Source organism: Patagioenas fasciata, chromosome 1 (assembly GCF_037038585.1).
Source record: "Patagioenas fasciata isolate bPatFas1 chromosome 1, bPatFas1.hap1, whole genome shotgun sequence".
In the NCBI taxonomy this organism is placed as follows: Eukaryota; Metazoa; Chordata; class Aves; order Columbiformes; family Columbidae; genus Patagioenas; species Patagioenas fasciata.
In genome coordinates this window covers 30,329,482-30,395,974 of record NC_092520.1, presented here as the reverse complement: position 1 = coordinate 30,395,974, position 66,493 = coordinate 30,329,482, and the positions used below count along the sequence as shown (strand labels likewise).

Genomic DNA, 66,493 nt, shown 5'->3' with positions numbered 1-66,493 from the left:
ATAGCACTGGAAGTGCTATCAGAGTATCCCCTCATTCCAGCTTCATCCCCAAAAGAGTGGGAAGGCACAAAACTTGATTTCATAGTGTATTCTTTGTTTATTCAAATGTGAAAAAGATTTTAGCTTAAAATCAGTCAGATTTTTGGATATAGGCTCAGCCTGTTTCTTATTTTATTCAAATTGACTTATTTCAAGTTCTGTTAATGTCCTTTTGAACTAGCTGTTCTCCTGCTCTCTTTGTGTAATGAGCTGTATGTGTTCCAAAACAGTTGAGTGCAGTTAAATCACAAAACAATGGTTCTCTGCTGAACTTGAGTGTCAAGGAAAAATTAAAAACATGTTTTGGAGAAAGGTTAAGGAATCATATCTGCCATATTCGGAAGACTCAGGAATACTAATAAACCTGAGTTCAACTGCTAATGTGTGGCTTTCCTACAGAAGTTTGTGTTCAAAAAGTTTCAGTCTTCTGCTCAACTCACTTATGATGTACATAGCAGAATCAGTTCCCTTACCCCAAATGAAATCTTGAACTGAACTCTTCTGTGTTTCTTGAATTAAACTGTTCCAGGTAAACACAAATTTTGGACTGGTATTTCCCTATTCATAAAATGTTTTAATGGAGCTAAATGAAGATTTATTGCATTCTTTCCATATTTTTCTGCATTATCTACACCAATATTAAAGCAGATACATCACTATATTAAATACATATGTTCGTTAATTGCTATTACCTGTGGCCTGGTTTCCCATAATTCCTGCAAGAGGACAGCCTGTCTGTCCTCCTCTCCTGACCTTCATGGCCAGTTTCAGTCAACTTCGAAAGAGTAAAGCTCAATCTGGAATCTTATCTTAGGTCCCTAGCTTGAACAAACATCTCAGGGAACTGGAGAAGCCCTCCTAGAGCACAGTTTGCCTCTGCAGTCAGTGGAGATTAGGTAAGTGCCTTTGGGTGCCTCTGAAGGCAGACCTTGCTTGAGAAATTTAGATGCCTAGTCTCAGAAAGGCAGCAATCATCTGTTGCTTGTGGTGGAAGCAGAAACACTGAAGAAGGCTGGCACCCCCACTTTCTCAAATTTAAGCTCAAGTCAGGTCCCTCAGTTAGGCAGGCTTGATCTCATCTTAGGCATCTATGGATCACCGAAGATCTTCTGGAGGACGGAGGTCCTCAGACAGTTTGCCCTGACTGAGACAGAGACAGGCTGAGCTCAGCTCTTGCGTGATCCCTGTGGCTGAGACCAGGACCCAACCAGCACACCCACAGCTCTAGATAAGCTGCAGGATACGATGAGTCTCAGCTGGCTGAACTGGTGAAGAGGACCTGGACAGGGGAGCTGGGGTTATGATGGGGGAGGCTGAAGAACAAAGATAGAAATCCATAAGAAACAATTTGTTCCTGTTAGAATTTGTTTGCATTCATTAGTCCCGCTGCTCACAAAACAACTTATTCAAGTATGTCAATTGCTCTTGTTTACTCTTGTAAATGCCAAATGCATTCCAAATTCAACTGCTGGAGTAACAGTTAAGCCTGTCCTTACCGTACCAGTTGCTCTTCCAGGACAGCAAACACAAATTCTGTCTTGTAGAAATATATCTTTTGGGGGATGATTTGCTGATATTGCAGTCTAAATGCCTAACTCTTACAGGAACAACCATTGCACCGACTCTTGCTTACATTTTTAATCTTTCTTTGGCCCTTGGCCATTTTCTAAATAAATGAAACATGCTTGTATTGTTCCATCCAGCAGATGGATGATAAAAGTCTGTTTCAGACTATAGGCAAGTCGGTCTTCAGCTAGTCGCTTCTAAAGATATGGAACAAGTACAGCAGTCTTTAAGTTTATTACTACCCTTTCACATTTTAAATCAATTTACAATCTTTCTTTGTAGTCAGTTTGGTTACTTCCCAAATCCAGTACAGGGGATGTTTTATTGCCAATTCTTCATTTCTGGTATGATGTTCTTGATAAGCATTATGTCAAAGACAACACTTCTTGATCTGTACAGAATCTTTGATATAGCATCTCACACAGGCCCTTTGTTTCAATAAAGCTATGGATGGCATGTGTACCTTAACAAGTCATTTTTTCTAATGATCTGCTTTGAAGGTTATGAAATACTGGTAATGATGTTCCAAATAACAAGGACCCTTTGCTTTCTAGAATGCCCCTTGAGGACATACTTGGCTGAAATCAATTTTCATGTGTATTAACAACATAATCTCTTTGCAGTGCTCACAAAGTAATAGACTTACTTGCATCAGTGAAGACACAACACTTCATAAGCCAATATATAATTCAACCGAGAAGTCTTATTTTCAGTCTGATTTAAAATAACCTTAGAATATAGCTAGTTTCAACATAATTAACACATGCAGCAAGCTAAGAATTCACCAAATATCTGTTTGCTAGTAAGATTAATTTTGTACATGAACTCAGAAGACTTTCAAAAGATAAAAGAAAAACAGTTCTGAAATTAAAAGTTTTATATAGTATGGGAGCTGAAACCATTAACTCATAAGCAACTGAAAATCTTAAATTCTTAAGTATAAAAACACATCTTAGGTATATCTGCATATTTCCACAGCAAAGACCCCTTTTTCCACCTCAAAATTTTGTGTTGTCAGAAAAAGAAAAACATGGTCATTTGTCAAGGATTCCTGCATGTCTGGCTGTCCATTTGGAACCATGGCAATAGCTTTGCCCAGGCTGTCAGTTCTAGGCACATGGCCACTGTGCGTGTACCAGTACCTGCACACTCCTGCAGTTGTTATACAGTCTATTTGCACATATTACAGATGCAGATGTGCAGTTTGTTTTCTGCATGTGCAATAAGCCCTATGCTTCCAGAAATGTCAGGCTCACAGTGCATGAACTGGCCATCTCTATACAACCTTCATGCACAGCTCCTAGAAAGAGATGAGCCTTACGAGATTAATTTGAATATTGACATCTTGTGCCTGCTTGCAGCACACCTATTTGGCAAAAATTCTCAATCACTGGCCACATTGTGAGCCATACTGAAGCATGGCTGTGTCTCTACTAGTAAACAAATCAGGTCAGGATACCTTCCATAGCCCCAAGGGAAGATGCATGATGCTGACACTGTACTCTTTCCCCAAAACAGGGTGGCCCTGTTCATACTGCTTCTTGGGCACAGTCATGCTGTCCCTTACATTGTGCTGGGGCAGTGTCTGGGAGCTTACTAGTTGGCACCGGATTATGCCAAGAGTTGCTGCCAGTTAGGCAATACAAATAGTTTCTGCACATGCTCTAACCCTGTTTATTTTACTTCTCCTGATGTCACTCACACTTAGAGTAAAAAAAGCTATAACCAGGAATTACAGAAGAGGCAGGCAAAGCTGTCTGTGTCCTGGCCTCAGAATTGCAGGGAACCGAATGAGGAACAAATAACTTGCTTTAAATATATTTCTTTGCCTGTGAGGGCAATGTTTGTGTTCTGCTTTACAGTAATCTCCTTGAATTTAAAATGTGAGTGTCTCAAACTGCTATAGACCTGGTTGTTCTTTCTAAATCCACTTGTACAAGTGGCCTCTGCTTACAGATCACCCTGCTTCCACTTGTAAGCAATGTTCAGCTCTCCCACAACCACTGTGCAGCCCACATTCTGGCCCTGTGGAGGTATTTTTATGCATAACCACAGATCGAATACAAGTAGAGAGTAGGCAGATCACGCTTCCTAGTATATTTGACTTTTAAAATAACAGCAAAATGATAGCTCCAAATTCACCAGTGAAGCCTAGTTTCTAAGGAATTTGTGTCCCATAGCTGATAGAACTTTCCTTTGACTTGCAGCATGAGCTCGGGTTCTTATTAGATGTCAGATAATCCATGCAGATGCCAGCCATTTTATGAATGCTATCATTTGTAGCTGGGAAGCCTTCAAGTATATTCACACCTGGTTTGCCACTGAAGAATTCTTAGAAGAGAAAAATCTTGGCTATGTTGTTGATACTCCACTGCCTTGTGGAGCCTGAACATCAAAATACTCAAGAATAAGATGTGTTCCTTCATCTCACAATCTTCAGCTCCCCCAGAAAAGTAATTAATGCCATGTAAGATATCTTAAGATACCTCACACATGCATATGGAACTGAACAATATGATGAAAGACCTATGGGAGACTGCTGCTCCACTGGACCAGAAGTGAGTGGCTAGATGTTCCCACTCTGCAACCAAATCAAGCCTGAAGTCAATAAATGCCACGGATTTTAGACAGCTGTTGGGCTGCCCAGAGATGGGCAGTTGTTTTAGCAGGAGCTGAATGTCACCTGTAGGGTGTTTCTCTCTTCAGCCTAGCTGTGTGTTCTCATAAAATACGAACCAGCATCAAAGGTGGCTGAAGTCAGTGACTGCTTACTGAGAGTGGGTTCAGACATGTGAACATCCACACAACGTACTCCCCTAAGGCCCTCCTTCTCCCATAAATGGGAGACTGGGCTATAAACACTACTCAGAGCTTCCGTAATTATTTTTCTGTTGCTGTTAGTTCCCTACAGCCCCTTCTGTCCATGGCAGAGGACAGAGACTTTCTATAATACCTGATCCAGAGGAAGACTGTTATGCCAGCCCCAGTGACAGAAATTCAGTGGGTTTGCTGGGGGCTAAGTCTAGTTTTGGAGCACATGAATTGTCTTTGGTGACAATTGTGCTTGGCAAACTGGCACACAGTATTTACTAGAAAAGAAACTGAGCCTGTATGGTAGGATCTCTGAAGATGGCACTATAAACAGTTTTGTTCTTTGAGATCCCACCTGGAGGGTTTTCTGCAAGAGGATAAGTCTGTTGGTTTATACTTGTATGAATGAAAGCAGAAGTTAACCCTTTAAGTTTCCTAATTAACTGTGATGGACCTCTGTAAAGATTTCTGAGCATAGAATGCTGTTTTAGTTCTTGCTGGGTATTTAAATTATGAGTGTGTTGCTTTAGTAACAGGATTGCTGTTAGTAAAAAACAGAGAGGAAAACAAAATGGCAGAAATTAAACCATTAAACACACAGTGGTTGTTCAGAGATAATTCCTCAAAGAGGAAAAACGGGAACACAGAAGATCAAAATGAATTATAGCTGTTTAAAGATGGATGAGGAGAAGGGGAGGAGGCATTTTCTGGATTATATGGATAGCATTCTATGATAAATAGTACTGATTTGTTTGAGAAATCTAGTCTTCTATTCCTCAATATCAAAGGGCCAAAGCCTCAGGTCTAATAGACTTGCACATAAACTCCTGAAATATTCTGGTGCATGGAACAACAGATAGGCATATACATATTTTAGACAGAAAATATCTCTATATGTTTTAAATGCTTGTGTTCATGTACATAGATATATATGTACATGCATCCATGTTTATAAACTGTGGTAGAAAGGTATTTTTCTGTTTATTTGGTTGGTTTTGTTTGGTCGGTTGGTTTATATCTTATGGATACTACATTTCTAACCATTGATGCTGTGGAAGGAAAGTGCAGCATCAAGATTGCTAAAGTACTGTTGGTTTAGAATAATAATTAATCACATGGCATTCATGAGGCTCACTGTAACATTCAAATTCAAGTATTTTCTTTTTTGTTACCAACATGAGCAGGTTTTTCATGATGTTTTTTTCTTGCTCTGCTTTTCAAGTTAACTCTTGTTTTCTGGGACCATACTGATGGGCCTGAGAAATACATTGAAATTCACAGTACAGGAAGGCAGGGTTAATATGGACAATATAGACACTGTTAACACTTTTGATGCAACAACTTTCAGAATATTCAGAAAAGTCTACATAGGCCTGGTGATGAAAAAAAAAAAAAAGTTAGTGTTGTTGGGGGTTTTTTTTGCCAGTGTCTGAGTCATAATCTGGAGGATATTTGCAGTAACTTACTGCTGAGGATGAATGTGTCATGCACATTAAACAAGTGTTGCTACTGTTCACTTTAAGCCAGCTCACAATCTGTATACTCATTCAACTTTTTTCTCTAAACAGTATACATCATTCTGAGCAGTTTTATAAACAGACCAAGTTCAGCTTGCTATAGCAACACACCTCCAATAAGTGAATTTTCTGGTTGATTAAACAGAGGAAAAATAATGTTTCTTAGGTGCTTTGAAACAAAATTGGGAAATCAGCATAGCTGGGTAAATAAATATCTGATTGTGCTCACCCTACAATAAGGTCCTCATCCATTCTTAGGGTGTGGTGGATGCACAAAAGACAGGAGAAAGAAGTAAGAGAAAATGGCACCAACCATATGTAAACTGGGGCCAGTCCTGCTACAAAAAGTATGTATTGGAGAAAGGTTCTTACCTGCTCATCTGAAGTATTTGCAATTTGGATATCTACCTCTAGATAGGTGGGTTAACTCGGAGACAAACACACAAAGTAGGTCAGATGAATGCTACTCTGTTTTTCTCCATCAAATATAAAAAGACACTAAATAATCAGCTTGAAGCTAGATATTTACAGTATGAAATTAGGCAATATGAATTCCATGGTTTCTGTGGGCATGTCTAAGTTTCCACATCTAATTTTGATTTCTCTCTCTTTGTCTCTCTTACTTCTATTTGACCTGATATACAGGCAGACTTTGGAACCCAGCAGGTTACATCTGTTAAGGCAAAAACTGATGATTTTTACCTACAGGTGTGACACAACCTTGTTCAGTGCAAAGGACGTGATTTTTGCTCAGAGATGGTTAGAATATTTATCATCATTGCTCAAATGCTTTTAAATGAATACCGTTATTTTCCTTAAAATTGACTACTTTAAGTAAGAGAAGTACTTGCTTAGAAGAACTATCATGAAGAACTATTAAAAATATTTTTTTTCAGCTTGAAAAATTGACTTGGAATTTCAGTTAGAAATTCAAACATGACTTTGAGAGTTGTCTTACAGATTTGCAATGCCTGTATGTGTTCTTTCTGAATGTTCTTTCTCTATGTTAGACCTCCATAAGTTCTTTTGAGTCACAGTAGAACCTTCTAAGGTCACTAGGATTTAAATATTGGGATTAACCAGCTCTTAAGTACTTCTGAAATAAAAACCTGAAACTGAGAAACCATTTTGTGAGGCAGGCAAACCTATTCTGGAGAACAAAATGACTGCACACCTGGACCTGTTCCCTCCTATGCGCCAGCACATGTGTATTTCATGGGACCAAAATGGCAATTCTTCCTGCCACAGAATGAGACTATGCCAAGGCACGTATGCCGAGATGATCCCATTACCTGAACTGAGGGAGACAGATGCTGCATTTCAGTCACATCGAGGGAGTTTTTAGTCACACGAAGAGGAAGCACTACGATTTCCTTCAGTGGGTCAGAGGGCAGATACTTAATCATCGGTTTATGCTCTGCTAAAGTACGCTAAGAATATACCATTTGTCATTTAAATGAGTTTATTTTAATGTATAATGAAGTATGATGTGGCTGGAAAGCTGCCCAGTTGAACGGGACCTGGGGGTGTTGGTTGACAACTGGCTGAATATGAGCCAGCAGTGTGCCCAGGTGGCCAAAAAGGCCAACAGCATTCTGGCTTGTATCAGGAACAGTGCGGCCAACAGGACTAGAGAAGTGATTGTGCCCTTGTACTCCATGCTGGGGAGGCTGCACCTCGAATCTATGTTCAGTTTTGGGTCCCTCACTACAAGAAACATTGAGGTGCTGGAGCGAGTTCAGAGAAGGGCAACAGGGCTGGTGAGGGGCCTGGAGCACAAGTCTGATGAGGAGCGGCGGAGAAAACTGGGGCTGTTTAGGCTGGAGAAAAGGAGGCTGAGGGGAGACCTTATCGCTGTCTACAACTACCTGAAAAGAGGTTGTAGCATGGAGGGTGTTGGTCTCTTCTCCCAAGTAGCAAGTGATAGGAACAAGAGGAAATGGCCTCAAGTTGCACCAGGGAACGGGTTAGATTGGATATTGGGAAAAACTCTTTCACAGAAAAGGTTGTCAGGCATTGAAACAGGCTGCTCAGGGAAGTGGTTGAGTCACCATCCCTGGAGGTGTTTAAAAGACGTGTAGATGTGGTGCTTAGGGACATGGTTAAGTGGTAGACTTGGCAGTGTTACTTTTACAGTTGGACTTGATGATTTTAAAGCTCTTTTCAAACCTTAACAGTTCTATGATTCATGTTTCCTTATACAGCTTTATTAAGCTTTTCAGTTTTCATATTTATCTGTTGTTTTCTTTTGTGTGTATGTGTGTCCACCAATAGCCATGAGGATAAAGGGGCGTGATTCTTGCCCAACACGAAGAAAAATAAGGGGAAAAAACACTGAATAAAATATGTTCAGTTTGTGTCAACACTCTCTCTATATATATATAAAACCAAACAAAACAATAATTTGACCTGTAATGAACAGAGAACAGTATCACAAACTAGGTAACTTAAAATGAATCATAATTATCCTGGTACATCAGCTAAAGTTACATGTACCAATAGGCCTTTTACCAAGATGAAATGTAACACTCTTGCGTACACACAGCTGATCCTTTAATGTGCAGATTAACTGAAAATTATGCATGTAAATGTTTGAACCCCTGAAGCATAAAATAGATAAATATGGCCCATAAATGTAATTTGTTTGTTGAAACACTGTAAAGTGAAACAATCATAAGTGGAAACATTTTTGTCTTTTAAATGACAACCTCAACTTAACAATGAATCACCCTTCTTTCTAAACATTGTTTCATTTCTTGCTCCAAGCAAGATTTAAAAGTTGCTTCACTGAAAGCTGGTGTAGGGGAGGAGGAAGGGGTACATTCCACAGCTGAGGGTGGACAAAGGTAGCATTTCTTCGGCAGCATAAAGTGTTTGGCAAAAGGGGATGCTTGTATTTGCACAGACATTTGGATTTATGAGAAGTAGCCCTCACAGAGATGAATGAATGGGCAGCGTGCAGGTGGAATCTGAGTATGTATCAAATGGTTCTGAAATGTGTACAACTATTGTCCTCAGATAGGATGCAGTCCCATATTGCATGCATTTATATCTCTGGGCGTGATGAGTCATATGAACCCAAATGAGAATACCCATGTGTGTAAAATTAAGATCTGAGTATTTACAATGATATCACCACAGTGGTTCAGATCAGTCTAGTGTTTGAAACTTCAGCATTTTATTTCTGGGAGATATTACTAAGGTTTAAAAGTGTTGGCAAGCCTGGAGGGAAAGTATTTAATTCTTAAGCAAATAAGATTTTAGTATCATCAGCTCTGACAGAAATCCCTAATTAGTATATCTTTGTTTATAATGATATAGTATATCCTCTGTTTATACAGACAGATAGTATATCTCAAATGTGCAAGAGTAAAACCAGAAGGTTTTAAATATTTATTATGCATAACTTACTGCATTCTTTTTAGTTCAAAATCGATGTCATTCCAGAGCCTCATCCAGGTCTATTTGAGAATTTCCATTTGTGGCATTTCGAAGTATCTGAGAAAAATATTTCTATCTGAAAGTTCCTGGAAAAGGACATTATAGAACCCAGGGTCAATATGTATTTAAAGATTGTGCGAGATGCTCATAAGTCAGAAGAAATGAACAACTGGAATGTCCATTCAGTTCAATTGATGTTCGGACTACTCAGCACCTCTGAAAATTACTTACCATGTGCCTAAGTAAGCATGGATCAGTGCTTTGAAAAATGTGAGCTTAATAAATCAGTTTTGTAAACATCCAGTAACATTTGCTATAACATTTCCATCACACACCACAGTCAGGGAGGAAATAGGATGTTTGGAACAACTACAGGTTATGCCTCTAGACTTGACCCTGACACACTATGCATTTGGAGGCTTGCAGGCTTGGATTCCTGGCTTTTCCAGAGCTTTGTTAAGCTCAGCGGTGTACAACAGCCTGCGACTCACTGTCATTTTCAGGACTGGAGGCCAAATTGATGTTGTTATTTAGGAAGAACCTTTTCTCCAGATGGAAGGCTTTCCTGCTAGGGAGGTTTCAAACACAGCAACCAGCACTGTTCTGCTCTTCCAGTGCTCTTGTAGGGATCACAGTGGAGTAGTCAGGAGCCTCTTTCTCTCTTTGCTAGCACCAGTACTGAGGAGGATTTTACAAGACCAATCAGTGAATGTCGCAATCTAAGCACATGCTGTGGCAACTTGCAATCACTTTGAAAGCAAGTGATTTCATTGGGGACTTCTTCAAAACACATGGTGTGATGTGGTCTTTGGCACTTAAATCCTGCCCTACTTCAGGCAGGGAAAACAAATCAAGTAATTAAAACAAAACAAATTTAGCTTAATGTAATCTCAGTTATGAATATATATGCTCAAATTTCAGGATTATTTTTTTCAGCCTTACATCAACTCAGCTGTTTTGCATATGTTGCCCTTGCTTAGTTCTGCTTTGTTTGGGGGCATAAATTTCAGTATGTTTTTAATATTCATTTCATATCTCTGAGATTTATAATAGATATGCATACTTTAATACTTTAGATAACATATAATATTTGCCTCCTGAATCTCTGGGACTGTGGCCATCAATCCATTCTTGTGTTGGTAAAGCTAAGTTTATGTACATACGTACGTGTGTATGTAAACATGCTTAAGTGCGGATCTTATTTTTTGACTATGGGTCCCTGGACCTATTTAACAGGGCCATATTATACACCGGAGAGGATGACTGTTATGAGGGGACTTTGGCTGTGCCTTGTGCCTTGGAGGACCAGAGCTGCTCACAACGGGGGGCACGGCTGGCAGGCTCATCTGCAGGGGGTCTAGTCCAGCTGTCTGCCCAGTGCTGGGCCAGCTACAGCAACTGCTCAGGGCAATGTCCAGCCAGGTTTTTAACACCTCTGCAGATGGATACTCCATGGCTGTTCAATACAACCTGCTCCAGTGTTCGCCCACCTGCACAATAAAGGCATTTTTTATGTTTAAATGGAATTTCCTATGTTCCAGCTTGTGCCCTTTGCCTTGAGCCCTGCCAGTTGGCACCACCGGTGAGAGCCTTAGCTCCAGCCTCCTTACTCATCCCATTAAGTATTTATGTACATGAATTAAGATCCCAGCCCCTGGGCCTTCCCTTCTCGGTGCTGAGCGGCCCCCGCTTTTGGCCTTTCCTCACGCCAGGTGTTCAAACCCAATTATCACCTTCCTGAGCCTGCATTTCTGCCTTTAGCTCCAAACTCATCATGCCTAATAGCAGCTGTACCCCTCTCAAAACAAAGCCTTCGGCAGAGGTACTGCCTCCTGCCAGGGCCTGGCGGCCACAGGGCAGCGCCAAGCACCGCTCAGTCATGGCCGCCCGGGCGCCTGCCACAGACCCCTGCGCAGTGGCCACCTCCCAGCCTGCCATGGGACGGGGATAAAAAGGAGACCTTTGCGTGCTGGCCCTCAGGGTGTGAGGGCGAAGACGCGTACGAGAAACCAGCCCTGCTGCCCGTCCGCTCCTGGGCTGAGAGCGCGGAGACACATCCCGCGGCACCTCCCGCCCGCCTGGTCCCGCCCAAGGGCCCGCAGGCCACTGCTGGGGCGGGGGAAGAGGAGAGGCTCTGCCGCTCTCTGTCCCGCCCGTAACGGCTTGTACCATCCCTTCCAAGCCGGAGGGGTAAATCAGGCGAAGCCGCAGCTAAGCCTCAGCCATCTCGGTGCCCTTCTGCCTCCTGCTCCCCTCTCCCGCCCGAAAGGTGGCACCGTCCACCATCCACGCGCGGGGTTGCGGAGCGCGCGGCTGCCGTGTGGGCAGTAGCGCGCGGCGCCGCTTCACGCTTCTCCTTACCTCCCACCCCGTGCGGCCCCGCCCCGGCCGCCATGTTGCGGCGGCAGCGGGAACGGCGGCGGGAGCGCACGGAGCATGCACAGCGCGGAGCAGCGTCCCGTGGACGCGCACCCTGGCCAGTGGGTGCTCGTTGCACCAGGTAACCCGGCGGGGCTCCGAGGTGGGACAGGCTCTGCAGCAGCGTCGATCTCTCGTTCTCCGTCCTGCCCCGCTGACTGGCCCTGGCGGGGCTGGGCCTTCGCTCGGGCAGGAGACGGATGTGTTTTCTGTGAGGGCTGGCTGCACACAACAGCCCAGAGACCTGCCCCAGCCCTGGTGTGCTAAGGACGTGTTGAGACACAGCCTTTACACAAGACCCCGCAGAATAGCCCCCTTCTCCTCCCCAGGGACCCTCACTGTTTCCTGTACTGCATCCCTGCCTTTTATTTTTGTGTCGTTAGGGTTTTCCAGAGGTCAGCTCGCCCCTGGTTTGCTAACAGCGTTGTGAGCTCTGAGGAGAGGAGCTGCAGAAGAGAGAGAGATCTTGTCAGTGAGGTCCCTGAAGGAGCCTCACCCTGGTCACCCTGCTGCTGGCCGCCCACTTTCCCTCCATCCCCTTAGTGCCTTCCTGCGTTTTTTTAAGGAAATGGTTTAGTACCCTGAGCCTCAAATTTCAAACAAACTCTTTGGAAACCCAAAGTCCTAAGCTAGAGTGAGATCTCGACTGTGCCTCTCTATAGGCTGAAGAAGCAGCCCTCCACATGGCAGCTCTGCAGATGCAGTACACATGAGGCCTAGAGCACTGCATGGGTTTAGTTTCTGCCACTTAGCGCTGAGTAAATGGGAATATGCCATTTACATTTCTTTCTGCCTAGTGTCATGTTTTAAAATTTTGAATTCACAGATCACAAAAGGTTTTAAAGTGTTAAAGAAGATGAATGAAATAGTATATGCTCAGACTCCAAGACACTAAGAGGAAGGAGGCATTTCATAAGTGCCTTTTTTTTTTTTAGTTTTATTTCCGAAGGAAATGCACCTTCCGCTCTCTGTGGGTTGAGTTTGTACTATGCCTATTTCTTATGCCTCCCAAAACTTTTGAGTGTTAATTTCAACCAAAGCTGATAAAAAAGAGGAACTCTTCTGATGAGCTTTGTGAAAATGCCTGTGATGATGTGAGAAATACTATAAATGGCACCACTGAAGGGAAGGTATAGCAAGAGCTTAGTTCAGCAAAGGCTGAAAACAAAGCAGAAGCTCAGTCTTGAGGTATGCATCCATAAAAAAACCAGGTTTCTCTAGTTATGTACAAAACAGAACCAATTGTTATGATTTTGCTGATTCTTCTTCCTCTGGTTTTAACTCTTCAATTCCACTCTTTGGTATCAGACATGCTTGATGCTTAAGAAAGGAATTCCTAAGTGCCAAATTAATTTTTTTTTTAATATTGACTCTCTGTAGACTCGGATTTAAAGCTGAATACTGTATCATATGACTGGTTATGCCAACAGATGTCCATACTGTGCAAATATTTACAAATATGTTTAACTTATGCATGAGTAGTCAGTTCTGTGCAGCTAGTTAAATTCTTCAGTAAGTGTTTGCAGGATTGGAGCCAGAGCTTGTAACTTTCATGAAGCCAGACAGTTTGTATTACCAATTATGCCAGCACAGCTCTGACAAGATTTATATAGTACTCCAGACCCGTAAGAAAGTTTATTAAACCTTAGTAGAACCTCAGTACACATACTGATTTTTTTTAAAAGTCCGTGGCTAATAATTTCAGAACTCTACAAGTGATGAGACTTGCTAATCATGAATAGGACTGCTGAAATGAAATAGATTTAATTATTTCAGTTTGGTTTAAAGGTTTTTAAAGTTAACATCTATCACTTCTCAAAGTTTTACATTTCTTAACAGTTTTGTTGGATGGACCTCAGAAGTTCTTCACTGGCCATTTAGCAGAATTTGTACTAGGAAGACCTGATTACTCTTAGGAATGAAGATGGATGCAGGTGGACTTATAAGAGAAATGCTTTTTCTTTGACTATGTTAAATTTTATCCATATGGCAATCCATATCTTCATAGTACACACATGTCATTGTGCTACATACATGCATAAAAACAATTGGTGCAAATAATTGCAGGATCTAGTTTTGGATGTGAGTTTAATACCATTTGTTAATAAATCTGCCGACAGCTTGTTCTTTGTTGAAATCCTGATCATGGCTAGAGGAGTAAGGCAGTTGGAGTGGCTGTTTTACCAATGATGTGTGTTATCCCAACTCTCTTGAACTGTTCTAGAGAGCAAGACTGTCATTTTTTCTTGCAAGGGTTTGACTTTATCATTGTATTTCCAGTACTGTAAAACTTTAATCGTTAGTGTCCATCTCATGCCTACCCATCTGCCCATCATAGGACAGAGCTACAAACTACACAGGTCAGCAGGTTCATTGCATGGATTATAGAAGCGGGTGAAAGTGGAAAGGAGGAGCAGAGTTGCTTAAGTTGAGAGGCAGAGCTGATGTTTCCATCAGCAGGCCAGTGGCCCTGTGCTTCATTTCAATCAGTCTTTGCTTACCCTTGTTCTTTCCTGTGGCAATGAAAGAGCCTCATATACTGTTCTTATCAGTAGCAACCTGATGACAGTGTTTGCTCTCACCAGCCCTTTGCTTCAACAAGACAGTCAAACTTGGCATGGGACGGTCACACAAGGGAAGTCTGAGTATGGAGCAGAAAGGGGAGCCTCAGACAGTTATATCTGAGCAGGCTGGTAAGCAACTTCTAGGTGAGGTAGCAAATTTTACTTCTAGAAATGGTAGCCTGCCCTTGTCCTGGTGAGAGCTCTTGTGGTGCTGTTTCTGCTGATACTTTTTTCCATGGAGGCGGAATGATTTGATATGCAAATACAATAATCTTTTGTTTTTATAAGCGTAATTGTTAGGGATTGAAACACCAAGGGCAGGACAAAGCAGGAAGCTTTGGGTTGGGAGTTTAGGGGAGAGGAGTTAGGAAACATAGATCTGGTGGAGAAGGTACTGTGAGGAGAGGATAGCAATGATGTTAATGACTCCTGAAAGACTGAAAGCTACTAGTGTGCATTGAGCAGCCTTATCGTGGATTTTTAGAGGAAGGTTGGGAAATGGATGTGAACAGTCAAGAGGAAAAATGATGAACAAACAGGAAGAGGGTAGATGGAGGGATTTGACATTTGGAGGAAGGTGATGAGGACGGAAAACTTGGTGAGGACAGAAAACTTGGGCATGTACGTAGTGTTAGAGCTGTGCATGCTGGGCTCAGAATAGAGTCAACTCTTTGGGTAGTTTCTCCAGTTGTAGATTAACTGTTCTGTGGATACACAGGCACCAGATTTGGCCTAGAGCAGATTCAGCTCAGCACTAACAGTTTATTAGTTCAAGTGCTGTGCCATGTTAACATCTCTGCTGTTTCCAGGGCCAGCTTTGCAGTGCAGCTGCTTTCAGACAGTGTCTGAACTAGTAAGTCCTCATGGACCCAAGCTGGCTCTGTGCAGACCCACTTGGGTATTTCTGTGCTCTTCTCCATGTTCCAGGGGATTTTTTTAGCTTGGCTGGGAATCTGAACCTGAGCTTGCTTTGAGCCGGGTAGTTGACGTCGATGGTTAAGAAGACCTCCTGAGTCTGAAGTTCTGGAGGAATCATGGTACAGAGACACCAAAGTGCTAATAAGTCCTGAAGGACCCACATGAACTTCACTGGTGGGTGGCTGAGTTTCCAGATTGTGCTTTTCTGTATTTCTCGTAGCAGCTGGATAATCAGGGATATTATATTATTTAAGTATCTGAGCCTCCCTTTACCCTTGAGAATGTAGAGCTTCCTATACAGGCTTCCTGTTGTGTTGGTCTAGCTATTGAACAGGTACAAGGGAAAAGAAGTAGCTCCTAATTATAGAATTGGGCTATCTCACAGCTATAAAGTTGCTAATTATGTGCTTTTGTAGATGAGATTCTGTCTGTGTTTACTGAGTATTCATGTACATTTAAAAAAAAAGTCTTACTACCTGAACCAATGAGGTTTTGTTGTTTTTTTTTTCCATGTGCATATAGGAAAATTCTCCTTGCTTTGTGAGTTGTGTCCATGGAAGTACCATTTTTAATGTTTTCTCTGAAAACCATCGAAACTAGAAGTTATTTCCTAGATATAGAAATAATACTGAGATCCCACCGAATTTCAAGGTTCTAAGGGCAGGGCTCTGGAAAATCCTCAAATAGTGCAATAAAGTCACTTTATGTGACATAGACCTCATCTGGGCTCTATATAACAAATAAACCATCTTATGTAATGGCTTCAAACTGGTCTTACAACCAAAATCACACTACCTGCTTAACAGAATGGGTGTGAAGGGCAGTCTCTTTTCAGTACACTTCTCAGGGATAGGTGTTATGTCAGAACTGGAATTATTTATATCCTTCACTGGTTTTAGCAAAGAGGTCAGGAATTGACGACAGTTTTCCAAGCCTGGTGTTCGACTGTATGCCTAAAGTTAAGACTACTGTATTTAATTTGTTCTATGTTTGTCTGTATTAGGAAAAGAAGTAGGGGTTAGCTGCAGGCTGAAAATTATTTTCAACCTTTGTTTTTCTGAACTACACAAGTTTAGATGAGTACATTTTTTCAGTCTGCTGTTTTCTTAAACAATAAATTGATTAGCTTTTTTATTTTATGGGAGCTGCCATATGAATAGCACTGGAAGGATTGCAAGGGGAAGGGAAATCTAGCAATCCTATTATTTTTAGGAATTACTTATTTAAAAATAAAAGGAGCAGTTTCACATTAGACTTGGCAAAATTTTGGACAAATCTCATATATGCCAGAAGTCAGATGGAGACAGAAATAAAGGGACTGTCATGCCAAACTGTGGGGCATCAGCACACATTAAATTAATCCTTCATTCTTTCAAATGAGACTAAGGAATGTTTGTGCAACAAGAGAGGAAGCATTTGACTTGAAAATTTTGGGTCATGTTGAAAGAAGATGTCATAGCAAAAGAAGTTGTGGAATACTTAATGCATAAAAGTAGTTTGCTTAAAAAACTAAAGTAGGGCAGGTTGGGTTTTTTTTGTTTGTTTTTGTTTATTTGGTGTTTTGTTTGTTTTTCATTCTTGCACCTTGCACTTAAAATATGCTTTGATACATGCTTCTGTTTAGCGTCTGAAAAACAATTCAATTTTTTTTACTTCAGTAAAGCATTTGACACAGTCTCCCACAGCATCCTTACAGCTAAACTGAGGGAGTGTGGTCTGGACAATCGAGTAGTGAGATGGACTGCAAACTGGCCGAAGGAAAGAAGCCAGAGAGTCGTGGTCAATGGGGCGGAGTCCAGTTGGAGGCCTGGATCTAGTGGAGTGCCTCAGGGGTCAGTACTGGGGCTGGTATTCAATATATTCATCGATGATTTGGACGAGGGAATAGAGTGGACTATCAGCAAGTTTGCTGCTGACACCAAGCTGGGAGGAGTGGCTGACACGCCAGAAGGCTGTGCTGCCATCCAGCGAGACCTGGACAGGCTGGAGAGTTGGGCGGGGAAATATTTTATAAAATATAACACGAGAAAGTGTAGAGTCTTGCATCTGGGTAGGAACGATCCCAGGTTCCAGTATAGGTTGTGGAATGACCTATTAGAGAGCAACATAGGGGAAAGGGACCTGTGGGTCCTGGTGGACAGCAGGATGACCATGAGCCAGCACTGTGCCCTTTGACCAAGAAGGCCAATGGCATCCTGGGGTGTATTAGAAGGGGGATGATCAGTAGGGCGAGAGAGTTTCTCCTTCCCCTCTACTCTGCCCTGGTGAGACCACACCTGGAATGTTGTGTCCAATTCTGGGCCCCTCAGTTCAGGAAGGACAGGGAACTGCTGGAGACAGTCCAGCGCAGGGCAACAAAGATGGTTTAGGGAGTGGAACATTTTAGAAATTAGCAGTCTGGGCATATTTTACTTAACCTCTCCCTAAACTGGCATTTGCAGCTCCTGAACAAAGCCTTTGCCTGCAGGTAATTTGCACCATTTTTTATGTCATCTCTTAAAAGGCATACCGAGCTCAGCTGTGTATAAAGCAGATCTAACTGGCAAGCTAAGGAGCTAGAAGGAAGCACAGCAAATAAAACAACTGAAAAGAGATGTTTTCATATGTAACACCATCTCCTACTTCTTTCTGCCATCTGGCTTGGAAGAGACCAAGTTATGCCAGCTTAGGCCTCTCTGCACATGGGAATAGGGCTGATTCAGCCAGTAATACAGCTGCACCAGTGTTGACCCTATAAATACTGAAAAGTCTGAAGTTTTTATCCTTTCAAGTGATAACCTCTGCTTGAACTTCTCAAGATTGACCTCTCCTTCACTGAGCTCAAACCCCTGCATGATCTGCCTAGCATCTAGATTTCAGTAATGGATGAATTAGTACTGTCCATGGCTGCCAGTGAGGCCATGAACATGTTTTTTTTGGCCTAAGAAGTGAACTGTGCCAGCATGAGAGGAAGCCAAAAGATGCTCTCAGGCAGAAGTCTTATCTTTAGCTGTATTGCATAGCTGCGTACTGGAACAAAAGACCACTCAAACCATCTATTAGCATTTCCATGTGCAGTTTGGCTCAAGATAGAAAACAGTGCCATTTTTAGATATTGTGTTTTATCACAGGATTTCTAGGTGACACAGGAGCCAGAAAGAGTTTAAGAGGTGTAAATTATGTCACATTACATGTTGTTTCCATAGGGCACCAAATAGTAAAGGCTGTGATTACCAAACTGATAACCATGTTATCATCAGGGAGTGAGCTGAGGTGGGGACCCCAGGTCTGTGGTTTTTAATGGCCTGTGATCTTTGATCCTTTGAAGCCATTCATGAAACTGTATCCTCAATCTGTGCACACCTCAATTCAGTCATTATGCTAATAGTTAATTACCTTGTAACTTATAAAAATTGTCAAAAGTTTGGGTGGTACTACGTGGTGGATTTATTAATTCATTTTCACTGGGCTTTTTTCAGGGCGTGCTGCTGGGCAGAGGATACAGGCACTGAATTAAAATCATTTACTCTTTAGGGTTGACTGATTCTAATAAGAACATGGATAAAATTATTATTAGATCTAACATGTCTGTACCCTTAGGCTACATAGTTTCAAGTCTTCCATAAAATGTCCATTTAATGGGCTGCATCATAATGTCTCCATCTGACACACCTTTCAGGCATGTTTAAAAGTTAAGAAGGGAATGTAAAAGTCTTGTGTAGCTGATGTATGGTTTAATATCTGTTTTTAAATGAAATCTTAACTTTATATGTCCAGACTTTTAAATAATCCTGTTTTCTTTCTTTCTTTTTTTTTTTTTCAGGGCAATGGTGCTAGGGAGATTTGTGCTGTCTGAGGGCTTTTTCCTCTTACACAATTGACAGATATTTACAGCCTTCTTGCTTGCTTGGCTGGCAGCTTTTTACATGGGAGCTCCATGTAACTTGATATTAGTCTGTTATATATAGTAGTCTATAAGCAATTTCTTTCTCTTTTTTTTTTTTTTCCAATAAAGGTGAATAGACCTTGCATCATCCGTAACAGTTTCATAGATCTTAGTGGGAGTTTTATGCACTTTTCCAATTTATTAATGTTGCTCTACCAGCTAACACTTTTTTTTTAATGGCCAGATTCATTAGTGTTTCATATCTATCCATTGTGGAAGAAATTATTGCCAGAAATCGTTTGACAGCTGGTTCATTTTCACTTTGTTCCGTTTATATATTTTATAGAATTTGCCTGGTTGTGTGTCTGACCTCCATGAAATATGATAGGCTTTTCTCCTTTTCTGTAATGGAAAGCTTTGTTTAAGCTTTTATAGTCTCTTGTGCTCAGGGATTCTGAGGTTCCTAGACTCCAGTACAACTGATGGATATATCACCCACATTTTTAGATGGGCTTTGTGTGATTTGATTAATAGTGAATAAACAGTGGACTGTGGCTTAAGCAAGGTGTTAATAGACATATCAACCTAGTGCTGGTGTTTAATTGTCCTGCATTGTGCTTACCTCAGAAGTCCCTCCTCTGGTACAGCTGTACCAGAGGATTCATTCTGCATTGCTGGAGGTGTCCGTAAGTTCAATGAAGACAGAGGCATATAGAATCATAGAATGCTTTTGGTTGGAAAAGACCTGTGAGATAATTGAGTCGAACAGTTAACCTGTCACTGTCAAGTCCGGCTCTAAACCATGTCCCTAAGAACCTCATCAATGTGTCTTTTAAACACCTCCAGGATTGGTGCTTTAGGGTGAGTTTGACTGTCTCCTGTGAGTGTCTGTTGTCTGTCTTCCCTGTCAATTTAGAGAATGGCTTGCTAATTGGGATGCCTCCTTGGGACAGGATTGCACCCCTGCTTACCCTTTTATCTGGTTTTTGTATCCTTGTAATGAATGTTGCTGTAGGATAGTAGCATGCTGTACTGGCACATTTGTTAGTAAGCTGACCTGTACTGACTGTATGTTACCTGCAGCTTATAGCAGCAAGACAGTTAGTAGAGAGTACAATATTCAGTCAGAAAGGTCTCACCTCTCTCATTGTTATTCCTGCAGGTCGGGGGTGTCAAACTCATCTTCACCAGGGGCCACATCAGCCTCAGGGTTGCCTTCCAAGGGCTGAATGTAATTTTAGGACTGTGTAAATGTAGCTACTCCTACATTTACTACATTTATTACTCCTGCATTTACACTTTTGTAGATGAACATGTTTCTCAGGGCTGAGCTATGGAAACCATTGTACTAAGCATAGTGGCAATCATCTGAGATTTTCCTTTAGGATTTAATAAAAAAGCTCTTCCTGTAGTGTCCCTTTGTTTGCTTATTTTCTATAGGATTATTTCTTATCTGAATGTGAATCTTAAATAAACAAAAAAGACCTAGTTTAACTCTCAGTTTTGCTAGAAAATTACTACAGTACTGCTTTTTAAGAAGACTCTATTTAGCTGTAAGAGAACCTTGCCCAAATACAAGGGCTGATAAATATAATGACATTAAAGAAATCCAGTTACCTTTCCCGGCTAAAGGCCAGAACACGCACAAGTTAGGTTTGAACACCTAACTTCAAAAATCCCTTGCTCAGCATTTTCCTAATCACGAAGCATTTGCATTCAGATAAAGAGAGCCTTCTTTGCCCTCAAGGCCACTCTAGTATTGCATTGTTTTCCAAGCAAGCATTCTCCCAATTGCCTCTTTTTCTCTTCCAACTTGACATCTATTAGAGCCAATCTGTAACAAAAATATACTGCAGATACCCATGGAAATGAAGTGGGGTATTGCCTACATTTTGAGGAAACCAAAGGTAACAAGAACTCAAAGCAACCACTTTTGCCTTTTCCCCACTTTGTCCTTCTTCTTGTGTCACTTCTGGTAAACCATCTCCTGTGGCAGCTGTGTGGAGAATCTGACCTATACTCTTATCCCATCAGCATGAGATACTGGGACTGAAGGCTGCGATTCAGACTGTTCTTTGGGGTATGATCACTGCTGTCCTCTCTGCAGTGATGAACCCCACGGAGCTTGGGTAGGACCAAAGAACTAAATGGGGCAGCGGAGAGGGTCCTGGGCCTGGGGTACATGGGACAGGCCTTAGTGGTGGAGAGTGTTATCTGGGTTGGGTAGACAGAGGACTGATGAGGAAGAGACGGGACACTGTATGCCGTGGATTTGTTACACTGAATGCTGCCTAAGTGCAGGTGTCTCTCAAGCTTAGCAGGGATGGATAAGTTCACTGTGTTACTAGAAGGTTAGGAAAAGAATTTATCAACTAAATAAATATATTAACTTTATTAAAAGCAGCCACATTAGGAAGGATTATCTACTTAATTGTTCACGTTATACACGATGCAACTTAGGGCTCAGCTGGACTCATTCCCAGTGCTCATAAATCTATGCATGAAGAAAGCAGAGCAAGTGAGCGCTAAAAGTTCCTTTGGGGTTTTTTTTGTTTTGCTTTTTGTTTTAAATTTTGAAACTCACGTTTAGTGTGTGTATTTTAACATGTTCATGTGAAACACATCAAAGTAAACACATGCAGTGTGTTTCTTTCACTGTCATTAATCACTGTAGTGTTTTAAAAAGTAACAAAAAATACACGAGTGTTAAACTGTGGTAAAGAATTGAAATATATACAGCTCTAGAAATTTGAAGTTTGCCTTTGCCAGGACAAAGGCAAAGCTTGACAACCGTGTGTGTTTATGTATCAGCATATGAAGCAAGTCTGGTTAGTGAATACGGACTTTTTCCATTAAAAACCCCCATTATATATTGAATCTTTTTAAAGCACTTTTCAAGTCACCTGAAGACTCAGCTGAAAATTCAGGGGAATAAAATGACTGTAAATTCTCTGAACAGCTCTGAGAACTATTATCCTCCTATACTTTACCGTAGAACACACTTTTTAATCCCTGCTTATGTCTTTATCTGAGCAATTTCTGTTTGTGGCACAACTGAAAAGGGGAAGGATGATATGGCACTTTCTGTTCCTTCCAACAGCCTCCCTTGTGAATAGCTGTGCAGCCCGTCTCTGTTGCTCCTCTCTGCGTTCATCAGGAGCACCGTAACACAAACATCAGCCTGATCACTGTCAATCCATTCTCTGGGGTCTGGATACTGGTGGTGTATGTGAAATGCTTTAGTAATTTTCCTTGCACTGATGGATGCCTATATGAAAGGAATTGGGACAGAACTTGCAGTGTGCAAGCTAAGAAAGATGATGCTGTCATGTTGCTCTTCAGTCAGATGTGGGAAGTTGTTTTCATAAATGGAAGTTAGACTTTCCCTACAAAGAGAATTTGTATGGAATATATTCATAATTAACTGGGGATCCTTGTAGATGTTTTTCAGACTTGAATCAGCATCCTTGTGGGAGCTGTGTCCTTTGTATTTTTTTTTCTTTTTAATTTTACAGAGAAATTGTACTTTTGTGGCTCTGCTTTTTGTCTTTGTTTTGCTTAAAGACACAAAAAAAGAACAAATGTCAAAGGTGTAAGCCAGAGGTGCTGTATTCTCTCAGCTTCTTTTTCCTGTAGGGGTAATTAAATGCACTCTTTATTTTTCAAGATCCATACACAACAGATAAACAAGTGTGCATATTTTTCACAGAAGTAACAGCCACTCAGACAATTCCTGCCTGGTATTCCTGACTTCCTGAAAGCTTTAGAGGAACACTGTTTCTTCCGACAAATATTTTACCTTTTGCACTTTTAACTTTTCAAAGTCTGCTCTGTGCTTGGCCTGACCTACCAAAACATTCTCATTGTCTTTGTGACTATTCAGGGCAATGAATCAGTTCATCTCACTTAACCGAGATGTCAAACTTAGGAGCTCTCTTCCCTGAGGCTCTCAAGGGCGAAGTGGATTTCAAAATTTAAATCATCCCCAGGTGTATGTCTTTCCTGCAGCAGATAGAGAGTGCCAGAAAGTCTGGAATCATACATAACTTAGGTGCCTTGATCAGTTAGGGTGAATTTGGGCTGAGACATACAACTTTTAGTCAGAAAATATATGAGTTTTCCAACAGGGTCAATCCAATTAATTCTCAATGTCTTGGAGAAGCATGGCGGAAAGTGAAATACTTCTCAATTTACAAGTTCATAACTTTTTCCTCTCCCCCTACAGAGACTGCTACTGACCCCCCTAGGACATCTGACAGCGAACCTTTGTTTACAAAACTACGCAATCCAAGCACAGGCAAGTTTTGAAACTGACATGAGCTTGTTAAGGTTCTGTTTGATTCCCTCCACCACCAAAAGATTCATATTTTGCAAGCTGAAATAATGATGATAGTGTAAGTCTTAAGTGCCAAAGATACTGTTGGTGATGCCAGATTGTTAATGCTGTGCAAACATTTAGGATTTCTTTTATACTTTTAATTGGTTGAGCTGTTTATTCATCAGGAAAATTGGCAGCACAAAAAAGAGATGTAATTTAACTTTTGTTTTTAAGTGCATTAGTTTTGGGGAGCTTACAGTGTTGGGTGTTGAGCCTGTGCTTTTTTTAAATCCAAATTTAGGCTTCATAGCAATCATCTTATGCTATAAAATAAATAGTCAGAGGAAGTGGTCCAGTTATACTTACCAAGCTTTTTGAGTCTTTTCATTTTTAAATTTAATTTTCTTCTTTCCCTGGTCCAAGTGGTGGTGCCTCTTTTCTTGTTCATAGATAATGAGGCACTAAGAAGGAATTCAAAATACATTGGAAAGACCCGCAAATGCAGATGATAGAATGACATCACCGTCCCACAGTTATTTTCTTCCAGTCAGATTGTTCTTTTTGTCAAAGAATTGTTATTATTGTAATAATTGGAGTATGAGATACTGCAACAGAAATGTGCAGTAGCCTTGGTTAGGTTAACATTATTTTGTTTGAAAAACACATTTCATGCTGTTTATTTCTCTTTTCATAAGCTCTTTTTTTTTTTTTTCTATAGATTTAAGTTGTATGGTTTTGGGTTGAAATTCACTGCTCATATTTATATGTTTGTAACTGTAGTCTTCAGTTACAATGTCACAATATAGTAACTGCTACTTGTTCTCGAAGGAAGAAACTAGTTAAAAACAAGACATACAGAATGGGAAGTCACTTTTCATACTTGTTTTTTGATCTGTTTTATAGTGGTGATGTATAGCCACGGATATTTTACCCCTGCTGTATTATATTGGCTTTCTAATGTGTTATGTTTTTTGAAGTGTAGATATTTCTTTGCTTTTCTCTGCAGTAGAAGAGATCTATTTACCTTGTAGAATCAGAGATCTTTGGAAAGGTTTCTAGGAAGACCTAAAATACAATGATTGCCTGGGTGTGTTCTTTCAGAATTTACATGAGCTTATTGATAGTCCTGCATAAACTTTCAGTTTTGTAGCCTATACTTATAAGTGTAGGGTCTGAAAACTGAATGACTGAGAACACCCTATTAATATATTTTCTGTACATTTGGGTCTAAGAGATGAATTCTTGATGCCAGGTATTGTATAAATGCAGACTGAAGAACTCAGCACACTACAGAATGAAGCTAACCATTTTATTAAATAAAGTATGCGTGGTCCTTTTTGTAGACACATGAAAAGGACAAAATTTCTATCCCTTACAAAGACTAGGATTATAAACTAGGATTCAGTCTGCAATTCAGAAGTACCACAAGAAGCATTTTTCGAAGTGCTGAACTAAGAGAAGGGAAACAACCATGCCACAAGATTTAAGCAGCTAATTGGAGTGGTCAAGTTGTGAGCAAAGCTGCCTAGGTTCTCTCTCCATCCCCTAGAGTTTCTGTCTAATGATACTCTTGGGAACCTGTGGTGACTGTCCTTCTAACATAAGCAAATAAATTAAGGAGCCAGAGTTAGGCAATAGAAGTGGTGCCTTAACCAAGATTTCCTGGCTTACCACCACACTTGCCAACACACTCACTGATAGGAGTCCTAAGTTGTTCAGTGAGCACTTCTTTCAGTAGTTTGATGTCTGGTGCTGATACAACTGTGGTGTAGGCACTTGCTGAGAAGTACATAATGATGTTGAAACCTGTGCTCCCCCCTATATACTCCTCCCATCCTCAAAAGAAAAAATATTTTTAGAGAATTGAAAGTATATCCTTAGGTGAGGTTAAACATCTGGTCAGTCTTCTGGGTAAAGGGGGAAAAAATGCGTTATCAGTCATTTTTGGGAAGAAATGTGTCTGCCCATTTTACCTGACCTCCCTCTGCACCTAGGGATCTGCAGGCTGAGAACAGCGGTGCTGATGTCAGCTTGCAGGAGCTTACATTGAGACTTTTTTGAGCCAGCTCATGATCTATAAGTCAGTGCAACTTTGCAATTTGTGTGTTTTGAGCAGAACTGCCATGTTGTAGTTGCACTTTTCTCTTGAAGATGGATGAATAACCAAGACAGGACCAGTCCAGCCAACAGACTCAGCTCTCCAAATTTCAGTGGCCCCTCCTGTAGTTCTGGCAACTTCCTGTTTCAGATATGGAAAACACCAGCCCTGTTTGCAACATATTCATTACCCCTTCATTATAACCCAGACCTAACGTGAAACGGCAGAGCTGCTCTATGGGGTGGCCTAAAATATGGCTTTCCTTTTCGTTTCCAAACTACCAGGATTCTGATGGGCACTCCAAAGCAACTTCATTTAGCTTCCTTGCTCACCTTATATGTCTACCCCCACTGAGTCATTGGCAATCCATTTTGATGCACACAAAAAAAATTATTTCAGTTTGTCACTTGAAAGTTTAGAACTTTGGTTCCCCTAACTCAGAGTCTGATATCTTGGAGACAAACATGACAAAAAGAGAGAGAATTTTCTTGTTTTCCACCTTCCCCCTTCGGTCCAGACAAAAGCTGATTTCTTGAGTGATTTTTATTTGGGTTTGGATCAAAGGCTTTATGTAGTAAGATGAACTATTCACACATTTATTGATTCAAATTCAGTTTGGTTTATAGAGCTGGTAAATGAACATCTGTATATAATAGTTTTCTTTGTCTGAGTTTTCTTTGTAGTGAGTTTATGTAGAATGTATGTTTGTGTGTCTGTATGCATATAAGGCACATTCTTCAGAAGTATTGGGTATTCTTTTGATTTTTGTGAAAGCTTACAAACACAAACCAGATTTCTTTTCAACAGGGGAAGCAACCCTTTACTTATTCAATAGTGGTGCACAGCAGCTGTTTGAAGTAAAAGCTTTTCATGAGGAATATCGTTCCTGGTTTATAGGTCAGACTGTTCAACAAGGTGAGTAATATAATGTAGCCTTCCCCCAACTGTAAGTAGTGTTCATACACAGACCTTCCCTTTTTTTTATAGTAAATTTACAGGTGTTTTTCCTAGTTGTTTGAGGCATGCTGCATCGCATCTCCACCTTCTGACACACTCGTTTGCCATCTGGATTTAACCAGGGCTGGGGGCTTTGTGGTCTTTCTTTAAAAGGCTGCCTTTGGCAGCCTCAATTAGACAGATGTTCATTTGTCTTTGAGGAAAGGGGGCGGAGGGGGGAAAGTCATTCAATTGTATTTAAACTGAACTGCCATAAAGTACTTAGCTTGCCTTGTCAATCAGACCAGAAAGTCCTCAGTGTAAGTAAAATATGTGTTGTCCTACAGAAGGGGAAAAACGGCTGGAAGGCCTTAGCTATCCAAGCAGAGTGGTGTGCTAGAGCTCCAAGTGCTGGGACGTATGGTCTTGCTTTCTTTTACTTACCTCTGTACTTCCCTCTATGAGTACTGGGATCTCAGGATAGTCCTGCTGTCTGAAGGTGCCATTTCAGTGTTTTGTCTGAAGTGAGCTCAGCTGTACCATCCCAAGCATTCTCTGATCCTAGCTTGTGTTCCTGAAAATGAGGAGGAAACTTAGGTAACTGTTTCTGACAGCTTTAACAATCCCTTATCAGTAAGGGTGTAATTGGAGCATTGTTTCTGTGCCAGCATGTCCATAGACCAAGCAATAATTATTAATTCAGGAGATGAAGGTATATTTGTTTTGTCCTTTTTAACTAGAGAAAAAGACCATTTATAGTAATAAATAAAAGGAATCTCGCCAGACATATGCCTTCTTTAATGGTAATATCCCAAAGCTTGTGTTAACTTTAAACATCCTCTGCAGGTGCATATAGCAATGTAAGCAGTATGTCTCTAAGATTTTCTGTTCTCCATCTGGGGCTGAGCCAAAAGGCTTGGTCTGCTCCCTGCTCCCAATTACGTCCACATTGTATTCTCTCCCTCCCTTTCTAACGTCTATTTTGGCCCTTGGGAAACAGTTGCCTTTAGGAATTATCACGTCAGTTTTCTTTAAAAGATACAGGGGGAAAAAATGTTCCTGAATGTTTGAATGTTAGGGCTGCTGCATCTCTGAAATGGTCAGGGGAAGAACAACATAAAAAAGCTGTGTGTTTGCAGTTAAAGCGAATTATTTAGTTATCTGCAGAGAAGGACAAAGGCTTTTATATGCCTATATTGAGTGTGAACTCTTTAGAAAAAATAAAAATACCTCTTATTGGAGGTGCAGTGTAAAGCATTTAAACAGAAGCTTTGAGAAAGTGGCTAGTCTTTTTTTTCCCTCCAGTGTTATTATCAAAGCTTTCACATTTGTAAGTAGTCCTGGTACTTGCTTTGCCTTACTCAATGGAACATGTTAGTAATACACATGTTAGACTGGGTATCAGCTTTGTCCAAACCACATTCTTCCCATCTGATCTTTTGTTAGTTTTAGGGCCATCGCAGTAGGATTTTCTTTAATTATGTTAATCATGTGAGTTAAAACAAACAAACAAAAATATTTATTTGCTTTTGGTTTGCTAATTAATGTAAAATTGTCATCAATTATTTGGTCTCATTAGTGAATTTCCTTGATGTCACATTGTTTCCAATTATCTACAATTAAAGAAAAAGCCTGACTAAGCCATTGTCCTGCAATGAGCTCTGGATGGGCAGAGGTGTCTGTTTTAATGGGAGACCAAGTTCTTTGTATGTGACTTTGAAGACAACATAGTGAGCCATATTTTGTGATCTATTTAAGTTTATTTGGTTCTATTAGGAGACTACATGCAGATTCTTACCTTATGAGAGGCAGCTCTAACTTAGCTAGCTCTTGAAATTCTTACTTGCCCTGCCTCTCTCTCATGCCAGCAGTGTTGCCTTGCCCAGTGTTTGAGGTGGAGTAAACTAGATATATCTGGTATCCCAAAACAAGTTTCTGTTACACCTAAATCTGCCAACAGAGGGCAGCTTCCATTTTGCTGTTCTTAATATAGTCCAGAAAAAGGCAAAAGTAAATGCTAGAAGCCAGCAGACCTGCAGTGAAGCTTGCACTTTGGTTTGACAGGGTTGAGAATTGAGTTCTCTCTGTATTTTTAATATAATATCACAAATATTGTTTGCCCATTTCATTAAAATAGTGGAATACTTACTGAAAAAAAAATTCTCCTCTTCTTGCTCACACTTCTGGAAAAACATCCTAAAAACCAAAAAGTTCATTGTAATGTGCCTCTTAGTACTAAGTTTACTTTTACAAATCTGTCACTTAGATGGGCGCCTGCTGTTTGTTACACCGATGGACCCTTTATTTCTGATACTTTACTACCTCATAAAGGCAGACAAGGAGGTAAGCCTGCTTTATTTTTTCACTGGAATTCTCAGAATAAATAACTATTTCTGACTTCATTTTCTGCAGAAGTTACGTTAATTTTACGAAGAGGAGCTTCCATCATAATGGAAATTTAAGTTGCATTTAGAGCAGAGATGTCCACCCTAGTAGCGTTTTTGTTTGCATCACGTTTTTTGTTCACTGAAGTGTATTCCAGGAGTCAGCTTGCAATCTCCACAAACCCTAATCACCTCCTTTTTAAGAGAAGCAGAGAATCTTTTTTGTCCTTTTTTGAGAGCCTATCTCAGAATTATTGAATTTAAAATGAGATGTCATCAGAGTAGAACAAACTAGTGCCCTTTCTGAGGCATGAGTAGATGAGTCATTTTGGGAAACAAGGGAAGAAGAAAGAAGAAATTGGAGGTTATGGGGGAGGAAGAAGAAACAGTTTTGTGACAGATGGAACTTGAAACATTGCCTTTTTAGAAGCAGTATTCATAGAGGTGCTGTATCATAGAACAGCAAAGGGATGATCAAATGTCCAAAAGCTGGGTAATTAATAAACAGCTTAATTGATTTATCATGGATGTGGCAAAACCTCACTTAAATTTCTGAAATGTATCAAAAGGCATAGGCAAGGTTATTGATTTATTGTTTATAATCTGCCTGTGGAAAAAAGACCATATGATGTGAATGTTGATCCTTGTTTCTTGTTTCATGGAGGCAATAATTTCACTTTATGCATCCTGAGAGTTTTTGCTCTAAGAGCATTTTGTATGAGATTGCTTGCTATTTTCTGCTTTAGATTGCAAGTGGAGAATGCAGAAGAACAATTTTTGTATGGTGAAGAAATAAAGTCCTACTAGACATTTGTAATAATAACATAATCTTATGTAATTATTTTTAAATTGTTTATGGTATAAGATATTCAGATGTATTCTATATTTCTGTGATCTGTTCCTGCTCCAGGGTGGCCCATCAGAAGAATTTAATTCGCAAGGAATAGTTCAACTTGTTCTCTAGACACTGTGCTTTGTTTGAATTCAGCATCCCTTTCAAAGCTTTATACCAAACTTAAATTAGGGAAACAGTAAATCTCCTCTGCCTCTGTGGTAGAGTATTGAGATATTCTGAATAAAGGACTATTGCTGCTGTTTCTGTGCATGGAAAAAGTCCTGTACTGCCCTTTACTTTCTCGGTCCATTGTTTTCTAGATTTTCTAGGCCAGGCATGGTGCCAGATGACTGCACAGAGCTGTTTTAGGTCATCATCAGGGCAAATTTGTGTTCTTTCCATGCCCTGCCCAAGTTAGCGTATTCCTCAGTAAAGGGAAGTCTTGAGAATTGTGCTGCAAATACCTCACGCAAGGCCAGCTTGGATACAGCACGATCACTTCTAGCTTGACCTAATAATGACTATCAAGGTACCCACTGGGTATCTTAGGATCATCCTTTGCACCATCCTTTGGTTTTGATGGTAAGGTGCAACGTTGCTTAGTGTGTGTTCTGAGGAGAGCCATCAGACTTTCTTGGCTTAGGCTGTGTGCCCCTGCACTATGTAAATGTGACAGTCTTGCTTCAGGACACAAGCAGGTTTGTTCAGGTAAGTTATCTATAGGAAACAGCTTATTGCAGCTTTATTTCTGCCTCTTATAACCTTATTTTTGCCATTGTTATTGTGCCTTTTTTTCCGGAGGAGAAGAAACTTTAAAGGCTTTTTTGGTTGTGGGGTTTGTTTGGGGTTTTTTGTGTGTGTGTTTTTATTGTGATTTAACAATGAATGGTTCCTTTTATTAAGCCTCTGACTGTCCAGCAAGAGGATTTATTAATAATTGAAGCAGTATACCCAAGTGGTTTTTTTCATGCTGACCGCTATAATGACTTCAGTTTTGGCTTCTGAGACCATGCACTGTCTAGGGATGGAGAACTCCCTCAGCATTTGTACTGATGCGCTAAGGGATCTTTCCAAAGGGAAGGCTGCCAGTTGTGCCAGACAGTGCTGAATGATTATGCATTGTTTGGCAACGGCAAAATTTGTTTGATGGTTCTGTCATGCGTGGGGCTATTTAAGTTGTGCCAAAATCACTTTATGTACGTATTCTGGCCAAACTGGAATTGACTTCGCAGAGGTGAAAGGTTAATTCTGTGTTCCAGAAGCTGCCCTGCTCCTTTGAGATTTATCTTTATGGAAGGAAAAGCAAAATTTGAATGGAAGTTATGACACTGGGTTTAATCCAACAGGTTTTGGTCTAAAACACTACTGGCACATACTGACTACTGTGTCTTATGTCATCATCCAAAATATCCCTCTGTACTTCACATTAGTTTCTCCCCATGTTGTTTTAAATTTGGTCGTTTAAGTGCAGTAATTGAAGAGTTCAGTATTTTGCAGGTATTTACTGGTTTGAAATAAATATTTATAGTTTGCTTTGTAATCAGTTTCTGAATGTGTCATGTGTTACCATTCAAAATACAGTCTTCTTTAAATCCTTTATTTTAAAGCTATGACCATTGCATACATATGTATTTCTATATATGTGTAGTGTGTATATGTGTTTTAACATTATAATAATGCTTTTATAATCCCTTTGATGTATTTTCAGCAGCAAGGAAAGTTCCAGCCACTTGATCAAGTTGTACTAGACTCAGAATACCCTAACTGCCCATTGCTGCTGAAGTGTGCAGATGTTAAACAGTACATACATCATGTAACAGACGAAAAAGGTAAAAAAAGGGGCAAACAGAAAAAAAAGACCAAATTTATTAGTGCAGCTTCATTACAAAATAGATTGAAATATTGTGTTTTGCTTTACCAAATATCCAAGGTGCTGGATGAAGATGTACTTTAAAACAAGAAGTTTAGGCTTAGAAATTGTCATTGCAATGTTGTGAGTAGTAATGTGTGGATCTCAGATTATCTACTTCAACTCAAATACTTGTGCAGTCTTGTTGCTAAGTGTCATAAAAATGATGAACTGATCAGAGCTGTCTTCTTGACATTATTGTATCTGTTGTGAACTTTCATGGCCTTTTGATAAAAGTTTTGCATCTCTATTTTTTTCATTTAGTGTAGGATGGTCTGGTGTGAAAGAAGTTGACTGTTGTCCATTTGGCCTTTTTTCTCCCTTTGTCACAATGTGTTCAAGCAAGAAGCAGGAAAGAGCTGGAGAAGAGAGAATATGCTGCTGAGAAGGGAGAACCCACTTTATCTAGCTTTGCATAATTTAGTGTTGTGGGTTTAAGTTCAAATACTTACTTTTTAAAGTAGAAACCTTGATTGGGGTGCATAAGTGTATGAGAGAGAAAACCTAAGTGGGAAAAAGTAGCAAGGTGTCAATTCTGTACATAGTGTTGTCAACCTTTTCCCAGAATTCTCTTTGATATGGGGTCTTTTGTTTGAGAACAATATTTGCTTTCTAGGGAAGGAGCATTACATAATTTTCACAGCTTGGCAGATCTGCAAAAGATGCAAGACCTCAGTTTTTTATATTCAGTCATTTAAAGAGTATTCTCCCTATGCTTACTGACTTCCTGATAGTGAATGGAGCTTTAGCTCATACAGATGGAGAGCTACAGGAGGAGGTAGAGGAGAACATGGAATCTACCATCAAGTGCAACACAGCTGACCCTTATTCATGTACAGCTCCTCCAAGAAGTTGAGGTACACAGATTAAAAGCCACAAATATTAGGAATTTGCTTTTATGAAGCACTCTGCCCTTGTTGTTGATATATAAAAAATAAATATTTAGGTTATCTACAGATAATTGGGAAGTGGCTAAGAAAAGTTGATGGAAAAATGAAAACCCTGCTAAGAAGTAAAATACCAGACCTTTATTGCTGCACAGAACATCGAGGGGGTAGGGGGGCTGTGAGTTTTTTGTGGAAGATTTAGATGCACTAATTTAAGTATTTCCTGTATGATATGGTGCATATGCAAAAATTGAGGGCAGTTGCTTCCCCCAGAAAATCAGTTCAAACTCTAGGGCAGGACATGTTTCCATTGAAAATTATCACTTCAACAAGGTAATGGGAAATCTTGGCAGCAAGACTGTTGTTACATTCGTGCTGGGACTGGTGTAGTTGGAATTATGTGCTGTTTCGATACTCCTGGATTTTGAGAAGAACCTTTGAAAAATATTTAGTCACATTCAGTTTCATTGGGAACAGGCAAGATTTTTCTTTGGGTGAGTTCTGACTTCATGAAGACTTATTTCAGATATGTATCGGAACTGCAAAACTGCTTTTGCCTTCCCATTAAGTGATAAAATACTTCCAGTAAAAACTATTATTAAGCTTTTAGACAATTGCTGTGTACTACAACTTGTCTAATGCTGGCTAAGGAGCTGATGAAGAGAGAAGGGGTACTAAACTTCTGTGCACCAATCTAAAAAGGTGAAAAATCATGTCAGATCCTTCTGGCTATCAACCTGAGAAGTCTGTGCAGGAATGTAGGCTTAGGTCAGGATTATTCTTCTGAAGAGGCACTTCCTCCAAACAACAGTGCTGCCTTTGGCCAGTATATCTGTTCCCTTCTTAACAGCAAAATGAAAACTTAAAAAAAAAAAATATTTGCTATAGACAAGGTCTTATATCTTGGTCTAACCTCTGCATCCATTCTGAAATCATATTTGCAGTTGTTGTTCATCATAGCATCCTCTGATAAACTGTGTTTTGTTAGACAGTAGTGAAGGTGCTTTACTGCTTGGTTTTTTGCATTGATAGTTTTAATAACGTGTTATGTACACCTATAATCTTGTGTCGTTTTGCCAACAAATAATGCTAACTGTTAAAGAAGTCGTGTTTTCCTGTTTTTTGTTTGGAAACATAAGGTAGAAATTGCTTTTGTCATTAAAGCTGTACACACGTGCACATGCCAACTGTATGTGGTGTTTTTGGATGTCCCTGGACATGTACCTGCTGCTTCTTTTTTTTTCGATTTTGGGTTAGGTAGAAGGTAACAGTGAGGCTTGTTCTTAGGATTTCTTTCTTTTTTTAAAATACCAAGCATATTGTTATGCAACAACCACATTGGTGCTTGTCTGTCATGCACAGATCACCTTTCTGTTCAGTCCACTTCTATGTGTTTCATATTCTCATGTCTTTTATTGCCTGTAATAAATACCAATATTATGACTAAGGTCCTCTTTTCCATCTCTAAGACCTGCTGTCTACTTTGTAGCCTTTCTCATTTAACGAGTGGGGCTTTAGGGCAAGAAGTAGCTGTTGTATTGAGTCTTCTGCAGCTCTGATCTGTTTGGAAGAACCTAACAATACAATTATTTCAGTCTTAATTTAATCTTAAGGCATTTAACATCTGTATAACAACTTCTTACCCTAGAGCATTCACAGTTTGCACTTATTGAATTAGCAGGAAGTCCACCTCCCCTGGCCTGTGTTGCCACCTCCCCTGGCCTGTGTTGAAGGGCACTGAAAATTCATTTTGCTGGGTTAAATTCCGTTACCTGCTTTAGTGGTTGGGGAAAAGGTGTGTTGCAGCTCGCTTAATCCAAGTTAGGCAGGTTGTTTGCTAATAAATTCAAACATCGGATAGGAAGTATGATAGAGGGCTTTTAAGAAAGGGTTATGAATTCCAGTTCTGGAGTGTTATTCTTTGTTTCTTTTTGCAAGGCAAAAACTGCACTGTGATCTTGTCTGATGTGATTAACATGAAGAGCCAAGAAAACTTACCTGATTAGAATAACTAAGTAATATTGCCAAGCTTGTATTCCCAGAAGGTAGGAAAAAAGAGGCCATATGAGTTTCAGAGCTATGGAAAACACTGAGAAAATGGATGTTAAAATGTGCTTTAGGCAGTTTGCTCAACAATACATCAGGGAAACTTCCAAGTCTACATAGCGATTACCCGATCGCTGAACATATTATTTAATTGTAGAACCACTTATATTCCATCTGTATTTCTCAAACCCAATCTTTCCAGATGTCTCAGACCAGTTTTATAGGCACCAGACACATTAGGGAACAAAAGGCTTTCCAATATATACTCATATTATCAAACATAGTCGCTAACTCTCACCAATATCAAATGTGCATCACATGCTAAATCCACGTTCCAATATTGAATCCTTTTGTCAGCAGTTTGTGACTTTCATAACTCACTTTAATTCTTCAGAGGTCTCAAATATTGTCAGTTTCTAGAGTTTAATAGTCAAAACTGTCAAGCACACAAAATATTTTCAAACAAAGTGATCTCTGAAGGGTTCAGTGTAATTTTTTTTCACGTTTTAATGAAAATGGCTTCACAGTTCCATGTTTCCTTTCCCTAACTGAGTCACTCTGATTCATGCTGTTGTGGGGGAGTCTGCCTGGGAATCCAGACTGGAATTACTTTTCAACATGAGTTGGGGGATGGTGGCCAGAGGATGTCCCTTCTTCGAACTTTCTTAGATAAGAGAGGAATCCGTGAATTGTATTCACTGTACTTGGACCCAAACCACATTAGCTGTTTGAGAAGCAGGTTCAAGTATCTAGAGCATCTCCCCCATTTTCTGCTTCTTTTCTTTCAGAGACATTTAGAGGCTTCTAAGTCTTAAAGACTGCAGCCAGCAGTGTCACAGCTAATTACTTTACCTGCAACTCGTCAATGATGTCAGGAAGCAAAGTGTGTATTAGTGGGATTTTTTTTCCTTTTCTGCTCTGAAGAATTTTTGGATTTCACTCTCCTACAACTGTTGAGATAGATTTGAACTTTATCTTGTAAACAGCTTTGCTCAGCTTCTCCATACCCCCTACCTTGCATACACAAAGAGCACATAATAGCTGTTTGTATGCAATTTGAGAGAGCCAAGATAAACCCCAAAGAGGGAAATACTGAAAGAATCATAACTAATATGTTCATGTTTACAAAAGGAGAAGAAAACTCCATGAACAGAGTGTTGGAATATGATACTGGATCAGCACATGACATGAAAGAGACATAGGTATTTATGGTGATGGTGTACAGGAGATTGAAAATTATTGAAATAACTGCTGAAGACTGAAACACAGTGGGCTCTAAAATCTCCTGTGTAGTCTTATTCCATTTCCAAAACATAGCTTTCTGTGAATTAATACTGAATTTTTATACTGAAATTTCCATGAGCCTTTGTAATTTTATCTTTCCTTTGCCTCAGCATTGTGGACTTGTGTATCTCCAGATAACTGATCTCGTGTGAATAGCAAGTGTTCATGGTACGCTAGTTATCAGAGGGGAAACACTATCTCTTACATCATTGAGTTAATTTATGTTGCTCAATAAATCATAAATGAATCGTACTTCCACAAAGAGTGTGTTTCACTATTTTTGATTCTGTATTTTCTTTTGATAATATATCAAACTACATAAAAGAAGGATAGAAGTAAAGCTTTTGCTTTGGTCAGTCTGTGAAGTGAGAGGTGAGAACTGGGAGAACTGATGAGAAAAGGTTTTATTGAAAGAGTGGGTGGTTTCTCTTCACTAACCAGCTCTCTGTCCTGGCCCCTTACTAGGTGCTGGAATTCAATAAGTAAAGATTTAAGACATGATACTGTTTATTTAAAAAACAAACAAACAAACAAACAAACCTATAGCATTTTGTGTTGTCAACTATATAGTTAAAATTAACAGTCTGGTGACACAGGACAGATTTGGCAAATTACAAGGGCTTGAGAAAAGTCTTAGTGAATTCAGGCAGCCCAAGATTACACATGAATAAATAAAATATGTGCTTGACTGGGTTAGGGCTTAATTAAAGAATTAGAAAATTGTTCTGACTTGTGCATATCAGCTCAGTCTTTATTTTTCCACATTTCCAGTATTTTTGAAACTTATTGCCCTGATATCAAACATGTACAAGCTGCAAATTAACTTCCATGCTGTATCTACAAGTGAAAATATTTTAAATTTATTGAAAATACAATCCAAACTAGTCATGACTTTCTTCCCCTCATTTTTTTCTTAGAGATTGGCAGTCAGAAATTCCACAAATACAGCCAAGAGAAGACACTGAAGTGGTTAAAGAAAAAGGTATTGTGTTTCTCTTTTGGTTTCAAAATTGCTTTATATTTAAAATGAGAATGCTTATCAGCTTGTCCACATTTGTGTTTGAGCCATGTGGTGTACCTCAGTTCAAGGTACATGTCCTGTCCTAGAAGGACAGACATCACAGTAAAGTTGCTGCACTCAGAAATGTGAGAAGTTTGTTACTCTTCTCTTTTGGAGGAGTCTGGCATGAAAGGGATTCATGAAGTGTGGGGAGGCAGAAAAAGCTGAAGTTCAGCTTCTCACTCTGTTCTGTAGGCTTTGCATAAGGTGAGGGGGCTTGTCTTTTGCTTTGTCCACTTCACAGATAAGCCAGAGGAGAGCTTTGACTGTTGCAGCTTTTAAATTCTGCAATGCTTTAAAACTGGACAGAAATGCCTTGGGCTTGTGCTACAAATGGGTTTCCTTGTGAAGCCCTGGCAGAATCTTTCAGAGTGGTACTAGTATGGTTGCTGCTGTCCTCATCCAGCCATGCTGTTCAAGAGTTCTGTAGACTGTGCAGAAAATAAACTAGCGTTATAGCTAAGCTTGATGTGATCTGTGTGTTTTGGTATAAAGAAGGCAAATCTCATTTTACACAAGCACATATGCCTTTACTATGATGCAACTTTGTGGAAAAAGATCGTATGCATCAGGTGATACAAAGAAGCCTTGTCATTTAAATGAGTCAACACAAGCACAGAATCTGGTCTAGTTTCTGCAGTGATGAGACATGGAGATATCTATTTTGCAATGAATACCTGAATATTTACATTTGAACAGGTACTTCTTTGTGTTGTTGAAAATATGTTCTGCCAGTTACTTCTCTGTTAGATCCAGTATAGGAGTGCCCTATAAAGTCCTTAATCTTTGATTTCTATCAGGACTGCCTTTGCAATTTGGCCGAGCTCAGGCACCCTCTGTTCTCCAGGCAGGTACCTTTCTCACCTGTGGAATCATGGCTGTTGCATCTGAGCAGCTCAGCTCATCTTAGGGTGCTGCAAAACTGGTGCTGTGTTGCCAAGGCAACATGTTCAAAGACGTGCTAGTTTTTTTGCGTTTTTTGAGCTCATATGCTAGTCATTACAAATGTATATTAAATTTCACCACAGTCCATAACTTGAGTGTTTTATATGCTTGAAACAAAATTACAAGAGCTTTGTCACTGCATTAAAATGTGCATAACAACACTGATACAGACATTTCATTCTGCGGTTTCCTATAGGTAAATCAGACAGTGAAAGCGCTTAAAAGCAACAATGTGTGTGTAGGTGAAAGAGTACTTGAGCCTACATTTGTCAGCATTAAACAGATCACAGATACTGAAGAAGGTAAGAAAACTAACCACTGTAATGAATTTCATTTTTGTGAAATCACATACGTGGAGCTAAAATGCATGATTAGAATCTAAAATGTATTGAAATAGGCCTTTGCAGTAAATTTATTCTTTGTACAGAAAATTCCATACATGTTGTGATTCTGTGCCTTGATTTTTCTGAGTTCTTTGGTGTCTTCATCAGATGGCATTGTAATTAACAGTAGGTCTCAAGTGAGGTTCTTTTAGCTTCTCCTTAGTTCAGTAAGTTTTTCTCAGTGAAATATATGCTGGAGTGCTTTGCTGGACAGAGATAGTCTTGAACAATAGGACACATGCTTATATGTCCACCCAATAACTGTCTCTGTATTGGAACAGACTTTTTTATTATTATCTTTATTAGCTCGCAAATTCTCTTCATGGAATTCTCTAAAAAGGGAAGAGATCTTAGGAGGACATGGTCACAGATTAGAAGCTCCTGGTCTGAACATTACTTTTTGCGACAAATGTATACAATACACAAGTGTGTGCTTATTAAGGGCAAAACCTTTTAATATGTGTATGAAATGCCCTGAAACTGACAATCTTGGTACCAAAAAGTCTGGAGTGATCCTGTTTGCTTCTAGTTACCTTTTCCCTGGAGAGGGCAGTGTCATGAATGTTGCTGGGATATGAATTTGTGTAGAAAAACCTGAAAATGGAGTCAGAATAAATTCTTTGAATGTTAATTAAAAAAAAATGAAAAGTTTATAACAAGACAAACAAAAGCAAATTGTTTCTTATTACAAAGACATTCTGAAGTCTGCGTGCTGTTGAAAAATAAGGAGAAACAAAGCAACTTGCTGACGAAGTGGAAAGTGAGTTACCGAGTAATGATATCAAAGGAAACAACATAAATGAGATTTAAGAGGCAACTAGACAGTTTTATAGAAAAGGGATTGTAATATATGGTTTTTAAAAAGAGGCAAAGCTGCAAAACTTGTGACTTCAGCTTTACAGTAGCTTTTCATCCCTTCCTTACCCTGTTTTTTAAAGAAAGGGAAAACTGTCCTGACAGCAACTATCTGGACTATACTTAAATACTTTATCTCTGAAATTTGTAATTAAATAGCTCATCTGCAGTTTTTTCGCCTTCCTCCTTACTTAGAGTAACACGGATATAATAGTCTTTTAAAAAACCTTTTATGATTTAAAAGAGAAACACTGAAATAGGGAATACTGGGGGTTAAAAGTAGGTAAGTTTTGGAGACAGTCCCACTGTATGTAGCAAGGTGAATGACAGGAAATCAAATGGCCCTTACTCAACACTTATTTTTAATAAGCATAATTTTCTTGTCTGATCCTTTCACTGCCATGACAGTGCAATTTATTTCTGTAGAGAATTGCTTTCAGAGGGGTATTATAAAATTTCAGTACCTTTTTAAATGGCTGGGTATGCGTAGTTAGCATCCACAGATGTAAGGCAAAAATCTGGGAGGATATAATGAGTGCAAATAAGGAAGGAGAGGAGATTTAACATGTGAGACCTGAATATTTCATTTGGAAGACAAAGAAGGGAGATGCACAAATATTCCTGATGTTTGACAGGAGGTAAATGACAAAGCAAGGCTAGGGTGAGAACACAGACTTCCTAGGAGGCAAACAGTGGTATTTTAAAATTGGTAAGGGAAGTCAATGAAGATTGCTTCAAGGCAGAAATCCAAAGAGAATAGGTTTTGTATTTAGTATAAAATAATAGTAGTTGACTTGACCTCACCATTCAGTGTCATAATGCAGTGAGTGAAATGATGAGAATATTTTTCTTAAGCGACAAATTGGACATATTAAGTGCTGAGATGAAATTGTCTTGAATCAGAATTCATTCTTGTTCTCTCCTGGCCCTGAAGTGGGTTTAGGGAGTGACAAATTCTTGATGAATCTAGGTGGTGAAGGCAGAAATGTGGATAGGAGACAGTAAGAATTTGATGTCACTATAGTTGAAATGCATATGCTGGTGTCAGTTTGTTAGTGCTTTCTGCTTCAATGCCAGTTCGCATTGGGCTTTTTAGATTTAAAAAAAAAAAAAGAGGAAACCATCTCTGGCACAGAAGGAATAGTTCTTTACCACCCTGATGCTAGTTTACCACGTGCATCTGAAGTCTCTAAGTGTGTAGGGATCTATGCAGATAGAGCTGGCCTGTTGTGGATGGAATTCAGAGGCCAGATTTTAGCTTGATGTCTGTCTAGCAAATACTTCTGGCAAGTACTTCCCGTACGTGGGTGCAGTTCCTCCCTAGCAGCCCCAACAACATCAAGTTTTAAGGATTCAGCCCAGGATCAGTAAGTGCTTGTGTAGAACGTGACCGGAAAAGATCTGGTTTAGGACTTCATGTTATAAAAGGGTCACTTTTTTTTCTCTCAGAAAAACATTTATAGCAGAAGTGCCCTGTACTGAAAACAGCTTCTAGTAGTTCATATTTCCACAGATAATTATCCCGTCTTGCCAGTGATGTTTAGATAGGCCTTGGCATTTTCCATAAAGTACTGAAATTAAGTACAAGACTTTGAAATAGACTCATTGTCTCATCTAATTGTTTTCAGTTGAAGCCAGAAAATGTACTTTAGTACTGAAGCCCTTGCCAAATAATTGTAAGATCCAGATGCTTTAAAATTAATGATTGCGTGTTCTGTTGAGTCAGCTTTTTACTTTTGCAGGTTTTTAAAATTTAATTTCTTCGGAAAAATACATGATATCTAGTATTCTCAGAAAGTGAACAGCTTTTGTAAAGTGCATACAGCAGATATTAATAACATGTGCTGACAAAGTGAGTGTAGTAAGTCTTTACTTTTTAAATAAACCTACAAGTGTCATATAACATAAACTACTCAACACAGAGAACCATCACAGTGTATCCATTAGAAGTCTCTTACTATTAATTCAACCTTATGATTTATGGTAGTGCATGCAACATGGCCAAGGCAACGTGACTATATAATGTGAATGTTCTTTTTCTTCTCCTTCACACTCCCTGCCCTGTTCCTGAAGACTATTTACGGTATGCCCATGGGTTAATATCAGAATATATTCCTGAAGATCTGAGTAAGGAGTTGTTAAAATACTTAGGGTAAGTATTGTTCCAGCTAGCTGCTAGTTTTATATAGCATGCATTATTACCCTTTTGGTCATTCCTGTTGAATTCTGAGATTTGTTCATCAAGGTTCCAGTGAATGACACAATGAGATTATATTTGCCACTCTTTAAATGTGATTTTTTTCACATGCAGATTGTGTCTGTCTTCTGTTCCTATGATGCTCAGGACCATGGGCTGGAAGAGAGATGTAATATGTGTCTGATATGTCTGTTATCACAGTTGCATCATGAAACCCTGAGCAATGTATCCCATTTTAAAGCAAGGCAAGGAAGGATATGCAAAGAGTTAAAGCATTTTGTCCAGAATTGTCAAGTATGAGCAGCAGACACAGGAGCAGAATCCTCATCCCCACTCCTCTTTTCTCTACTCACTCAGTACTGCTGAGGTTTGACTTCACATATCTAACCTGTGTTAGTTTATATTTACATGTGGAAGGTGAGCCAGCATCCTGAGCCTGGTGTTCCCTACCAGCAGCAGACTTTGCTTGGAGCATTGCTGGGACCCTGCACCTGCCCCTCAGTTCAGTTCTGCTCAAAGGGTTCTGTTACGGTGGCCTGCGGAAAAATGTGCATTTTGTAGCTTGAAGTCCCATAGCTTAACAGTTTCATTGAAGAGGTGTTATCAAGGTTATCAAGAATAAGGTGGAGTTCTCTTGTTTTGGTTGCCAGATCTAAGAACTTCTTAAAGGGCCCATGTTTCTGTGTGGTGCCTGGCCCTGTTTTAGTTGTCTAAGTTAGAAATACGGAGTCCATGAACTGCTTTTTTTGCAAATGTATGCCATGTGTGAGCAGCTGATAACCAAAACAGCCTTTGTAGGGAAGGAATTATAAGCTTTAGGTTGGGCAAGCCAGCTGTCTTAATTTGTAACTTGGAATCTTTTGTTCTCCAGGCTCCCAGAATTTAAAAGCCCAACAGCAGAGCCATCGTTGAAGGTAGGAGGACATTAAGATACGGATAGATACATTGTGTTCTAAGCTAATTTCTCTGAATTATTATTAAAACTACACTAGGCCAAGCACTGGGTACAATACAATGAGTAAGCTGGCCTTGTGAAAAGCCAGTCTGAAATGACACAAGAAATTTACCAGGTACTTCATATTTTGGTTGGTTTTCCTGTTTAAAAAATGCGGAGGGGGAAAGAGAGACATATTTTATGGTTTTGGTCAGCAGTCTTTTCGTACGTGTTTTGCTTATTTAGTTTTATTGAGGTTGATGGGACAATATGACCTCATAGGTTTTCTTTCATATGTAATTTATGAGGACCCTGAAAGGGACCTCCTGGGTCATGATTCCCAGACAACCATGTTGGATAATCTCTCATGCACTGACCATTGTTCACTGTAAGTCTCATTACGATTTTTTATTTCCATTACTTCTCTTGGAAGACTGTTGTATAACCTCATTCTCTGATGCTCAGAAACCTTCCTGTAAATTCCACCTTGAATTTATTCAGGGCCAATTTATTCCCCTGCGCTTTTGTGCTAACAGTATCATTGTTTTTTTTCTATTGAAATGGCTCTTTTCCCTGCCTAACATTAGTCCTCTCAATGTGTAAAGGGAAAACTTATATCCTTTCTGTTTTTGTTTTGTGAAGCCAAACTTGGTTGTGCAAGATAGGTTCTCCATTCCCTCATAATTGCAGGAACATTTCTTTACACCTATTCCAAGATGAACTAAATTGTTTATAAGCAGGTGACCAGAATCGTATATAATTATTCATTATAAAACCCTTCCTGGTACAGTATGATGGCATTCTTCCTTTCTTCTCTTTACTGGAAGTATTTTATCTCATTACATCTTAGAATCCCACTTGCCTTTATTACTGTCTGATGTACCAGATAGCTCAGAGTCTTACTGTGAACACTTAAGATACACAATTGGTTTTTCTTCTCCACTTCAATTTTTAGTTGATCAGCATTCAGATTTACGAGAAATTCATGCATTTAGCTGCTGTGTGCATGACTTGTACTTCTCTACATTTCATCAGTTTTTAATGTTTCCAGTCTTGAAGGTTCTCTGGCTTTTCTTCCACCGTGTTAAAAGCTCTTTAGGTGTTCATAATGCAGAAAATGGTAGCACAGTAACCTTTAATTAACAATTAATGAACATTCTGAATAGACATTGTTCATGGCACTCCACTAGTAGTGTCCATCTGATCAAATGACATCCTTTTCTGCATTATTGGCCTTTGTTTCCCTTTTACCTAGTTTCTTACCTACCTTAAAATTCTCATGCAGTCTTGGTTTTCTATAATTTCAGTTGTTTAAGTGGCACCATGTCAAGTCTGCTGGCAGTCCTTGACATTTTCTGTAGCCATGTGTTATCTTTGAGAAACAAAGATGTCGGTAGGCATTACCTATGTTTAGTTTTTGTTTACTCTTTATCTTTAATTATGCTTCCTTCTTTCCCTTTTTCTCCCCGCTCCATTCTCCTGACGCCTGCTATCACTTTTTACTCCTCTTGACACACAGATGGGTGTTTGGCTGTTCTGCAGCAATACAGCCCCTACCTGATAGAACAGCTACCAGGTTTTGCCTCTGGACTAGTGATTGCTGAGACAGTCTCCCAACAGCGTCAGCATATTGAGTTTTACTTCTATCTTGAATAGAGTGATTTCTCTTCTTGTTTCTGCCTGTATGCTTAACTTCTTCATCTTTATTTAAAATAATTTACTGAGGCAAAAACATATATTCCATTTTGAGGCTACACATAGATTAGCTTTAATATCTATCCAATCATTACTGTATAGCAGCCTCACTTTTTCCTTTTTTTATTCCCTTTTTGCCTCTGTGGGTAAACAACTTACTATTTGTTTTAATTTCCTTTCCAGGGTCTAACTCAGCTTGACTTTTTGGCAGTTCTCACTTTATCCCAGTATTACCTGACCCCTACAACATTTTTTTTTGGCAGTCTTTGTTTGCCTGTTGTTGTAAAATTCTGCTTACTCCTAGTACCCTTTTTTTTTTGGGGGGGGGGGAGGGTGGTGTCAGGATGTGTGTGCATCTGTGTGAGCAAGTGGAAGCATTCATATAGTTTAGTCTGAGAAGCTCTTTCCTTCAAGATTAAAAGATCCAAAATCACTTATTCCATTGTTTTCTTTTAAGTTACAAGTGTCATCCTCACACATAAGTGTGTACTTTGGTTTAGAGAAGGCATATAGTTTGCATAGTTTGCCCCTCTAGAATCAAGAACCCCACTTTTGATTATCCTTTCAATTTAATTTAAACTGAGGCACCCTATATCTATTGAAACTAGGTTACTTACTATACCAACCTTTCCTGTGTTGTCCCTGCTTCTTACCAAAACAGTCTAAAATACGCTCTTTTTTGGCTGGTTCCGTGACTGTTCTGTTAAGCAGTATGTCAGCTAGCACATGGAGGAATAATTGGACCCTACTGTTATTAATAGCATTTGTTCTCCAATGTATATCCATGGATATAAGTTTTTTCCATGTGGTTGGACAGTTGTTCTGGCTGCACAGTTACTTGGCCCTTTGATTCAGTTAGGAATTATCTTTATGTGTTGTAAGAAATATTAAACACACATCAGGAGCCAACTGATATTCATTAGCCATATAAGCTAATGAATATAAGCTGACTATATTAAACTACAAGTGATGTACATTACATACTTTGTACAAATAGCTTTTATACCACTGGGATAGTTCTGAGAATCTATTTTTAAAAATAGTTTTATTTCAGCAGTCTGGTTACAGAGCAAGTGAGACTTAGAACTGTTCAGTTGTTGGGCAGTGAAATCTTGCTGAGGATCTGATTAATTTCCAGAGCACTCACCAGGGTGTGTATGATGCTTCTGTGTTTAAGTCTTTGCAACTTCAGAGATTAAAACTCTCCTTTATTTCACAACCTCAGAGGAGCAAGCCAGGCTTGTACGCTGGAACCTTTAGCCTCTTTCACACCATTTTTATTCACTTGCATTGATGTTTCTGTTCATGAGGACAAGGTATATTGACAGACATAGTATAGGATTATTGCAAATAAAGAAGGTTCTAACATTATGGTAATCACATATTTAGAAATGACCTTAAGATAAATTCTGAAGGGAAGAGAGATTTAGAAACTTCAGCTGTTAACAGAAGAGCTATGACAGATTCTCTTTCTTGTAGTACAAGACCAAACTGGGTACATTCTGGACTCTGTGATTTAATGATTAAATCAAAATTACATGTTCTTTGTATTTGTTGTTAGCCATTGATCTTGTGTTGTAATCATCATACTGTCCAGTTTGTCAGCGTAGGGAGTCTGGCCCTTGGCAGATCATGACAGACATCTACAAAATGTAGCCTCTGCTACAACTAAACAGCAAATATTTTGCTGAAATGCAAACATTTTGTTGTAAGTTTTAAAAACTTAATATCAGATTTCAAAAAGAGGAGAGTAGTCATTATTCATTAGATTGTCATTTGAAAATGTAATCACAGCACAGTAAACAGCCTCCTAGAGAAACTGATCCAGATCTCCTTGAAATCAAAAGAAAAGGCTGCTGTTGGATCTGGTTCTAAGAGCTGAGAAATCTAAGCTGCAGACCTGGCTTCTGTGCCAAAGGAGTGGGGGGAGACAGATCACAAGCACCATAAACAAAATGAATATAACAGTATCTTAAAATGTATGGTACCATCCAAGTTGCTTGCAAAATCACTCTCTTTGGCACAAAAATGGGAAGGCCACAGTTTAGATTTCACAGGATATTAAGGACAGGGTAATAATATCAGATATATAATAATAATAAAAATACAGTGTTGTAAAATACCATGTACTTTTTTTTTTCTTTTGGAAACGTACCAGGAAGTTTTCACCTTTAAACTAAACACATGCTCACAGTTTATGGAAAGAAATATTCATTCTTACAGTCTGATCATGTGAAGTGCCGAGAACTGTTCACTTCCATTATTTCTGAAGTTAGAAGGCACCCAGCGCATGCAGCGTCAAGCTGCTTCATATACTGTTGGATTCAAGTGATGAAGCAGTCAACTGAACTATGTCAGTGTTTCACTGTTGCCAAACTGTAGAAACTAATTACTTCTAAAGGTGGTGCACAAACAGATAATAGACTAGATGATGATCCGCTCATGCTGGCAGATAGCAATAACTCTGGAGCTGCTGCACAGTTCCATGAGACCATGGGGACCAGAGTCTCGGTTCCCTGGCTGTTAGACACTTAATTTTCAACAGCTGCTCTGTAAAGATTCTGTAAATAAACTCTGACACCAAAATCACAATCATGGAAGTTAAAAACAAGATTAAAATCATTTCTAGAAGTCATTCTTCAGAAGGCTAGGGAGAAGAAAATGGCAGAGTGAATGATCTCTTCTGGATACTGTAGGGATGGTATATGTTCACGTGTGAAGACAAGAATGACAAAGAGACATCTTCCACTGTTACTGGAGTTTCTTCAGTTGATTTGCAACCCTATTTTGGTGCTATGGTTACCTTTTAAAGCCAAAACTTTAAACTTCCATGTGTGTACATCATAAAAGTGGTTCATAGAGCAACTTCCTCACTCTAACATTTCAGAAAATGAAATTATCAGATGACCCTTTGGAAGCAGAAGAAGACTATACTAAGTTTAACAGCAACAATACGAAAACCAAAAAGGTAAGCAAGCCTTGCATTCATGCATGTTTTGCTGAAGCATGTATTAATATCCAGCATTACCAGAGAGTGCCTGTTTTTCTCCTCCAAACACATCACAAAAACAAATATTAAATGGCAGATGTCTGTAGTTATATCTCCTTGAACTTTTAATTCACATTTGATTTACTTTGAAAGTCTTAATGTCCCATTCTGAGCCCTTCTATGCTGTTACTGTTTGACTGTATTTTATCAGTGGATATTCCAGCGAACCTCACAGACTGACATGTGTTAAGGTGCTCTGCTAATGGTTGCAAAGCTTTTTGAGACCTTTAGATGAGAAATCATTTGGCTTAGTGATAGCAACTGTTAAATTTCAGTTATTTCAAAAAGAAACAAAGATGGCAGCATTCACTTGCGTTCCAAGGGACGCTAAGAAAGGCTTTCTTTTGACCTAGAAATATTGCTTGTGCACTTACTTATGTCAGCTTAATGAAGCTGAATCAACACAGAGCTTGCCGATCACCAGCTCCAACACAAGTTTGGAGGCCATTTCAAATCTGAGTCCAGCGGTGCCTGCCACTGTACTATTCCTAGGAGAGCAACAGAGATGTGAAAAGAAATAGATTCTGTCTGTGTGTGCCAAAGTTGTGAGGCTTGCACTGGCTTATTTCTCAGAACACTGAAAGAAAATGAATCCTTCTCCAATACATCAGGAACCAAAAAGGCCCCCTGTGCTGGTCTTGTGACCTTCAGACTAATGCTGACTACTCTTTATCCCTTTGCAAAGCAAGCAGCTGGTGACAGATGCATTCCTTCTTCCCTCCAAAACCCCCAGAATTTTTTGTATTCAGGGCATATGCTAGTTTTGAAGTAAGAAGAAAATTGCCCCTTCAGTGAAGGTGATAAAAAGCTTAAAATGTACTTGTTTCCCCCTTCCCCCTATTATGTGCCTATAGCTTTTGAACCAAGCATAAAGATAGAAATAGTCTGAGGAGAGATAATTCGTTTTAACTTTAAATGTGATTTACTTCTGAAATAATGAAGCACATTGATGAGAGAATCTGGGAAAGAAAAGATAGCTCTTGGACTCTGTACAGTATACTACTCCTTTTTTTTAAATACTTTGGCAGTGGTTTTGTTTGTATAGTAACACAGACGATCGCACTGTTGTTGCCTATCTCCAGCCTATCCATAACCTTCTAGCTGATCCCAAGTACTGTAATTGTGAAGTCCTGCAGACTGAGGAATATCATAGAGAAAGGTCAATGCAAAGTTTTCTTAATAGGGAAAACAGCTAGGGATTTAAAACATAACATTTTTAAATAAGAAAGAAAAGAGGTCAGCTCTATAAAACGTGGCTCATAAAATGTGTTTTAGGTGTAAAAGTCTGGGAAGTTGTCCCAGTGGCCTTAAAGTGCTTTGCAAATGTTCATTACTTTCTTCATTCTTAGTTCTTCCATTTCTTTTCCCTTTATTTCACTGTGCAAGAGAGTCTTTGATAACAAATCAGTGTGAATTATTCATCATCTGTAATGCAAGGCTGTAATTCAGCCTGCTGACAGCATAATCATGAGATTGAGTCGGAGGGTACAGTATGCATCTGTTATATTGCATGCATTATTCCTCTTAATGTACAGCCAGGGATTATCCCAAAGTAAACGTTTGAGTTGGGATGCCTCATTCTGCAGAAAGGAAAGATGTTTCACCTCCTTGTCCTTGTAGTTGCTTCTCTGTCTTTGTCTGAGGTTAAGTAATTCATGACAAGTATTTTTCTGTTTGAATAACCTCAAATTTGTTTAGTAAGGTTTTTCTCCTACAATTTAAAACCTGCATAATATTATATTCACTTCTGTCTACTAAAAAAGCAATTCAGCTTCCTGCTTGACTTCTGTATTAAGGAGTTTTTAGCTTATACTCCCCTCCTATGGAGGTGCCGCTTAACTTTTTCTGTTTATCGTTTCACTAACAGGCAAACAGCAAGATGTCTGCCGCACAGAAGGCTTTGGCCAAAGTTGATAAGAGAGGAATGAAATCCATTTCTTCTTTCTTCAGCTCCAAATCTAAAGCTTCAAAATAAAGACTTACTCTTGAAAGAGTTTTATACAGTGGTTATTTTTATGTTAATCTAAAAATGTCTCCCTTTTCTTTTTTGTTAGTGTAGTATATGCAGGGCATGCAGGGTGGAGTGTGATGAAGAGATCTGTGAGCTAGTGTGGGACAGAGCTGTTACACATCAGCAGGGCAGGGTGGTACCGTGCAGATATTCCAGCCTGTCTCAGAAGACAGCTGAGCTGCATTAGCATCGTCCTGTGAGTTGAGAAGCAAGGTTAAGCGTGGGACCACACCGTGCTGCTGCTTGTTCTATAGCAAGCTTGGTCAAGGCCACCACAGTTTTCTTCGCTGCACTCCAGTCTGGGCTGGAAACATGTCCTCCTTCGAGTTTTCAGTAACAGTTTTTTCATTCATTAGGGGCAGTATTTTTTGAGAATTTCTGGAAATTTTTACCCAGTGTAAAACCAGAGTACAATGGCATCATTAGTTTTTTATGTTGACTCTAACCATCTACCTGCTGATGGAAACATTGCCATTGGTAGCAATTTATCAAGGCAAAGATAGTGTCTATATTGAGATTTTGGTTGTTTTGAATATGCTAGAAAGAAATTGCAATAAATGTCAATGTGCATATAATGCAATAAAGTGTTTTGTGTAATAAATTTGTGCTTGTTCTATTTGTTGTATGTTTCAAGAGATAGGTTGAGCTTCAGGACATTTCTTAAGGGGTTCTGGTATTTTCCTGTCTATAAATTTTAATCCTTAAAGAATTTCAACATCACTTTGGACTAACATGATAAATCTGTAACACATGGCTATATAGGGGTATTTTTATGTTTGGTTCCAAGCTCAATAAGTCCTAAAAAATAATTAGGGAAATATTTATTTAAAGGCAAAATGGGTTTTTAAAGAGGTCTATTTGGAGCTGAATGCATAATTCAAAAGTTTGAGTGGTTTAGATAAGGTTTAGTTTTACAAAGTTTTGCACAAGTTAGGACTATAATGTAAAATGCACTACTCACTCTCGAGTGTTTTCTTTCCTCATTACAAAGTATTCCTGCATATAATGGAGGGATAGATGTCTGCTGTGTTGCAATTCGCCTGATTCACAGAACTGGGATGGAGTCACTGGGATCATTTGTTCAGGTCTAGTCAGTTCCACACAGCACTCAGAGTTGGATCCACCAGTCCTTGCACTGAGCCATTACTGTGGATCTGCTGCAATGTGTGTTGTAGAAAAACACTCTTAAAATACGTTGTTCTTTGCTACGTCAGCTCAGTAGAGAGTCTGCCTGTATCCCTTGACAATGGGGAGTTCCAGGGCAACTCGGAGTTTCTTCATTTTTAGTAACTATGCCATTTTTCCACTTCAAACTTAGCTTGCTGCCATTTACTTGGACTACAGTGGTGTCTGTTGGGTTGAAGAGCTCTGTGGCATTCTCTTCCAACAAGAAATGAGTGAGAAACCTTGCTGTGCATTCCATGCAGGTTTGCAATTGTTGTTGGGGGTTGTATGCCTTTCAAACCAGTGGGTTTTTCAGTGTTTCAGACATAGTTTGTAAATGGGGAAGTCAATAGAGGAACATACTTGGAAATCTACGGAATTATTTTCTCCAATTTCAGAGAAATTTTAAGAAATGTGCATGCCCTTTCAGTAGTGTAATGTTCTCAGTTTTAAAAAATGTTTGTCTGAAGTGGATTATCGAGACTCAAAATGCATTTCCTTAGGAAGAAAATGCTTTTCAGACATTCTAAGGAAACACTACTAGAAGTCTTCCTTATCTCTGAAAATCAGCCCGTAGTATTAGTGTTTGAATGTAGGTTGAGAAGTGTGTGATTCAGATGCAGAGACTTCATTGATTTTTCAGTTAGGATCGTTGTCTCAAGTGATTTGGTGCTTTAATAAAATTCCAGTCATGAATGTTAACTTTATTAAACAATGTAATGGGATGAGGAGCAGTAGGGGACACAAAAATACTCAGAAATTGCTACGTGGAGCCATAAATTGCTGTTGTACCACACTGCCATGTTGTTCAGCTCTCTGCAGCAGAATTTCACTAGCCCTATCAGAAAAATGTCTTTTTCTGATATTAACTATCAGACACGTTTAAAAATTAATAGTAGGTTTCAACACATGCGACAATTTCTGTGTGCACCACCTTTAGAATTGCCACCTTGCTGTTTTCCTACTTCACTTGCCTAGACTGTAAGACCAGTCCTGTAGCAGCATCTGTTGGTTTATCCAATGGGTCCTTGCTATGACTGGAAAGAACTGGCATTTGGTGAGCCCAGAATGAGCAATTGTGATCATGAGCTTGAAGGGTTAGATTTTGAAAACATTCAGCCTAGCCCAGGAGTTTAACTGACAGTCAAATAAATGCCCCGGCTTCATATCAGTATGAGAAAGGATGCACCAGTTATGACAACTTCTGTAAACCACAATTCAAAAGTGCAAGATAATGTTATTGGTGGAGCGGGGCGGGGGAAGGAGAAAGATCAGGCACATACTGTCATGTTAGTGGAGTTGTTTTGTGAAGTAAGCAACATCTCAGACAGTATCTTGGTAAATGAGAGGAAAGGAATTGAGTGTTTATTAATGGAAAACCAGTTCTGAGCAGTAGATGTTAAGAGAGCAGACAGCATGGGATGGACGTTCGAGTGGAAAACCAAGAATGGGAGTTACCTTAGAAACAGGAACAGTGAGGTAGAACAGATACGTGGTAGAGGCTCTTCTGGATATTTAAATCTGGAAGTTTTAGGGGTTTGGTTGTTAATAATTCAAAAGCTTTGCGAACTAGATTTGGGAAATCCATCTTTTCATCAACTCGAGCGATTCAAGAACATTTCTTCTAAGAAAAAGTCCCAGTTTCTCTGTTCAGAATTTGGAATGGAAGGACAGTTCTGATAGAGGTAGGATGCCTTTGTGCTGACTTCTGATCTGGGGTACCAATTTTTTTCTTTACTGTGCATGACTTTAACATCTGCCGCTGCACTCGAGGACTAAGTCTGGAGTTCTTCCTCTGTGCACAGGGCCATTGTGCTTCAGTGTGTCACAGCTCAACTTGAGCTGTCAGCTGTGCCATAACTTACAACAATAGTAATTTTATTAGTGGCTGCTTTTACTTGAACAGGAATTTGTGCATGACAAAAAAAAAAAAAATAAAAAGAAAGCCATTTCCAAAAGCCATTAGAGCTTTCACGTGAAAACAAAAACTCTTTTCCCTTTAGGAAAGAATGAAATACATTTAGTAACTTTGAAACTTCCTCAACATGTAGCTGTAAGAAGTTATGAAGAGCATGTGGTGCCAAATACATAAAACAATATTTCCTACCACAACGAGGATTTAAATATATTTAGTCTGCCTGGCCCGCAGTAGCAGGAGGTCATTACGAAGTGCTGCTTTGCCATTGCTTTCTTGGGTAGCTTAGTATGAAACAACGTGCCAGCACCATTACAGAGATGTGGTCTTACTTAATTTCTTTTTCTGGTTTAATATGCCATCTCTACATGTTCGTGTCAATATCTGATGAGTTGTGATGCTTTTATAGTTGTTGTTTTGGGATTAAGCACCTCTGAGATTTCCACTTCTTTCGATTTGCCATTGCAAATGGACTGACATCAGTTGGTATGGATAACTTAATATGGAAATACAAGCACTGACTTAGGGATATGTCAGGGTTGGACTTGCACATCATTTTCAGTCTTAAGTAATAAAATTAGTTCTATTCATAGAAGCGACAATTAGTGATTTGAATATTTTCAGTGGAAAAGGTGGCACAGTTGGCAGAATTTGCATTCAGATGTGAAATTTTGAAGAGTTCAGTGATGCTTGTTTTCAGGTGTTCACTTGCATCTGACAATGGTTTTTAGAGGGAAACTAAATGCATAGATGCTTATTTGAATAGATTAATGTTTATGACTAGGGTTTTCTCTTTCCTTTTTAGATGCCTGTGCGAAGACATGCAAAGAAGAAATGAAAGGAGCATAAGGAGACTCACTAGTATTACTTTAATTTGCCATAATCTCAAAGCAGCTTTTAAAGGCTTTTTTTACACACTTTCTGAAAATAAATGCTTGAAGTTAGACATGCCCTGTTCCAAGAAAAAGCAAATCTCAGCAGATTAACATTGTTAAATATGCGGTGTGTTAAACATACACTGCTTCAAATTTTATAGCTTATACACTATTGGTCTATCGGGCCCTTCCAGGAAAGCACTTACGAGCATGCCTAATGTTAAGCACATGAGCAGTGATCTCCAAGTCAGCCGTGTTGTTCGTGTGGGTAAGTGCTTTGCTGGATCAGCGCCTAAAGTCCTGTTAGGTGCTGAGCATCCTGATCCATATCCAGCAAAGCACTTAGATCCACGCTTATCTTGAAGTGGAAGAGCCGGCCTAACTAATATTTGTGCATTAGTGTTCACCATAAAATCTCTCTTGGCACAGTGACTCACATGCTTAAAATTAAGCACCTGCCTAAGTATTTAGCAAGGTCAGGCCAACAGCATCCTCGAGCAAGTCTGAAATAATTACCTGGGTTTGTACAAGTTTTCTTTTTTTGTACTCGTTGCTTTTTAACAGAGTATATTATTTTAGTGACCATAATTACAAGTTTTAGAAGCTGTATAGCAAAACATCTCGTATGCAATTTTCTCCTTTCTTATTCAAAATGTAGCCAAATTCGGCAAGATGGCCTTTCTGGACGACAAGTCCCATGTTGAGACTTAGAATCATCTGAAATGAAAAAAAAAAAGGTAACTCTATTTTGTAGGACATTTACATTTAATTTTTCTTTTTCACTGAGTTTGATTTGAACAGTTTTGCCCAACCCTGACTGATTACCCAGAACACGTCACCCAGCTCTGCTTGTGCAGAGTCTGACTCTTGAAGTGCTAAAGCTTAAGGTAGGATGTGTGCTCAGAAGGGCAAATGGAGAAGCTGTATTTTTATTTTACTTCCTTTTCTCTAAGGGATTGAATACTTAGAAATGTATAAAATAACGTGCATTTTGTCTTGAGAACTAAGCCCAAATCTATATAATCCTTCAGGTTAAAAATAAAAAAGAGACCTATTTATTTATTATTTTTTTAATCATGTAAGAAATACTTTCTGTGGGGTGAACTTCAACCAAAATGTCAACTTGAGTCTACATAAAACATGCAGAAAATGGATGCTAATGAGATCCTTAAGTGATCTGTGTCAGATGCAGTCTGATATTTTTAGCTTGAATACCTTTTTATCAAACTACTGTTGATATCTAACTCTTGGCTACAAAACTTTTTTAAAGTAATAATTAACGGGATTTTGAGTATAATTACTGTGTACATCTGTAAATTTGAACTGTGACCCAAGTTCACAGACACCTACAGCAAATGACCAAAATGTTCTGTAAAGCTTGAATATATTTAAAGCATTCTAGATAACAAGTGAAAAAAAATTACTTCCACTCTGGCGAATTCTGCCTAATTTAAAGTCAAACAAGAGCTCCAAGAAGAGTTTATTAGGACATTGATGAAAACTAAATTCCAAGACAAAGAGGCAATAGCTTATTCAACTTCCTTTTGAACTGATTCTGATCAACTCTCTTTCAGAATATGAAGAATTTGAACTGTTACTCAATTAGAAATCATGTAGGAAAGGAAATGTAATTGGAATGCTTATTTTAGAAATTTGCACTGAATTATTTTTATTACTTTTATGCTTGTCTGGTTAAGCAATGTGCACTGTCCCTTTTCAAGGAAAAAATATTTATTTTAACACAGTTTTCTAGGCAGTACTGCAAGATTATTATATGGATCCAAGATAAAATTTATATTTTTCTATCTTACATTTTAAAAAATGCTTGATATATGAATAAGATTATATATTTCAATAAATTGTGGTTCCATTTTTTTGTAAGATTTTATTTTTAATTCATGTACAAGAAAGAAATAAATACTTTTGGAATGATTTGTTAATTATGACTTCATTAATTTCAGAGAGAAATTTAAAAAATGCAGTGCAATCAGAGTACTACTGGCAGCCTCCACAAGGGAGTCAGTAATTCGTAGATTGAGTTGAAGGAAATAATGAATCCTGAGATAGATACGAGTCTAAAAGTTCATTAAGACAGATTCAGTGAAGTAATTAGGCTAATCCTTGAGAACCTTACTGTACAGATGATAGAATCACAGAATGTCCTGAGTTGGAAGGGACCCACAAGGATCACTGAGTCCAACTCCTGTCCCTGCACACGACAACCCCACAGTTCACACCATGTGTCTGAGGGTGTTGTCCAGTCTCTTCTTGAACACTGTCAGGCTTGGGGCTGTGACACCTCCCTGGGGAGCCTGTTCCAGTGCTCCACCACCCTTTGGCTGAAGAACCTTTTCCTAATGTCCAACCTGAACCTCCCTTGGCACATCTTCCTGCCATTCCCTCATGTTCTATCATTGGTCACTAAGGAAAGAGATCAGTGCCTTGTGAGGAAGCTGTAGCCACCATGTGGTCTCCCCTCAGTCTCATCCAGGCTGAACAAACCAAGTGACTTTAGCTGCTCCTCATATGGCTTCCTCTCCAAACCCTTCACCAACTTTGTGGCCCTCCTCTGGACTCTCCAATAGCTTTATATCCTCCATGGAAAACTGTATCCATGTATGTAAGAGTTCTTTGCCTAAGTACTCTGGATATTTTGATTTTCATGAACATGGCAGTGAATCTCTGAACAATAGTAGAATGAGGAAAGGGGAGGTGAAGAGAGTGATCTGGTATTTTTTATTTCACTTTCTTCTCACGTATTTATATAGGTGCTCCATCACAGACTTACACAGAATGGATAGACAATTCTTTTCCATGGTTTGTTTTTTTGGTGTTTTTTTGTTTTGTTTTGTGTTTGGTTTGCTTTGGTGTTTTCTTGTTGCTTTTTTTCCTAGCAGACAGTTAATCAAACACAAGGGAAAAGCTTTTCCTCTGCCAAAACATTATCCTGGTATCACCATGATACTATGCTAAGCGCTGATATGAGGCTCCGAGGCTGTTAGGAGAATTATTGCCATTTCATTTGTGAAATTCAGAGAGCAAAGGCAAATCAAAGGTGGTGGTTTGTTTTTTTAATTGGCAGTCAAGTTGTTGTATTGGTATTAATGAGAACCAAGTAAGAAAATCAGTAGGATTTGTACAATTTCATAAACCCATCACTCACCAGCACTTACCTGTAAAAACAGAATTACCAATGCCGAGGATAAATCAATACAGCAGCTTCTATTTAAATATGAAATAGCTCCTACGCTACCTAGCTCCAATTTGCAAATAAGGCAAACACTGGAGAAAGTGGCACAATGCTTTACATTTTTAAAGAACCGCCATAGCTCAAGTGTCTTAAGCTTCGCTCTGTAGTACCCTCTGTGTGCACAACTGTTACATTTCTTGGGGTCTGTCACATTGAAAATTGCCTGAATTTTTCAAAGCTCCCTTTTAAAATGCATTTGGTACCCTGAGATAGTAGCCAAGCGAGCAATGTTATCACAGGTAAAACAGGTTAAAAAAAGATATTTTAACAGCCCACCAGTGTGGCTCATCAATTTTAAAAAAGGGAAGCTAAGAGAAAAGTGAAAAGCTGTGCTTTAAAATCTGGCTTCAGATTTGGGGTTAATTGTTGTGTTCCCCCTTTGTTTTTTCAACCTGAGGGCCTGATTTGATTTCAAAAGATGCTGAGCTGGTACAGCCCCACCTCCCCTTGACTCAGGCCGACCAAGCAAACTGTTTCAGAATGGGGACCCACATGAAGATCACCAAAAATCAAAGTTTTGTGTAGCCCTATGAATGAGTGAAGCTGGTCCTGGCTGTGAATGGAACCACCGGCACCTTCTCAGTGCAGTTGACGTTGCTGGAGGTTCTTCGTACACCATTCAAACTTGATATAGTAGGAGTGAAAGTGAAAAATAGCTGATATACTTCCTGATCTTGTAGTCAGTCCTGTTTCAGAGCAACCGAGCAGAAGGTTTACAGAGGTTGATAGGTGAGGATAACTGAAGCTTCCTTGAAGGAGGTCATTAAGGAGTCACTCCACGTCATTTTTAACCACCTGAAATTTAGGTTGCTACTCACTTCTACACATCATCTCTGTTATTAGTACAGAGCATCCTGAAGAAAAGGTGAGATTTTGTATTCTAGGAAGAATCCACAGGAGCTGGGGCTTTTTCCCATGCAAGGTAAGATCAGCCCAAACATTGTGTGTACCTACATGTGTAATTTGTAGATGGCTGTCTTCAATATGGCTGTAGTGCCTTCAAGATTTGGAGGCAATCCTGTATTTGAATTTAGCCTCCAGGCTAGACAAGTTAGGTCAGCTTCTTAAGATATCTTTAGCTTTCCATTAAGCATTGTTTCTCTCTCTCTTTCCTCTCTCTCCTCATTTTATAAATACATAATAAACTTATTTTTTACTCTGTTCCATTGGGAGAACCCCTCTCTACCCTACAGGTTATATTCTGCAGTGTTACCGTATAGTTTTCTCTTACAGCTCACTAAAAGAATCCCTGAAATTTTGCCCTATCACTCCCTTCCCCCACATTACTGTTCTGTGTTTGAAAGGGCAAAATTTGTTTGTAATAATTTTGCACTCCCATGTCTGATGTCTGAAACATTCCCGTCAGCCTGCAAGGAAGGACTGAGGAATGGGATGAAACTATCTGCATTAGCTGCAAGCAGGGACGGTAGGTAAGTTGATCTGGGCCTCTCCCCTTCCTTTCCAGATGTACTCTTGTGACTGATTTTAAAGGACTTTTAGCCCCTTAATTTCCAGTTATTGTTTCTCAGCTGTTAACTGCCCCCTGCCCCTTTGGCTGCGATGCTGAGGGTTATTGTGCGAGGCACATTCAGGCTTTCAGTGTGAATTAAAACAGCAACCAACAGCCAGAGGGTCGTAACTGTTTAAGCTGTTAAGGCTCAACTGAAAGAGTATATCCAAGTGTACTTCAACTCTCTGTCCCTCAGCCTTCAACCTATAAACTGTGAATTATGTCTCCCTGCCTCATCACAGTAAGTTGTGACAGTTACTAGCTCACAGGATTACAGTTTAAATGAAAGTACATTTAAAACTGAATCCGGTGAACTCAACCTGAACTTCTTTGAATTCCCACATGCCTACCACAAGCAGGAACACCTCCTTGGAGACCGGAGCTACACAGAAACACTGATTTGTTCTGATTTCAGGAAAAGCAATGTGGGATTACCACTTAGTTCGTAACACGGTGTGAGGCAGACAACCTGCTGCAGAGTAACTGGGCCCTGACCCAGGCTCCCAAATATTGATGGAGGGAAGTTTTTCTCTAGATCCAGGTCATGAGTTGTTGGTTTAGGCTGGGCTCTGTGGAATGGAAGCTTTATGGAGGCCTTCATATTGCCGTTGTTCACACAAACCAAGGTTCTTATGCTTTTTGTGCTGCTTTGATATGATTTTGGCCTTAATAAGTACAAATTGCAACCTCTGTCCTTCCTCTAGTATGGTTATACCATAAGACTAGCAAAAAAAAAAAAACAAAAAACAACAAACAACCTAACAAACAAACAAACAAAAAATCACCACCAAAACATGTTTGTAGGGTTTCAGTAGGATCATTGCTCATGGGATTACTTATTGAATGACAAGTTATTTGGGCAACCTGCAAGATCTATGAAGACAAGGAGAGATTCCCCATGCACCCTTCTCCCAGGCAGTACAGGATTTTAACCTTTGCAAGTGCTCTACGCCCAGCACAGGCATCAGCATGTGCTCTGCTCCAGCTCTAAGTAGATAGAGCAGGGGCAGAACTGGAGTGAGATTGAAATAAGGAAGTAAGTTTGAATGTGGTGGGGAAATCCAGAAGAGATAGAGACATGATCATCCCACTCTGCTCAGCATTTGTCAGGATGCACCTGGAGAACTCTGTCCCCACAACAGAAGAAAGGTGTGGACAGACTGGAGAGGCTCCCAATGAGGGCCACAAAGATGATTGAAAGGCTTTGAAAGATTGAAAGAACCTGACCTATGAAGAAAGACTGAAGGAGTTAGGTCTTTTTTTTTCCTGGAGAAGAGAAGGCTCAGAGGAGGACCTCATCACAGTGTTCCAATGGTTAAATGGCACCTACAAAGAGAAATGAGTTTCTCTCTTCCTGAGGAGTCACATGGAGAAGACAAGGGGCAACAGGTATCAGTTGCACCAGGAGAGGTTTTATCTCAACATAAGAAAGACATTTTTTACTGTAGGAAACTTCATTAACTGGAAGAAGATCTCCAGGGATGTGGTAGAGTTTCAAGATGTGATTGGACAGGGTGCTAGATAATCTCGTCTAGGCTTCCTTTCCCACAAAAGGTTGGACTGGATGATCTTTCAAGGTTCCTTCCAAGCTGGGCTCTTCTATAATTCTATGAAATCTGTAATGGATGTGCTGCCACAGAACTGCAGCGAGTGTACTATGTTCTTTTTTCCCAGCCAGTTGGTCAGAGTGCAGTTTTGGCAGAGGGGAGACCTTCAGGGAGGATTTTCTGCTGTATTTTTTATTTCCAAGGCAAGTTGTCCCTGTGTGCATATGTCAGACTTGAAGAGATTGACATTTCCCTTCCAGGGCTGCTGCTTAGTAACCAGCAGCATGGGCCAAATGATCTCCTGCAGGGATCAGACTATTTTTTTTGAAGAATCGAAATGGGAAGTAAAGGAGCAGAGGTAGGAAGGGCAGAGAGGACAGCTTGGACATCACAGAGAAGCAAAGAGTACCATGGTTCAGCACTTTTCCATCTCATTCTATCTGGGAGTTGTGCAGTAAATGTTCTTTACTTGTGCCAGTGGTACGTGAAAACCACTACGTAGCAGGCAACTAGTAAAAAGCAGTAACTCATTCAAATGGACATGCTACTCCATGGCAAGAAAAAAACATTACTGGACCTTTTTAAGAGAAAACCACCACAGAAATGTATTTGCCAGCAGCATTTACAAGGATCAGAGAGATTCTGGGTCCAGAGTTTTCCAGAGCCTTTTTTGGCAGTTCTTTATAGAAGACTGTTTATTTTTACAGTGTACAAAAAAGGCCTCCTTGGCTTTGAAGATCACTGAGAGATGAGGTATCTGTCCCAAAGGACTTGCAGAATAACTACCAACAGTGACATCCTCAGATGTCTTCAGACTTGTGTCCATGTGTTCTGCTCTATGTGTGAGTATTTTCAACTATGCCAAAGTGTAACCACACAAATCCTGTTGGGCAGAATGGGGTTTTGTAGCTGAGTTCTGCCCTGGGGGTTGGAAGCCTTGGATTTAAAAGAACAGTGAGTACTAACATGCTAATGTTTATAGGCTGGCAGACCCTAAGCTGCTATGCTCACATGAGTGAAGCGAAGGGCATGGGGAGGAACAGATAGATCCAGTAGGTGAACATCTGGTTGCACACCTGGTGTCAACAAGAATTGGGTATTTACAACCATGGACCCACTCTGGGGATTGAGGCATGCTAGGGAGAGGTAGGATCCACCTGGCAAAGTGAAGGAAAAGCATCTTTGTCAATAGGCTTTTGGCACATTTTCCTGTAGTATTCTTGGACATTATGGTCTGGATGGGTGGGCCAAGCAAGTGGGTGAAAGCCTGGTTTGATGGGCAGGCTTGAAGGGCCATGATTACTGGTCAGAGCCTACCAGGACACATGGGACTAGTGGGCTATCATAGGTCTGTCCTGGAATCTGTCCTGTTTAATGGCTTTATCCGTGACCTGGATGAGGTGAGGAGTGTGTTCTCATCAAGTTTGCAGAGAACGAAGTAAATGAGAGGAGGAGGAAGGATCAGGTGGGAGGCATCTTAATCAACATGTGATGCCTTCCCTGGGGGACCAGGAAAAGAATTAAAACCAGACCCTGCAACAAGGGTCGTTGAGTAGGTAGGAAAAATAAACAGGGAGCTGCAGAAGACAGGGACACAAGGGTTCATGTCCTGAAGCCAATGTCATCAACATTGATTTCCAGCCTGAGAGCTATGGGTGGCAGTAGGCACAGTTTCCCAGTGAGGCTCCTTGGGCTGCAGGGATGGGGTAGGATCTCCTCATGATTGGTGGATGTGGCCAGGTGCCAAAAAATGCTTCTGCTCTATATCTCTAGGAGCAGCAGATCCTGGAGACATGCACCCAGCTGGACCCAAACCAGCATCTGTGGGTTTTATTCCCAGCTCACAAAGGTAAAGGTGGCCCGATTGACCAGAAGAGGAGCTTGAAAGCCCACACGCATATTTGAATGGTCTGGGTTGAATTCTTGGTTTGCTCCAAATGTCTACTGAGGCCTGAGGTGATACACGTACCTTTTTTTTTGGCTCATGAAGGGAAGGAAGGATAAAAATCTCTGCTTTTCCACCACCAGTGCTTTTGTGATTTCTTGTATTTTTAATGTAAGCTCCTTGAGGGGAGGCCCGTTCCCTCAGCCATGTCCATGCAGCTCTTGACTTAGAGGAGTCCTGATCTTCAGTTGTGCCTCTGTAATCCCAATTGTAAAAACTTTGCCTTAGTGAAGACTACAGGATTTTCCTATCTAAAATACCTATTAAACAAATAGTCTCCCTGAATGGTGCAAAGTGCTTTTTGATCTTGCCTAGAAAGCCATTTCACTGGATGCTTAGTTTTCGATGTGCACCACTGTACTTCTTTACAGCCCTTACTGTAAAACGTGTGTGTTCACTGGTGAATATCTGATTGAAACATTTTAAAAATACATCATTTTTTAAGATTTTTCTCTTCCTTAGGCCCCAGATTCCTGTTGATTCCAAGGGGGCACAAGTACAGCCCTTTGCTTGCACTTCCTGGCTCCCAGCTTTGGGCTGCTGTGGGTCTCTGACACCTGGGGGAGTCGTATGAAGCTGATGACCAAGGGCAGAGAAGAGTTACACAAAAGATGGCTGAATAAAGCCTGTAACAAACCAAAAATAACTGGGGGGAGGCCAAGAGGGGGGGAAGGTGAGTTGTACTGCACGAGGCTCTAGACAGGCGCTGTATCCTGCATTACAACGAGCCACAGGGGATAAGCAGAAGATCTCCATCCCTATATCATGTGGCACATGGTTCTCACCAGGCAAAGGATTCCCCAGCTCCCTGCACCAAGGACAACCCCTGGACAGCTCGGCTAGAAGGTTGATGTTTAATAAACTGTGATCCAGCATGGCTCTTCGCTCCTGCTGCATTTGTGGTGGCTACTTAAACCAATTCCTAAATAAACAGTGCAAATAGTAAAGACGCAGTAGCACCCTCATTTAACCAGGCTGGAGGTGAAGATAGGGTTGAAAGCATTTATTTGTGTTTTAAAGGACTACTCAAAACCTCATTTTCAAGGATGAGTTAAGTAGCCTCATTGTCATGTCATGATTGCATTCTGAAGTTAAACAGCTCCATGATCTATGAACTCAAATCACATAGTTAAATACCCCACGTTCCCCCTCCTTGGTCCCCTCCCTCACCCTGCTTTGCTCTTGAAATACATTCTATTTCTTTGACAGTCCGCCGAGAACAATGTCTGCTTTTGTGACAGCGACATTGCCAGTGGTGTAAAAATCTATGCGTCTGTCAGGTTTCCCCATGTGAAACATAATTGCTTAATTTCCATTTGAAAGTACATCCCTGACATTAGAACAACGTAGACACACCAAGGATAACAATGATTTTCTGACACCTACAATGGGGCATAATGCAGTAATAAATATGTGTGCAAAATGAATGCTCTGCACACAGAGGGAGCAAGTCTGAATTTACAGCTGCAGATGAAGTGTTCCTCAGGAAAAAAAAAATAAAAAGAAAAAATAAAGAAACCAACAAATTAGCATCAGTGCGAGTCTATGTCAACCAGATGGCTTGCTATGGAAAAAGAGCTTCCCTGCTTTATTTCAGTAACCCTGGATAGCCGGCTGAATGTCTGTGATGAGAAATGATCTCATTCAGTTGTTTTTGGTGTTTTTTTGTTTGGTTGGTTTTGGGTTTTGTTTTGTTGGGGGTCTTGGTGTGTTTTTGTTTGCTTGTTGTTTGGGTTTTTTTGTTTTTGTTTTTTTCTTCTTGCATAACATCCAGCTTGAGCCAGGGCAGAGTAAAAGCTCTGAAAAAAACACAGAAGTTGTCCCCTAACTGTGGCATGTGGTGGACCAGGAGAGCTCACAGATGTGGGTTCAAGCATGCAGAAAGCCCAGAGGAGAGCACTGCCAGCTGGGAGGAGGGGAGCCCCCAGGGGAGCTGCCGCTGGTTCTAGGAGGGCATCCACGCTGCACCTTGAAAGGATGACATGCTTTTTCCTCCAAATTCTGCCTTCCTTGCCTGGACCCTAAAATGTTTGGAGTGGAGGTCATCTCCCCAGGCTCTAGTTCTGAACATCCTTAGATGCTGATGTGATGCCAGTCATGGCCAGTCACGTTGGTCCTAACCTACCAATGGACTTGGCAATGGAGCCCATAGTTCACGTAGAGGCAGCTACACGAGGCTACTGCCTGGTCCAGGTCACCTCATTTTAGGCATTTTACTGAATAGGTTGTTAAGAGCAGTTTCCTCTAGAGTCACCGGACACAGAAACATGTCCCCATTTGAGTGCTGACAAGGGATCTGGTGGTGTCTCTCTCTACAGACTGTGGGAAAAATCCTAGTGTAATAAGACTCTTAGCTTGGCCTGAGATTAAATGAGATGAGCCTAGGCTTAGATACCTACATTCAGGGCACTGACTGCTCTCCCTCACTGGAGCAGGTCAGGACATCCTCACTAGCAGACTATCTGAACTGCACATCACTTCTCCCTGGAGGCACTGCAGTTTGACAGCTATGTAAGGGACTTGTAACTAGCAGTTTGAAGAAAGCCAAGCATACTTATCTTTACAGACTTTTGAGACCCAATACTAGATTTATAGCAATGGCTTGCCGCTAAAGTATCATTTCAAGAAAGTTCTTGTACAATGGGTCCTAGGTCAGTCATCTTTTTTTGGATTATGTGCTTCACACAGCAGGCAATTTGGCTTGGAGTTTCTGGATTCCACTGAGAACTAAGTGCATTTAAGTGACACTGTGATGAGAGTCATTCTACAGAGAGGTTGTAAAAGTAATCAGAGTGATTTGACCTCTCTTATCTGCAAGAAATGATGAGATGTGACTGTGCACCAAGAAAAAGGAGATGAGAGTCCTCCTCATAGGAGAAGGTGTGATACCATTTGTCAAGACCTGCATCAAGGCTAGAGCACAATTCACAGGGCAAGAGCTGAATAGTTACTTTTCATTTTTTCTTTGTTTAAATTCTGTACCCGGTAGAAATTTCTCACAGTAAGAAGGGAGGAGGATGTTTAACTTTGATTTGGTCTATACTAAAATTAATGTGTGTGGAATATTGAGTCCCTGGTTCTTTGCTTGTCTTTGGCAGTGAATGAATGTCTGTCATTGCAAATCTCTACAAAATTACTATTTTAATGACCTGTTTGCTTCAATTAAGGCCTGGCTATTATCTTTCCAAGAGGCAGAGGTTTGGGGAGGGGGAGAGGGAGCAGGAGAAAAAAGCTGATCACTAGGACGTGTGAGTAGAACATTTAAGGGGCCAGCTGAAACCAAGAGTGGATTTGGAAAGGCTGTATGATGAATCTGTGACATTGCAATATTTCAATCATCACATTTCAGATTCTGGTTCATGCATCATTTGCTATGAAAGTTTTGAGATTTTAATCAGTGTTTCAAGAGTAAATTGATACAGCCTAATCACTTAAAATCTCTGGCACAAGACCAAAGTGTATTATGTTAAGTGTATGTTATGTATTATAAAAGCTGCTTGCTGAAAATTAATTAAGTATTCCCGTGCTAGATAATGTTTCTCCATTCCCCAGAGCCCATCCCTTTGCGTGCGAGTGTTTTCCCAAGTGCAATGCAGATGCCAGAGAAAAGGTGAATATATAACATATGTAAAAGACTGGCTCGGTTAGACACAGCACAGTATCAAGTCTGCTAACTTCCCTGGCTAGATTTGTCTGCATGATGTGTAGGAGGAAAACTGCTGGGTACAAAAAAAAAATTCCATAGAAGCAAAATATAAGAAAGCCTGTACTGTGACTCTAATTCATTATAAAAAATGGGAAATGTGTTTGCATTTCTCCTGATGACTTATGTGGACTTGGCAGAACAAGCAACCCAAGTAAGTGACACAGTTAGCAGCCAGTGAGTCTAGGTAACAAATGTGCCATCACACCATGTATTCAAAAGCTCAGTAAATTCCCATGTCATGCTTGCCCTTTATTATATATCTGTGGCAATACTGATAAACGGAATGCCTTCAGAGATGAGGGCCTGAGTGCACCTTTAATTTGCCAAAACCCAACATTGAGTGGCCACCAGCATTATTTATGCTTGGTGCTGACATTTCTGATACAAACAGTTTCCATCTGGAGGAGCTGGTTTCTCAGGGGGACTTGGGCCTCTTTTGCAAAAAGGGGCTGGTTTTGGAGGTTCTCCTAACTACCTAGTGCACAGGCAATCAGCTCAAATACTGTTGACCTGAGTTCAAATACCCCTGCTCCCTGATTCATAGCTCTGCGTGAGGACTCCCCAGGTGGATCTCCCCACCATCAGGATATTCTGCTCAGCATCATGGTTGAAGCTGTCCTGACTCATTGGTGGTTTTTGGTCATTCTCAATGTCAGGCACAAGAAGATGTGTTCACTGCCCACAGCGGGAGCTCACTTTCTTCAGCTCCACTCCTGAGTCCTGCTCACCACACATTTACTTTCTCTTACCTTCACAGCTACCATTTTTAGAAATTGGAACAACATCAACACCCAGACCGTATGTCCATGTTTTCACCCTCTCGTAAGATGTCAGTATGAGTCTGTTAGTCTGAACTGGATCCACTGAAGGTTTGAAGCTTGTTTGTACACATCCCAGGTAAGAGCCCCCACTCACTATTGCTTAAGACCCTCAGCCACGAAGCGAGGAGAAAGACAGCATTTCTTTCAATGGCTTTATTTAGGACACCTGGCTTCCCCATCTGACTTTCTTTCTTTGCCTCTTGGCTTTTCTTAAAGCCCCAAGGCAATGGAAGGAAAGCATTTGTTTGGGGTCACTTCAAATACTTCAGTCAGCCAGAATTAATTGCTTCATTCTGCTGAATATTGGAATTTTTTTCTTTCTGTTTCAGTTCAATGCATAGTCTCCTCCCCAAATGGAAAATCAATAATTCTCAGTGGCCTTAATTAGAGCATGCACATTACCAGGCCTTTTAAGATCAGACATGGTCCATAAGATGGAGGAGGGAGATAGCTGGAAGGAGTTCGTCCTGCTCGCCTGAAGAGAGAACATCCCAAGGCACTCAAGTGACTCCGTTCTGCTCAGAAGACTTGTAGTCTCTTGCCTCCGTGCTGGGCCTGGTTTGATTAAAACCATCACAGAAGGGTCAAGAGTACATATGCTGGGTGCACAGATACCACATCTCATTTACTGAGCAGGGAAATCCCACATCTGGCTTCCCCCTCGGGGCCTTGTCATTCTGCAGTCACACATCTGTAGCTCCACTCTGTAGTACTCCCTGACCTCTCTTTCAAAGGACAGCTTGCTGGCCCCATCTTCCAGCAGCTTCCTTGTCACCTGGTGGCTACAGAACAGCT

At 40.0% G+C, this 66,493-nt stretch overlaps 1 protein-coding gene across 3 annotated transcripts; it reads left to right on the top strand.

The window, feature by feature from the left end:
* The first annotated feature begins 11,714 nt into the window (after nucleotides 1-11,714).
* On the top strand, nucleotides 11,715-53,007 carry RNASEH2B (ribonuclease H2 subunit B). Of its 3 annotated transcripts, none has more exons than XM_065861474.2 (11): nucleotides 11,716-11,874; nucleotides 23,365-23,436; nucleotides 26,363-26,470; nucleotides 28,758-28,834; nucleotides 31,422-31,539; nucleotides 36,754-36,818; nucleotides 38,038-38,143; nucleotides 41,153-41,231; nucleotides 42,148-42,190; nucleotides 46,793-46,873; nucleotides 48,822-49,566. In XM_065861474.2, the coding sequence occupies exons 1-11, from the start codon at nucleotides 11,811-11,813 to the stop codon at nucleotides 48,927-48,929; spliced, it is 921 nt and encodes a 306-aa protein (XP_065717546.1). In that variant the 5' UTR covers nucleotides 11,716-11,810; the 3' UTR covers nucleotides 48,930-49,566. The 3 variants fall into 3 exon arrangements, with proteins under 3 accessions (XP_065717612.1, XP_065717546.1, XP_065717462.1); XM_065861390.2 differs by having other exon boundaries at nucleotides 11,717-11,874; nucleotides 31,419-31,539; XM_065861540.2 differs by lacking the exons at nucleotides 46,793-46,873; nucleotides 48,822-49,566 and adding an exon at nucleotides 52,850-53,007 and having other exon boundaries at nucleotides 11,715-11,874; nucleotides 31,419-31,539.
* Nucleotides 53,008-66,493: the final 13,486 nt, after the last annotated feature.

Bases quoted from the DNA above. Each gene is read 5' to 3' on its own strand.
- RNASEH2B (XM_065861390.2), top strand. From the start codon at position 11,811: ATGCACAGCGCGGAGCAGCGTCCCGTGGACGCGCACCCTGGCCAGTGG. The intron at 26,471-28,757 runs GTGAGTAATATA...TCTGTCACTTAG, and splicing joins AGGTCAGACTGTTCAACAAG to ATGGGCGCCTGCTGTTTGTT. The intron at 46,874-48,821 runs GTAAGCAAGCCT...TTTCACTAACAG, and splicing joins ACAATACGAAAACCAAAAAG to GCAAACAGCAAGATGTCTGC.